Source organism: Gracilinanus agilis, chromosome 4 (assembly GCF_016433145.1).
Source record: "Gracilinanus agilis isolate LMUSP501 chromosome 4, AgileGrace, whole genome shotgun sequence".
Lineage (NCBI taxonomy): Eukaryota > Metazoa > Chordata > Mammalia > Didelphimorphia > Didelphidae > Gracilinanus > Gracilinanus agilis.
Window position 1 is genome coordinate 253,685,247 of NC_058133.1, and position 72,089 is coordinate 253,757,335.

The 72,089-nt window shown below is 37.2% G+C and overlaps 1 protein-coding gene across 4 annotated transcripts; it reads left to right on the forward strand.

The window, feature by feature from the left end:
* The first annotated feature begins 12,677 nt into the window (after nucleotides 1–12,677).
* LOC123244898 (butyrophilin-like protein 9) lies at nucleotides 12,678–36,249 on the forward strand. 4 transcript variants are annotated; one of them, XM_044673552.1, is made up of 11 exons: nucleotides 12,678–12,838; nucleotides 19,616–19,733; nucleotides 21,679–22,026; nucleotides 22,856–23,137; nucleotides 24,845–24,973; nucleotides 25,600–25,632; nucleotides 26,379–26,399; nucleotides 31,144–31,164; nucleotides 31,350–31,376; nucleotides 33,032–33,058; nucleotides 34,843–36,249. In XM_044673552.1, exons 2-11 carry the CDS (start codon nucleotides 19,640–19,642, stop codon nucleotides 35,529–35,531), a joined length of 1,671 nt encoding a protein of 556 aa, XP_044529487.1. In that variant the 5' UTR covers nucleotides 12,678–12,838; nucleotides 19,616–19,639; the 3' UTR covers nucleotides 35,532–36,249. The 4 variants fall into 4 exon arrangements, with proteins under 4 accessions (XP_044529487.1, XP_044529488.1, XP_044529491.1 ...); XM_044673553.1 differs by lacking the exon at nucleotides 31,144–31,164; XM_044673556.1 differs by lacking the exon at nucleotides 19,616–19,733 and having other exon boundaries at nucleotides 21,834–22,026.
* Nucleotides 36,250–72,089: the final 35,840 nt, after the last annotated feature.

Sequence of the window (72,089 nt, forward strand, 5' to 3'; positions counted from 1 at the left end):
TGTAAACATCTAATTACAGGACTGATAGGAAAGTATACGTAGAAAAGGAAGTAAATGGAGACAAATTCATATTATTTGTCTTGGATTGCCTATTATATAATATGTATATTACATATACATATATACAATATATATAAAATATATAATACCTGCTATGTGACAGGCACTGTGAGAAGACTTTTTTTAAAAAAGCTCTTACTTTCTGTCTTAGAATCAATACCAAGTATTGGTTCCAAGGCAGAAGAGCAATAAGGGGTTTAAATTATTTGCCATGGAGAAAGTGTCTGAGGCCAGTTTTAAATCCAAGATCTCCCATCTGTAGGCCTGGCTCTCTATCCAGGCTCTCTGTCCATAAAACCATCTAGTAGCCCTGTGCTAAGGCTTTTACAAATATTATTTCATTTGAGCAATGAATAAATGAATAATATATTAGATTGGGGCTCCATTGACTATCCCAAACACTTAAAAGTAATTATCTTTGTTAGATAAGAATCAACACTTTTTGACTGAATCAATTAGAACTGAGAGTAAGGGTGAACTAGACTTTGGAAATGGGGTAGCCTGAGGGTGACCTGCTTGGAATCAATCAAAGTAATTGTATAAAAGATTTGGTTAAGGAATTTTCATAAATAAAAGGAAAGCTACATCCGAAATTCTGAGAGTTTGGAAGGGGAGAGATTAGTGTTCTGGCACACTTTTGAGGAGAAAAGGTAGGACTGTGTTATGGCAAAGGAGGGAGATATTACTCTACAGACTATTCAGAGCAAAATATCTTGTCTGAAAGAAGTCTTGAGATGACGGCTCTTTCTCTAACTTGCTCTCCCAGTGCTTGTAAGAGCACAGCCACTATAATATAGCCTGCTATTTTATTACCCAAACATTTCCAGTAAACTGAATTTCGCCTCAACTACAAAGAGTTCAAGGATTAACTAGAGATAGATATAAATGTTAGAGAATACGCCCTCTGCAAAAATGATAGGAATTTATATAGCTAGGGGCTTGGAGCAATTGTGAATGAATTCATGATTTTTAAATTTAATATAAACTCAATAAATCCAAATAGGAAGGAACCACATGGACCTTAGGGGCCATTATATTGCTCCATGCTTAAATGAGCTAATTAGAGTAACAAGTTATGACAAAGAAATGAATATAACTAAAATAAGCAGAGGAAAGCCTTGAGAAACACATTTAAAATCTCTTTTTCAGCAAAATGGAAAATGTTAAGAAATAATATTTATTTGTTGGAAAGTACGTAGGCCAAGCACAAAAAGCTTTTCTTGGGGAAATAGACTAGGGGTCTTAGCCAAAATTAGTTTGCTTTAATAAAAATAATTCAGCTTGTTTAATTACCTAAAGTGACTAGGCTACTGATCCAAGGACAATCTCCTCTTTGTCCACCCTCTGAAGTGAATGACCTATAACCTACCTCTCTCAATTGAGAAAGGGTTAAGATATTCATCACTGGGAGTGGGTCCCTTTGTTTACTTCCTGAAAGCAAGGAGAATAGTCAATTAAGAGAGTGACTCTTTAGAATGTTAGCCCCTAAATTGTATTCTTTAGAATGTTAGCCCCTAAATTGTATTCTAACATATAATGATCTTTTTCTTGTTAAAGTTCCTCCAAATATTACCTTGAATAGAGAGATATTGGAGGATATGGGGACTATGCCAGTTTGGACATATCCCTTTCTAGGATAGAAATGCTTAAAGTTAAATAAAATTGAACAAAACTGTTTCTAGCAAACTAAAGTGCAGAGTAAAGTATTAATATATTTTTTCTTTGATAGCTAAATCATGATGTTTTACTCAGGTTTTTTTATTTAACAGAGAACCAGCACTTGGTCCAGGACTACTTCTCTTTAAAAAACTTCCATGGCCAACTAAATAGAAATAAGGCACCAATTATACTCTTACATATATGTAGTTCCCACATTTTTTTATTCCAAGAATTCCTTTCGACAGCAACAAAAAATGTTGTTGTGTGTGGAGTGGAAGTCTGGGGAGGCTCATACCCCCAGAATCACTCTAATGAGCAGATAGGAGACTTGAAAAGATGCTGGCAGAGCTCATGTGGCTTTATTCAGGGATGGGGGGGGGAGGGGGGATGGAGGGGGCAGAGAGTAAGGGAACACTGTCTGGAGAGACCTCTCAGAAACTGTGCTCAGCAGGAAGGAGAGGAAGGGGAGGAAAAGGGATTCTGCCCACACAAGTGGCTTGCTCTGGGCAAAAAGGTCCTTTCTTCTTTTAGGTACAATCACAGACTTTTATGACAATCTTGACTCAAGTTCTGTCCAATCCCACCGAAGTGGGGGGAGCTGTGATATTTACGGTCTTGAGTGTGTGATTTTCAACATTATGTACCCCTAAAGACCCCATGATCCAGAAAAACCCTTGACTATCACGGGATTCCCATGCTAGGTCCATAGTGATACTTTTGAAACTCACTCTACTTTCTCTCCTTCAGCTTATCTTATAGTTGGCTTTCTTCCCAGGTTACAAATAAACTCTTCTCAAGGTTTTTTAAAATAGGTCAGGAAAACTAAAGGTTTTATGGGGTGGGGTGGGGGGAGGTAGTTTTACTCTAAGGAATAGTAATACTAAGGGATCTTGAAAATTGGGGTCACAACAAGCTAAATGCTACTCTGAGAATTACACACTGAATCTCACCCCACACATTGTGAACCTCCAGGGTAATTTAATATACAGTGCTACTCATAGCATTCTTTTAGATTTATTCTTTATGCGCTACAATAATAACTTTTGCCCCCCAAAACTCCAAATTAAATGTACACTTCATAATTATGATTATGAAATAAAATATCTTATAATTATGGACTCTAAATATAAAATCATAAAACTCTTATTAGAAAGTAATTATACATACTTATGTGGGACATCCTCTAAGAATTTATATAAGTATTCTGACAAGACTTCACAAGCTTACTATTATCTGTAATAATTCATATTATATTTTTTATTTTATAAATTTTGTTTAATGTAAATAAAGTTTTAACAAAATAAGTCATAACTTGGAAGATGCTTAAAATAATACAGTGATCCTATGGAAACTTAATTTTATGTTGGACTTTTTCATTGGAATAAAGGTTTGCAGTATTTGGTTGTAAGCCAGACAAACATAGTCTTAAATCTGGTCTTACACTGGGTTAATCTCTATATATTGACTTAGAGCTATTATACTATAGAACAAAATAAAAAAAATGTTTGTCCATACAAATATATGTGACAAGTAGTAGGACAATTGTACTTCCTGAGAGATGGAAATATTTTTTTTTAATTTAACCACCTAATTAATAAAAGAAAATGAATAGCTTGTTATAAAATAGTCACTTTACTACTGGCTTATGATTAGCACTGTGTGAAATAAGTATACTTAAAGTTCAATTACACTTATTGCTTCATTTTTTAAAGCAATGTTTATATGTAAACTAACTTTTGTAAGGAAAGAATCTTTTCAGATATAACTTTCTTTTCTTCTATACTCTCACCTGCTATTCCCTCAGAGAAACTCTACTGAATGATTAAGCGAGTGGCCAAGCAGTTTGTTTGAAAGTTCACCAGATAGAAGACTATTATATTAGAAATAATAATAATAATAATAATAATAATAATGGCATTTATATAGCATCTACTATGTTTCAAACACTGTGCTTAATGCAGCCTCAAGAGAAGGGAAAATTTTGAATCACAAAAGTCTTAATAATTCAATGAGAGGCAAGAGTAGTTTTGTTTCTACAGAATGTTTGTGATGTTTCATGATGGTTTCAGGATGCTGTGTGATGAATATGCCCAGTGATCATGGTTTTCAAATAGCCTGACGTTTGGGCTGAAAGAATGAAAACATCTGTCACATCTTATCATGTGATTACCTAGCTAATAAAGTACAATTATAGAGTAATGAGAAAGTTACTCAGATTCAGTGTATAGAAGATAAATGAGGGTATATGCATGTGTCTGATCATCTGCTCAGAATTTGTTTTGCACTAAAATGCCAAATTTTGGGGGCAAGATGGAAATAATTTGGTGAAAGGTTGAAAATCCTTGAAAACACATTGCACTAAGAATTGGTCAAAATTTGATGTAAACACTTCATGAACAATAAAATTGTTGTGGGCACAATCATCCGGTTTTGAGTCACTGCAGAAACAAACCCATAATGTTTCAAATATTCACATGTTTATTGTCAGAGAAGAAGAATATATTTATAACAATTGGGCTTAAGGCACCACATAGGATTTTCAGGATGAACCTCTCGAGCCATAATCAGGAATCCCCAAGGGGTTTGCAAACCACTAAATAGGAAACACTCCTTTATAGGAAGTTTTTCTTCAATAAAAAAATTTTTTCCAGATTATATGTCAATACAATTTAAAATAATTGTTTCCCGACTTTTTGCAATCCATGTCCTCTCCCTCCCTCCCACTCCTCTCCTCTCTCCTCCAAGATATAGGTTGTATATGTAGTATAACACAATACATATTTCCATGTTCATAATGTTGTTAAAGAAGACACTTATCACTTATACTTGATAAAAAGAAGAATGGTAGGCTTCACTCTGCATTCATATTTCATCAGTTCTTCTGTGGCAGTAGATAGCCTTTTTCATGAGTCTCTTGGAGTTGTTAAGTCATTCACAGTTGATCATCATACATTATTGCTGTTATTGTATACAATGTTCTTCTGGTTCTGCTTACTTCATTTTCATCACTTCATATAACTCTTTCCAGGTTTTTTTGTGATTGTTTTGTTTATCATTTCCTATGGCACAATAATATTTCTTTATAATCATATTCCATAACTTGTTCAGCTGTTTCTCAGTTGATGTACAATCCTTCAGTTTTCAGTTCTTTGTCACCACAAAAAGAGCTGCATTCAACTAGGTCCCTTTCTCCTATCTTTGATCTCTTTAGAATATAGACCTATTAGGATCAAAAGGCATGCAGTTTTATGGTCCTTTGAGCATAGTTCCAAATTACTTTCCAGAATGATTTTTTCAGTTCACAGCTCCACCAATAGCATGTGTCCCAGTTTTCCCACAACCCCTCCAATGTTTATCATTTTCCTTTTTTTCTTTCTTTTTTTGTCATATTAGCCAATCTAAGAGATGAGAGTTGTTTTAATTTTTCATTTCTCTAATTAATAGTGATTTGGAGCATTTTTTCATGTTCAGAGCTGGTCTGAATTGTTCTTAGGCAAGAACATTTGCACGGTTACTTCCAGGACATGCTTCATTGTTTTATTAGGATAATCCTAATATTCTTCATCAAAATCTAGAAACCAAGGCAATTCTAAACATCACAAAGCCATTAGAAACAGTATCACCATGACAATTTGTATCTCATCCACTATAGAAATGAAACATGCCAATTTTAGACAAAATGTTTTGGCTAAAAATAAAAAAAAATTTAAGGATCTTTTTATTTTTAATCTAAATTATGGATGCTCTGTTGGAGATGTTCTCATCTCTTCCTTCTATAATTCTCTTTTTTGGTGTCATCTTACCTTTTTAACATGTAATCTTGGAGCAGCTAGGTAACTCAGTAGATAGTCAGGACCAGAAAGGGGGAGGTCCTGGGTTCAACTATAGCTTCAGACTCTGCCTAGCTGTGTGACCTTGTGTGTAATTAGAATCTGTCACCCTAAAAAAAACAAAACTATGAATCCCAGCATCCCACTCTTTTCCTGTCTTTCTGTGCTGACGTACACAGGAAATAAATTCTGTGGAGTTCCGTCTCTTCCGCTCTAGTCTTCCTATGGTGGCTTTGGTAGAGCAGGCTTTTTGAGTAGGTAGAAAAACTTAGTCACTTGGTTCTATTTTGTTAGATAATAAACTTTATAAAATATAATACTTGAAGTATTGGACATTAATTTAAATCCTATACTTGGGCAAGTCACTTAACCCCAATTACCTAGCCTTTACCTTTCTTCTGTCTTAGAATCAATACTAAGATATAAAATACTTAGGAATCTATCTGCCAAGATAAACACAGGAATTATATGAACACAACCACAAAACACTCTCCACACAATTAAAACTAGATCTAAACAATTGGAAAAACATTAATTGCTCATGGGTATGACAAGCTAACATAATAAAAATGACAATCCTACCCAAATTAATTTGCTTATTTAGTGCCATGCCTATCAAACTACCAAGAAACTTTTTTACTGAATTAGAAAAAACTATAACAAAGTTCATTTGGAAGAATAAAAGATCAAGAATATCAAGGGAAATAATGGAAAAAAAATGTGAAGGAAGGTGGCCTAGCAGTACCAGATCTTAAATTGTACTAAAAGTAGTGGTCATCAAAACAATATGGTACTGGCTAAGAGACAGAAGGGAGGATCAGTGGAATAGACTTGGGGTAAGTGACCTCAGCAAGACAGTCTATGATAAACCCAAAGAGCCCAGCTTTTAGGACAAAAATCCATTATTTGACAAAAACTGCTGGGAAATTTGGAAAACAGTATGGGATAAATTTGGTTTAGATCAATATCTCACACCCTATACCAAGATAAACTCAGAATGGGTGAATGACTTGAATATAAAGAAGGAAACTATTAGTAAATTAAGTATATATATAAAATATAAGTAAATTAGGTGAACACAGACTAGCATATTTGTCAGATATTTGGGAAAGGAAAGAATAAGACCAAACAAGAGTTAGAAAAAATTACAAAATGTAAAATAAATAATTTTGATTACATTAAATTAAAAAGGTTTTGTACAAACAAAACCAATGCAACCAAAATTAGAAGGGAAGCAACAAATTGGGGAAAAAAATCTTTATAACAAAAACCTATGACGAAGGTCTAATTACTCAAATTTATAAGGAGCTAAATCAGTTGTACAAAAAAATCAAGCCATTTCCCAATCAATAAATGGGTAAGGGATATGAACAGGCAATTTTCAGGTAAAGAAATCAAAACTATAAATAAGCACATGAAAAAGTGTTCTAAATCTCTTATAATTAGAGAAATGCAAATCAAAACAACTTCACACTTAGCAGATTGGCTAACATGACAGTAAAAGAAAGTGATAAATGTGGGAGAGGATGTGGCAAAATTGGGATGTTAATGCATTGCTGGTGGAGTTGTGAACTGATTCAACCATTCTGGATGGCAATTTAGAACTATGGCCAAAGGGTGTTAAAAGAATGTCTGCCCTTTGATCCAGCCATACCACTACTGGGTTTATACCCCAAAGAGATCATAGGGAAAAAGATGTGTACAAAAATATTTATAGTCACACTTTTTGTGGTGGCAAAAAATTGGAAAATGAGGGGATGTCCTTCTAGGGGAATGGCTGAATAAATTGTGGTATCTGTTGGTGATGGAATACTATTGTGCTCAAAGGAATAATTAACTGGAGGAATTACATGTGAACTAGAATGACCTCCAAGAATTGATGCAGAGTGAAAGGAGCAGAACCAGGAGAACGTTGTATACAGAGGCTGATACACTGTGATACAATAATGGACTTCTCTACTAGCAGCAATGCAATGATCCAGGACAATTCTGAGGGTCTTATGAGAAAGAACACTATCCACATTCAGAGGAAGAACTGTGGGAGCAGAAACACAGAAGGAAAAAAAAAATGCTTGATCACATGGGTCAATGGGGCTATGATTGGGGATATAGACTCTAAAAATCACCCTAGTGCAAATATCAATAATATGGAAATAGGTCTTGATCAATGACACATGTAAAACCCAGTAGAATTGTGTATCGGCTATGGAAGGGGTGAGGGAGAAGGGGAGGGAAAGAGCATGAATCTTGTAACCATGGAAAAATATTCTAAATTAATTAATTAAATAAAAATTTCCAAAAAAGAATCAATGCTAATATTGATTACTTTAATAATTCAATACTTTTAATATAATATAATTTAATTTTTATGTAATTTAATAATTTAATACAATACTGTNAAAATGTGAAGGAAGGTGGCCTAGCAGTACCAGATCTTAAATTGTACTAAAAGTAGTGGTCATCAAAACAATATGGTACTGGCTAAGAGACAGAAGGGAGGATCAGTGGAATAGACTTGGGGTAAGTGACCTCAGCAAGACAGTCTATGATAAACCCAAAGAGCCCAGCTTTTAGGACAAGAATCCACTATTTGACAAAAACTGCTGGGAAATTTGGAAAACAGTATGGGATAAATTTGGTTTAGATCAATATCTCACACCCTATACCAAGATAAACTCAGAATGGGTGAATGACTTGAATATAAAGAAGGAAACTATTAGTAAATTAAGTATATATATAAAATATAAGTAAATTAGGTGAACACAGACTAGCATATTTGTCAGATATTTGGGAAAGGAAAGAATAAGACCAAACAAGAGTTAGAAAAAATTACAAAATGTAAAATAAATAATTTTGATTACATTAAATTAAAAAGGTTTTGTACAAACAAAACCAATGCAACCAAAATTAGAAGGGAAGCAACAAATTGGGGAAAAAAATCTTTATAACAAAAACCTATGACGAAGGTCTAATTACTCAAATTTATAAGGAGCTAAATCAGTTGTACAAAAAAATCAAGCCATTTCCCAATCAATAAATGGGTAAGGGATATGAACAGGCAATTTTCAGGTAAAGAAATCAAAACTATAAATAAGCACATGAAAAAGTGTTCTAAATCTCTTATAATTAGAGAAATGCAAATCAAAACAACTTCACACTTAGCAGATTGGCTAACATGACAGTAAAAGAAAGTGATAAATGTGGGAGAGGATGTGGCAAAATTGGGATGTTAATGCATTGCTGGTGGAGTTGTGAACTGATTCAACCATTCTGGATGGCAATTTAGAACTATGGCCAAAGGGTGTTAAAAGAATGTCTGCCCTTTGATCCAGCCATACCACTACTGGGTTTATACCCCAAAGAGATCATAGGGAAAAAGATGTGTACAAAAATATTTATAGTCACACTTTTTGTGGTGGCAAAAAATTGGAAAATGAGGGGATGTCCTTCTAGGGGAATGGCTGAATAAATTGTGGTATCTGTTGGTGATGGAATACTATTGTGCTCAAAGGAATAATTAACTGGAGGAATTACATGTGAACTAGAATGACCTCCAAGAATTGATGCAGAGTGAAAGGAGCAGAACCAGGAGAACGTTGTATACAGAGGCTGATACACTGTGATACAATAATGGACTTCTCTACTAGCAGCAATGCAATGATCCAGGACAATTCTGAGGGTCTTATGAGAAAGAACACTATCCACATTCAGAGGAAGAACTGTGGGAGCAGAAACACAGAAGGAAAAAAAAAATGCTTGATCACATGGGTCAATGGGGCTATGATTGGGGATATAGACTCTAAAAATCACCCTAGTGCAAATATCAATAATATGGAAATAGGTCTTGATCAATGACACATGTAAAACCCAGTAGAATTGTGTATCGGCTATGGAAGGGGTGAGGGAGAAGGGGAGGGAAAGAGCATGAATCTTGTAACCATGGAAAAATATTCTAAATTAATTAATTAAATAAAAATTTCCAAAAAAGAATCAATGCTAATATTGATTACTTTAATAATTCAATACTTTTAATATAATATAATTTAATTTTTATGTAATTTAATAATTTAATACAATACTGTTTAATACAATACTAAGTATTGGTTATCTCAAAGAAAGTAAGGGTTTAAGAAAAATAATTCAATCTCTTTTGAAGGCAAGAATTGTATTTGTTTTTGCTTATATTTGTATTCCCAGTGTCTTCTGTTTATGATTCAGGTCTTCCTAACTGTAGGCCCAGAATTCAATGTACTTTTCCACCTAGTTACCCTCTTCTTTCTATGCCAACTAGAGAACAGACCATGTTCTTCCCAAGAAATGATATGCTACAGGTTAGTATTTAACATGCTCAAGTATGTGTGTTATAGGTAAGAAAATAAGAGCAGTGACTAGAATCCCTGGAAATTTTGCCAAGTAACCTGAACTTTGGACAGTATTTCTCATTCTATTTGGAGGCAAGTTGTTTGTCCATTCCAGCCTGGATATGTAACAGGGGCCTGGCCAAAAGAGTCCTAACCACATGGCACCCGCAGAAAGGTGTGTACTCTGCCTGCTGCCACTCCACGTGGAAGAGACTAGAAAGCTTGCTTCTGGAGGCATGTGATGATATGTGGAAAGATTAAAATGAATATATAATAACTTTTAAAATATTATGGTTTTTGTAAGATTTATTAGTAATCACTAGAAAATAAAGCCATGTGCCATGCTAGCTTAGGCTGTTCAAACAGCCTGATCCACCATGTCACTATAGGAAGGAAAAAGAGACCCAGCCACGCAAGAGCTCACAATATATCCCCCTGTCTATGTCCATGCATAACGACAGGAAGCCAGTGGGTTCTTGGGAGATGTAGTTTAAAGACCCCAAAATTTCCAATAACACATATGTGATGGAAGGAATCTATTTGGATTTGGAGCATGCATCAACATTCTCTAACTGATTCTGGTCTGCTTACCATGTGGTGAAGAGATGGACTTTTGATGGGTTGCTTAACCAAAACTGGAGTGCATTCAAAAGGTACTTATTGGTCAAAGTGAGGCTCTTGTCTTTTCCTGGTTTGAAAGTGATCAAGAGAAGACAAAATACTGTAAGTTTTTGGGTAGGAAGAGAGGCCTTAGGCCTTAATCCCCCTACTTGCCTCTTTTCCCCACTCCATGTAGCCCATGAAGATGGAACTCCGTTTACTCTTTGCTCTTTTTAGGTAATGGAATGAGAAATTGTAACTGTAATGATCTTATGAGCATTGGAAGTTTTTTTTAAAAAAACTCTTATCTTCTATCTTAGAATCAATACTAAGTATTGATTCCAAAGCAGAAGACTGGTAAGGGCTAGGCAATTGGGATTATGTGACTTATCCAGAGTTACACAGCTAGGAAGTGTCTGAATTCAGATTTGAACTCAGGACCTCCTGTGTCTAGGACTGGCTCTAAATCCACTGAGCCACTTGAAAATTTGTAATAGTGAATGTTGTGGGAAAGCTTTGAGGTGAAACCCTAGGTCCAGGACAGGTTGCCCTTTGCAAGAATGCAAGACTCCATAATTAGCTTAAAAATAAAAGGAGAAATTTATTTGGAAGCCATGTTGAATGGCTGGGAGACAGTGCACAGGTAGAACATTGTCTCCCTGAGGAAATGGGATCTGGAGTTTTTATACTAATTTGATAACAAGGGTTACAGGATAAGAAAAGGGGGGTGGGGTGAATCCACAATGAGATAATACATTGGGTTGGGGGTATAAGGGATGATCTATGGAATTCAAGGGATGATTAGATTTGGTATCACCCAATGCTTATCAGAGTGGAATGGGAGGTGCATATCTATGTTAATTGAAGATCTAGGGGAAAGTCCTAGGTGGAGAGGGGAGGGAAGTGTTCCTCTCTGGTAGCAGAAAGGAATTTCCCAAGTCCTCTTTGACCTAGAACACCTCTGGAGTTTGAGGTGTCTAGGAGGAAATCTGTACCCCCATATCATTGAAATATCCAAATTCTAAGAGCTGGAATCCATGCTCAGATTTTGTTGGAGGATAAAGCAAATAGGATTTGCTGGAAATAAAGTTCCAAGCAATTTGTTTGACCCAGCATAGATTGAAAGTATTCAATGGCTTCGGTTAATTTAGAAATTGAATTAAGGATGCAAAAGCTTTGTAGAAACTTCTTTAATTTTGAGCCCCTTCTACCCAGACTGCAATCCAAAGGTGTTGAGAAAAAATGTTTGCATTTCTGTTCTTGCTATAATCTCCATAATCAATAACTATTTGTAAAAGCTAAATGATGTTAACTAGTTAAATGATACTAAGGCTCTGCTCATTGACACTTAATATAGGGGGGTCCAGCAGATATCATTAGAGAAAAATGACCCCACCACCACCACTCAGGGGTAACCTTAGCCCCCTGAAGAGGAGATGTAGTCTGTTTTGTTCTGGAAGGACAAGTCCAGAGTCTTGCTACTGGTATAACAATCTATATTTTCTATTGTGGTTCTGGAACTTGCTAGCTATTCAACTTGGAAGAAGTAATTTAAACTCTTCTAACCTCAATTTTCTCATTTGTGAAATTTGGGTATTAATATTTGTACTCTTTACCTCACAGGATTGTTGAGGATTATGGATGTTAGAATGCTTTGTGCCAGGTAAGTATGTATTATGATTATTACTAATGACCCTACTTCTACCTCCCTACCACACTGTCACCACCGACCCACCCAGCAGCCATTCCTTTTACTGTTCTTTCCCACTTGTTCTAAGAACAGTAGATAATCTACTCAGTCCCTTTCTCTAGTTCTGTCTTTTTCCTACCAGGATCAGGTTTGGGTAAGGAATTGGGGGTTGAAATTCATATTTCATGTTCTTTTTTATTTTAAAGGTAAGACTAGCCCTGGGCAAGGCAGACCAATCAAAAAGCCTTGAACTTTTGCCATAACCATCTTCCTTGTGTTCTGTGACTCCAGGAAGCTTCTAGATACCTTTTCCCTCTAAAGCCCCTGAAGGAATCATTTATATGGTAATTCAATGTATTTTTTTTTCCATGGGGACAGGATATGATGGGGACATTTCCTTTTTTTGTTCCTTACCATCTGGGGTTTTGTTGGGCATAGAAAGAGCAGTTTATTTTTTAAGATTAGGGTTAGGTGAGTGCCTCTAGTCCTTTGCACTATCTATTCATTTCAGATGAGTCCATCATTCTAAAGTCTCAGACTGAGAAAATTCTTCAAAATCAGCTTCCTTGTTGAGCAAGTGGAGGAAGGGGAGACCTAAGAGTCCACTATCATTTTGGATATCTTTCTCTGACTGCCAGGTAAGGTATTTGTTTGCAAATCCTTTCAGAAATGACAACAGGAGAGTGAGTAAGCCCAATTTCTGCCAGTTGGGCTCAGTGAGGGAGAACTAACAGCACTGGGTAGAAGTTCTTAAGAGGCAGATTTAAATTCAATATAAGAACAATATTAGTTGTCCCCCAATGCACTCTGATACTTTAGGAAATTATTAGAAATCTTCAAGGGGAGGCTTGTTAGATGTGCTGTATATGAGATTCTCAGTCTCAGTTTCCTTATCTGCAAGATGAAGATAACAACAGCACCTTCCTTTTGGGATGGCCTTGAGAGCAAAGGAGAGTATATGGAATGAGCTTTGCAAAACTTAAAGTTATAAAAAATGTTAGCTGTTATTTCTCAGCCCAAATGGGAATTTCTGCAATGCTGGTTAACTTTGGTGGCTCTTAAAAACAAGTATACACAGGAATGTCTAGACTTGTAAGAGCAGATTGTTAAATTTTCAGTGTGAGCATTCATACCAAAGAAATGGACAATAACTGCAAATCAAGGCTTGATTGTCTTGGCTTAAGGAAGTGTTAATATATACAGATTAAACTTGAAAGTAGGTGCAGCCATTCCTATTCCCTCCCTCCACCAGAACCCTGTTGTTAAACATTTATGTGCACACCACTTTATTTATTCTATAAATATTGCTTGAGCTCAACGGAAGTAAAGTAGAAGGCTAGGGGTAAACCTGGTTACTGCTGGATAACAACAACAACAACAACAATAACCAGCATTTATATAGTGCTTTAAGGCTTACAAAGTGCTTTGCATATTTTATCTCATTTGAACCTCATTAGAGACTCCAACAACAAAATATTTGGATGTGGGATAGAATCTAGGGAGGAAAGGGTCTAGCAAGAGAAAGGGTCTAAATGTTCTACTTTTTTCTCTGACTCAAACCCCAGAAAAATCAACATATGTCCACTGTTTGTCAGAGGGAGGGAGATAGTCTAGTTAACCACTCTGGGTTAGTCAATTAATTAATAAACTTTTTTAAAGCTCCAACTATGTGTCAGATATTGTGCTAGAGGCAGCTGGGTACCAGGCCTGGAGTCAGGAAGACTTGTATTTCTTGTATTTAAATCCAATCTCAGATACTTAGTAGCTGTGTGACCCTGGACAAGTCACTTAACTTCTGTCTGCCTCAGTTTCCTCAACTATAAAATGGGAATATAGTCTCCCTTGACCAACTTGATAGACACCTTCTTTCTTCTTCATAAACAAGATGGAGATGCTGATGCTGGTGAATATACTGCATTAAAAAGATCTGGGTTTTGGCTTGTGCTTATAGTCATGGGCATGATTCAAAGAGAAAAACAAAAAACAGTATTTCCATATTGTTTTAAGGCTATTAAGTGTTTTGCTCACAACAACCTTGTGAGATAAGTAATGTTAATATTATTCCATCTTACAGATAAAAATAAATGAGACTGAGAGACTGACTGACTGACTCTGTGTGTGTGTGTGCGTGTGTGAAAGAGAGAGAGAGAGAGAGAGAGAGAGAGAGAGAGAGAGAGAGAGAGANAGAGAGAGAGAGAGAGAGAGAGAGAGAGAGAGAGAGAGAGAGAGAGAGAGAGAGAGAAACTCATATAGTGAGGAAGAGTCAAACCCTCCACCAGTTAAAGGAGTGTGACTTTAAGCAAATCATTGGATTTTGAGCATATACACCTTTCTGATAAGAGAAAAATTGAATAACAAAAATCAATTATAGAGCAACTTTGGATAGTCTAGAGATACAATTACTTCTCCAAGCTCATGCCAATGGGAGATTCAGGGTGGAATAACAGAAACACTGCTGGACTTAGAGTCTGGAAAACTTGGGTTCAAATCCTACCTCTGAATGCTTGCTTGCCATAGGACCATGGGTAAGTCTTTTAACCAACTTAGCATTCGTTTTCTTATCTGTAAAATCTGTGATAATGACATCCCTAGTACCTACTTCAAAGAGTTGTTTCAAGACTACCGTGATATAATGTACCTTTCTAAAGCACTTTGAAACTTTTAAAGCACTATACAAGTTGTCCCCTAAAGTCTTAGAATAACTTTAAGCTAATAAAGCTTCAAACTATGCTAAGACTTGGGACAACCTGTATATTTGTGTGTGTGTGTGTGTGTGTGTGTGTGTGTGTGAGAGAGAGAGAGAGAGAGAGAGAGAGAGAGAGGAGATAGGGACAGAAACAAAGACTGAAATAAAGACAGAACAAGAGAGAAAGAGACAAAGGGAAAGAGAGACAAAGAGCAAGAGAGACTGTATATGTATGAGGAGAAAGAGAAAAAGTGACAAAGTAGGGCATGCTAGAGAGGTATAGAGAGCTTATACTCCTTTCTTCAACAATCTATTCCTATGTTTCATGCTGCAATCTTGTATCTTTTTTTCCCCTTTTGAACCCTAACCTTCTATCTTAGAATTAATACTGTTATTGGTACCAAGAAAGAAGAGTGGTAAGGGCCAGGCAAGTGGTGTTAAGTGACTTGTCCAGGGTTACACAGCTAGGAAGCATCTGAGGTCAAATTTGAACTCAGGCTCTTCTGTCTCTAGGTGTGGCTCTTAATCCACTGAGCCACCTAGCTCCAGCCTCTTACTTCTTAGTTAGACACTAAATTGCATAATGCTGAACAATTTATTTCATTTCTCTGGACCTCATCTGTCTCATTTATAAAATAAGGAGAGTTGACCTAGCTAATTTATTTATTTATTTATTTTGAACTCGTAACTTCTGTGTATTGACTTATAGGTGGAAGAGTGGTAAGGGTAGGCAATGGGGGTCAAGTGACTTGCCCAAGGTCACACAGCTGGGAAGTGTCTGAGGCCAGATTTGAACCTAGGACCTCCCGTCTCTAGGCCTGGCTCTCAATCCACTGAGCTACCCAGTTGCCCCTCCTAGATAATTTTTTATCTTAACTTTTCTAGCTCTAACACTCTACAATCTTCTATGGCCTTGGAACTTTGAGAGAAGTGAAGTAAATTGTGCAAAGTGATACAGCTGGTTTATAACCTGGCCTGGGATTAGAAACCCAGGTCTCCTGAAGCCATAATGTCCTTCTCTTCTGGCAGGACCTAGGTTACTTCTCCAAGTTCAAAGATTTTACTTAACACAGGATTCTCCAAATAGCTTATTTCTCCTCTCCCTGCTGTGGCCATGTTTCACTATTTTGGCAGAAAGGCATAGAAAAGAGAGGAAGGCAAGTAAAGAAAGACAATTTAAAAATAATGGTTAATTATCAAGACTGTTTGGGGCTGGCTAAAAAAAAGGAATTAGTAGAACAGAATAGACATACAACAAACAGTTGTAAAAATTTATATTAACCTTGTGTTTAACAAAAATAAAGATACAAGTTTGAAAGATAAGAATTCACTATTTGGTAAAAAATTTTGGGAAAACTGGAAAGGAGTCTAGCAGAAACTAGATATAAACCCTTACACCATTTACCAAGATAAAATGAAAATAAATACATGACCTATGCATAAAGGAAGGTATCATAAGCAAGTTAAGACAGGAAATATGTTACATATCAAGTTTATGGATAGGAGAAAAATTTATAAATAAACAAGACATAAGACAAAAGTTATTGTGAGATATAATATAGATAATTTTGAATACATTAAATTAAAAAGGTTTTATACAAATAAAACCATTGTAGCCGAGATTAGAAGGAAAGGAGTAAGTTGGGAACAAATCTTTATAGGCAGTTTCTTGGATAGAGGTCTCATATCTAAAATATATAGAAAACGGTATTAAGTTTATAAGAATATGAGCCATTCTCCAATTGATAAATTGTTAAAAGATACGAATAGATAGTTTTTGGATAAAGAAATCAAAGCTATATATAACTATATGAAAAAATGCTCTAAGTTATTCTGGATTAGAGAAATGTAAATCAAAATGATTTTAAGGTATCATCTTGCACTATCAGACTGGCTAAAATGATAAAAGCACAAAATGACAAATGTTGGAGAGTATGTAGAAAAATGGGAAAACTACACTGTTGGTGGAACTGTGAACTGATGCAGTCATTTTGGAGAGCAATCTGGAGTTATGCCCAAACAGTTATAAAACTAAAGGTAATCAGGGGAAATGGAAAAGAACCCATATTTTCTAAAATATTTAAAGAAGCTCACTTTGTGGCAGCAAAGAAGAACTGTCCATCAATTGGGGAATGGTTAAAAAGTTGTGGCATACAATTGTGATGGTATACTACTGTACTGTAAGAAATGATGAACAGGTTAATTAAAAAAAAATTATGGAAAGACCTACATGAAATTATGAAGACTGAAGCAAGAAAAATCAAAAGAACATTATATACAACAAAAGAAATATTGTTTGAAGAATGACTTGTGTAATTCCATCTCCAGAGAAAGAACTGATAAATAGAAATAAGCAAGACATAGTGTTATATATACATACTGTTATATATGCATATATCTTATTGTCAAATAATACCTTCCCTGATGAGGGAAGGGGATATTTTAATGTAACAAACAGATAAATAAATGTAAGTTAAAAAGGAAATAATGGTAAAATAGGGAGTTAGAATACCCTGAGCCCCAAATTATCATTTATGATTTATGATATATCATGTATGATAAAAATTATAGCCTTAAGATTTTTAGCACGTTATTTGCTACCTATCTGAATCCTGGTGTTAAATGAAAGCAGTAATATTTATACTACCTATATCCCAGAGGTTGTTATAATGAAAGTACTCTGTAAGCCACAAAGTACTTTATCAATATGAATTATTGTTGTTGTCATTGTTGCTCTAGAGTTCTTTCCAGGTCTTCTTTCTGAGGCAGACACTGAGATGACCATAATTAATGTAACAAAGCAGGAAAAGAGGTCAACATATCAGGTTCTTTATTGCTAAAAGGTCCCATCCACCTCTAAATTCTATGATCCTTTTAATTATCCTCTGAAGTCTTGACCTTGTTTTAGTCATTAATCTCCCAACTAGTGTAAAAGTGATCCAGTTTCTGGATCATCCAAGCCATTCATTTATTTCCTGTACTTTTCTTCACTACATGCACATTGTGCTTCTTAAATAAGAATGAGACAGAGCTGGATAGCAAACTTAAATCCTGCCATTTGCCTTTTGGGAACTATTTACTTATGTCTGACTGATTAAAAAAGCATTTATTAAATGCTCTTTTTCTGCATTGAACTGTGCTTGGTACTAGAGACACAAAGAGAAAAGTATGACAGCCCCTACTCTCAAGGAGATTCTATTTTACTAGGGAAAAATAACAAATATGGAAGGGTTCAGCTGAAAAGATCATTGGAAAGGCCCTTGGGATACAGTTGGCAAGGCAGAAGGTAATGCTTCTTTTTTAGTCTCTTTTCTGTAAACTAAAACACATCTATTTTTTTTTTAAACCCTTAACTTCTGTGTATTGGCTCCTTGGTGGAAGTGGTAAGGGTGGGCAATGGGGGTCAAGTGACTTGCCCAGGGTCACACAGCTGGGAAGTGTCTGAGGCTGGATTTTAACCTAGGACCTCCCATCTCTAGGGCTGACTTTCAATCCACTGAACTACCCAGCTGCCCCCCAAAATACATATATTTCTGATGCTGTGCCGTTTGATGATGCCAAGGATTCTGATTGTGAATACTTTATTTTCCAAGTTTTCAATAATTGTGGCTGCCCAAAGGGTGGGGCTATAGTACCTGCAGAGGCAGTAGCCAAGGATGCCCAAGGCTGCATGTTCATATGATTGCTTCCCTGGGGGACCAATAATCTTAAACTTCACTGTTCTTCCCAGGGTTACTTGCCTGTGGGTGTCAGTTGGTTGTGCCAAGCACTTAGTAAAAAGGAGATATAAATTGATGTTTGGCAAAAGGCTTAATGATTATTTATAAATTTAAATTATTACATTCAGTAATAAATTCTAAATTATTAAGGCTACTGATACCCCTCTTTGACTATAAAGTTTAGATTAACTTAAATAAAACATTAACAGCTCTTTATTACACAAAATCCAATTGATAAAATTTGCACTATTCCAGAGTATATAAGCAAAGAATATTAAATAAATAATTTTTCTTTCTTTATCAGTGGATAAGATATAATACTGGAAAGAACCTCAAAATCCAGTCCAATTTTATAGATGAGGAAACTGAGGCTCAGTCACATATTGTCTGGGCAGCAGAATTGTTCTTTCTGCTATATCACACTGCCTCCCCTATCCATAGCTGTTTTATTAAGATGTTTTCCCACAATTCTCCAAATATAAGCTCTTTAGGAGAAAGTCATCTCAAGAGATCTGCATTGTTGCACAGCTCTGTTTTGTTGATCTTATCTTCCAGGATAAAGGGAAGTAGGCCAGAGGTTGGCTTGAGGCAGGAATAGGGTAGGGGGGGAACATTAAGTCTCAGCAATTTTTCCTTAATCTGGAGAAATTTGCTAAACCTTGAAATCTGGACACTCTGGCCCACTCACATTGTAATCTATTCTTGGCTGGAACAATGAGAGCTTCCTGTGGGAGTTTTCAACTCACTTTAATCCCAGGGCTATTCGCAACAATAATAATAGCTCACATTTCTATAATAGTGTTGCAAAGTTTATAAAGCACTTTCCTGAAGGTACCCTTGAACAAACAAAGGCTGGGGAAATGAGGAACTATGATCAACCTTCAGGGCCTTAGGTGTTTATAAGGAACTTCAGAGTAAGAGAAATTCAAGTAGTAAGTTTAAAGAAATTCAGATAACAGATCTAAAATGAAACATACACACAGCACACATCTTCTTATTATATGTTCCAGGTATCCTATCACTTTTGACCCGAGATGGTGGATATCCCAGATTTTCCTCGTTTATTCCAGAGTTCTTCTTTAACCAGTTGTTTCCTCCTCCTTCTCTATCTTATGGAGGTGAATGCAGGTAAAATAAGTTTGGGGCACAAAACAACTTAAATACAAAACAAGATGGTGAGCATCTTGTCATAGTTTCACAATTCAGTCTTCTTCCATTCCCTTGTCCAAGAGTCCAAAGTTAGGAGAAGGCTAGTGGGAAGTTATTTGATGGTCTTCAGAACTGAAGTTTAAAGATTGTTTCATTCCTTGAATGAGTGGGAACAATTCATGACCATCCTCAACTAGCCATTATCAGGCAAGGAATCTGACCTTGATTAAATTATAAATTTATTCTAGCCTTTTTCATTGCCCCCAATCAGTGTCTGACATATACATGTACACATACACAGAATTAGAAAGAATATTAGAAATATAGAAAGAATTAGAAAGACTATTCATTTGATCCTCACAACTACTGTGAAGAAGATGCTATTGTTATCCCCATTTTATAATTGAGAAATGAGAAAACTGAGGCAGAGGTTAAGTGGCTTGCCCAGAGTCACACAGCTATTAAGTATCTGAAGCTAAATTTGAACTCAAATCCTCTTGACTCCAGGTCCATTACTCTAACCACCACACCACCAACCACCTAGTCATAGATCTCAAGCTAAAAGAGACATCAGAGACCACCTAACCTTCCCCCCTCATTTTTCAGATAGCTCATATAATAATAACTAGTATGAAAAAAAAATACTTACAGGATGTAGTTGTGTTCTCGGGTTCTGTTGGTTTTGGACAAAAAAGGATTAAGGGAAATCATCAAGTCTCTTCTAGTAGTTCTGGGAGGGTTTCTTGAAGGAATAGAATATCATGAAATATAACATCTACTGAACATTCACGGCATGTTGAATGATATCCTAAGTACAGTTGGTGAATAGGAGAGAAATAGAAGATATGATCCTTGTGTTCATGGGACCTATGCACTCCAGCATTTGGGGGGACCATGCACACTGCCCTTCTCTCCATATAAAAAAAAAGTATATTAATTGTGCAGCAGATTAGGATTGGGTCTAATTTAGGTCAGTCCTCTGGTCATTTCTGCTTGATATTAGAACTGAGGTTCTTGTAACTCATTTAAAAGTTAACAAAAAGGAGATTTACTTAGTCTTAATTGGAGAAGAGAAAGGGAAAGGAAGAAATAGTTATATAGCACCTTCATTATCTCATTTGATTCTCACAGCAAGCCTGAGGGAAGGTCCCATTATTATCCTAATCTTTTTACAGGTGGGGAAACTGAGGCAAGGTTTAAGTGACTAGGATATTCAACAAGAATCACTGAGAACATCATAATTTGGTTCATCTTAGTAAAGCAAATGTGAATGGAGTTCCTTGTGGCTGTTTTGTACTTAGTAATCAAGAGGTGATGTCAATGATCTGAGCCATTAGTCCCTCAAACCAATTAAGTCTCAAATATAAACCATATCCTTTTAATGAAAAGCTAGTCCAACTTGTAGGAGGGAGGGAGGTTGAATATTGCTTCCACTAGAAGATGCCAAATGAACACAAATTAAATGAATGATTTGTACAATTCATAGGGATACCTTCTTAGAGGTGGGATTTTAGTCGAGGTTTTTAAAAAACTAAAAGAAACAAGATGGTGGAGAGATGAAGAGGAGCATATTCTAGGCAAAAGGATGGCCCTTGGAAAAGCATGGAGGCAAGAATAGGCATTTTATGTTCCAGAGATTTGAAAAGATTAGTCCAACTAGAGCATATGGGGTTATCTATGGGTATTTTACCCAATGAATCAGGGGAGAAAACTTTGTAGAGAGTTTGTGAAGGCCAGACTAAAGGGTTTGGATTAGATATGGTAAGAAACAGGGACAGCTTGTAGGTTCTTGGGCAGAGGAGAGACATAAGGAAATTATATTTGACAATTTGTTTTTAAAGCACTTGTGTTGGGGTTCTGTGTGTGTGTGTGTGTGTGTGTGTGTGTGTGTGTGTGTGTGTGTGTGATGGCTTCTTTATTTCAGAAGAAGAAATGGTGATTGGTCATAGAGAACCTATTCTGGCCATGGTTGGGGAGGAGGTGGAGTTTCCCTGCTATCTACCTTCCAAACTGGATGCAGAAGACATGGAGATACGCTTTTTCCGGAACAAAATCTCTGAAATCGTCCATATCTACCAGGATAGGCAGGAGCCATTCAACAGACAGATGGTACAATACCAGGGCCGGGCACAATTATTGAAGGATTACATACAGGAAGGAAGTGTGGCCTTACGTCTCCTCCACATTATTCCTGCTGATGAAGGTCAATATGGATGCCTCTTTCAATCTAAGGACTTCTCCAACAATGCTACCTGGGAGCTGGAAGTTGCTGGTAGGTGATTAATCTTCCCTGAAGAAGGGAACAGAATAAAAGTAGTTGCATTGAAATTCTTTTGAAAGGGAATTAGGTTGATCAAGAGGACATTTAGTATCACTAAACAGGATTCTAAAGAAATAGAAGACATTATCCTGAGTTTTAGGAAGGTTATAGTCTACTTATGAGAGACCCCCACTTCCCAACAAAGCTCACATGTACATGCATGCACACATATACACATGATGAGTTGAAGTGATTGCAAAGTAAATTGGATGGAAAAGGTGAACAAATGAATGAAAAATCATGATTAAGTACTTACACTGTGCCAAACATTGTACTAAGCACTAGGTACACAAATACAAGTCAGAAAAAAATTAGTCCTTATCCTCAAGGAACTTACATTCCATCAGAAAAAGAAAACATATATTGGGGAATGATGGTTAGGAGGAGTGTTTTGGACAGAGAAGTCTGAAGGATAGTGTTTGGAGTCATAGAGCATGTCCTTTCCAGGAATGGTAGTGTTGTTTTGTTTGTGGTTCTTAGAGCTAGAGGTGGAAAAGGGAAGGAAGGAGGAAGGCATGTATATACAATATAGAATGGCACAAGGGTAGCTGGGAAGTAGCTTAGTGAGTCTAGTTCTGGAAAAGATAGTGTTGAATGCTTGCCAACCAGGCATCCCAGAATGTAATCTTAAGTTCCTAGTTAGAGGTAGAGACAACTGGAAAATGACCAGGGAGTGATGTGGTAGATCTGGGCAAATGCATTTGATAAATTATAGAGCAAAATGAATATGTAATTATTGAGAAAGAAGTCAATGTTACTTGGATTTCCCTTGTTTCCCTAGGGCTGGGCTCCGATCCAAATATATACATCGAAGGTTTTGAAGATGGAGGCATCCTACTAAGGTGTAGTTCCAAAGGCTGGTACCCCAAACCAAAGGCTATATGGAAAGATTATCAAGAACAACAACTACCTGCCCTATCAAAAGCTATAACCCAGGATGCTCAAGGACTGTTCCACTTGGAAATGTCTGTGGTGGTCAAAGAGGGAGCCCATAGCCATGTGGCTTGTTCTATCCAGAACACCCTCCTTGTGCAAAAGAAAGAATTTACAATTCATATAGCAGGTCAGTAGGAGGAATCATCATTTTCTTTTTAATTGTCCTCATTTAATAAATAATTTTCTTCTTAATTATCTAATACTAAAGCCTTTACAGAATGAAGTGTGCCTGAAACAGGGGGGAAAGTGTTTGGTCAGTTTCTGGGAGAGTATTTCCATTTGACCCTTCCCCCTCAGGCACATTCAGTCCACTGCTCTATGAGTACCTGTGGATAAGTGTTTAATTATATATCTAACCACTTGTAGGGAAGAGTTGTGGGCAAGTTTACTCACTGACATAATCCCAGAATTGCTATGTCAAATAGATATGTATGAAGCCCTCCAGCAAGCTATTGTGAAAATTCCCACCTCTTCCTCTCCCCTGAGAGGTTACTTTTTTAAATGCATAGGGAAATGCCCTAACCTTCTCATTGAAGTCCTATGAAATGGTATTTTTTTGCCCCACATCATATTTCTTTCTGTATTCACCGTCTCCTTTATCTAATAAGAGCTTTTTTTTTTTTTTCTTTTTTTGAGGAGTCTGAGGAGGTAGAGTAAGGTTTGGGAAAGTTAACCCTGTTCTGTTCTCTTTTTCTCTGATCCTCTCTAGTTCTAGTCCCCAGACCAGCTTTGTCTGACCAAACATGTCTCTCATCTCTGATGAGGCAATTTCTACACTCAGCACTCCTCTATCCAACTCCATCTATCAATATAGAATGGCCCAAGGATGGCTGGGAAGCAGCTAGTCCTGGACGAGATAAGGTGTTGAATGCTTGCCAACCAGACATCCCAGAATGTAAGCTTGAGTTCCTAGTCAGAGGAGGGCAAGAGCATGGCAACTTGACCAGGGAGTTATGTGATAGATCTGGGCAAATGCATTTGATAAACTGAAGAACAAACTGAATATGTGATTGTTGAGAAAGAAGTCAATGTATACACATTAAATAACCTGGGTCTCTAATGGGACAGAAAAATTTTATCACGTTTATTGGCTTAAGAAAGAAAGTATACAATTGAGAGAAAGGATAAAGCTCCCTAACGCCAAGCTACTTTTTCAACAGCATATCAGGATTAAATAAGAGCAGGGGAATACAAGAGTGAGAGTGATTCAGGAAGTAAACAAAAAGTAGCTTTTTCTTGCCCCTCTCTCCCCATCTATGGATAGGAGAGGGCAGCAGAAGACAGATAAGGGATTTGTAGACAATGCCTAGTTATGATAGTCTCTCCCACACTGTCTACTATGGTTTCTCAGTTGCAAGTCTCAATAAATAGTCTTAGGAGTAAATTGACCTGATCCCCTTTCTAGTCCAGCATGGCTTCTTCTTCAGCTATTTGTGATGGTTTTCTCACTTCCTCCTTCCTACCACAAGTCTTTTAAGTTTTGGTTGAGATCAGACATCTAAATTTGATTAAGCTGGGTAATCTACTTTATAGCAGGTTGATTCTCTCTCCATGTCTCTTGAGTCACTGGATCTGTGGACAAAGCCAAAGGCAGGTTATATTCCTTGCAAAGGACAGTTTTACAACCTCTTGAAAAATCTGCTGAAGTTTACTTTACATTTGCAAATACATACACATACATACATAACTATACATGTATGATATATGAATATATATGTATTATATATTACAAATTTTCAAAATAAACATCAACACTTAAAGGAATGAAGATGACAGTGATATCAGTTTTAGCTTAGCTTAACAATAATGGCAAATCCTTTGTTATATATTGCAGATGTGTTTTTACCAAAAAATTCTGTGTGGAGAGGATCATTCATTGGAACCTTCATGGGGCTGGTTAGCCTTCTGGTGCTCTGCATGATTCTAGCATTCTATTTCTTCCAGAAGCAACGAAGATCCAAAGGTAAAAAGGCAATTCTAGCTTTGGTGTCATTCATAAAAAAAGGTGGTGTGCATCTAGAGTACCTATAATGTGATATATTGCTCTCCTTATACAAAGGGGACAAAATATGACAGTACTACAAGAGTAGTGATAGTTAGGCAGAAAGGAAATGAACTCTTAGATTTGATAGCCAAGGGAGAAAATATTTCTTTTTCCAATAATAATTAATCAATAAACCTTTATTAAGTGCCTATTTTGTTCCAGGCACTATATTCTCTTGGGATATTTGCCCAGTGCATTTTGGAAAAGGCTCCTTCTGTCTGTCTGTGTTACAGGAAACCTGCTACTTGAAATAAAAAAGAAGATGAAGATTTCCTCCAGATATTTCAGTGCAAAAATGTGTTACTAATAAACAGATTCTTAAATTGAGGTCTCTGAACTTTTCAAAAAAACTATATTTTAATATAATTGACTTCTTTCATAATTCTATGAATTTTAGATATTTAAAAACATTATTCTGAGAAGGGATCATGACACACAGAAAAAAGTTAAGAACCCTTACTGTAAAAGAAGTGCCTTTCTTTAAAGAAGAGGTTTAAAAAGATCCAGAGTAACTCCTTTTAAAATTCTCTCTTTCTTCTTCCTAGAAAAACTGAGGAAAAAGTCAGAGAAAGAAAAAGGCAAGTAAAAGCAATAACATTTTGTATAACAATCCCCCAAATGAAGAAAAGTGGGGAAGAAGTCTTAGTTATTGTCCAATCCAAACCTCTCAATTCTGGGTAGAAAAGCTGAGGCCTAGAGCAAGTTCATGTTCGTATAGATAATTGGTAACATTTGGGACCAGAAAGAGATGACCCCCTAAAACTAGAAAAGTAGCATGGGGAAACAGGCAAGAATAAAAAATTAATTTAGTAGGCAAAAGCTATTGGGAACAAATTTGTTATCTTCTCTTTCCATTTGTTATTATACTCCCTAGAAGAACTTTTTTCTTCCTATTATAGGCTGACTATCCAAGAAAGTAATGGAGCATTTATCCAAGAGCCTGAGTGCTAACCTCTAGGGCAGGGGTCGGCAATGTATGGCTCTCGAGCCATATCTGGCTCTTTTGAGGGCCAGATATGGCTCTTTTTTCAGGAGCCATAAAATCAATTTTTTTTTTCAGGCACTGTTACAGGAGCGTGCACTGTGAGCACTGTACGGCTCTCATGAAATTACATGTTAAAAAATGTGGCGTTTATGGCTCTCACAGCCAAAAAGGTTGCCGACCCCTGCTCTAGGGTATCATGATTTAAGAGTAAGACAGCCTCAATAGTTTTAGATCCTAAAATAACCAGCTGTTGGCTTGACAGTATTGAGATTTGCTTGGGCTACTATCAGGAGGTTGTTCTATTTTGCTAATATATATTTCTTTCTGTTTGACTTTCAGGAAAACTCACAGCTGAGTTGGGTAAGTTCTTTGGTTGTCAGATGACAAGTTAAATAGAAAAGAATAAAATGTTTTCAGGTGCATTACTAGAAAGAAACAGAATGGCATTCTACTTTATTCTCCTCTAATTGATAGACCAATTAAAGAGTAAGGTCAGTCTTGACAATAGACTATATTAACTATAATATCATTTGAGGGGTTGTGAGCTCCAGGAAGTCTGGTTCTTTCCAAAAGTGCCTATCCATTTAGATTCTACTAGCAGTTCATTAGACTTTAATTAGAAATTAATTACTTTGTGTTGCTAGGCCCTTTTGAAAATGCAAATATTTGATGAGTTTTGATAAAATCTATGAGTGAACATGACTAAGATAAATTTTCTCCTATCATCTCAAAAAACGGAAAAAAAATGTGTCAAATAAAGGAACAATAATCCAAAAGAGAGAAAGGAAAAAAAAAGAGGAAAGAAAGCCTCACAGAAAAAGCCTTTTGGGAAAACTAACAGAGAAATGAATAAGAAGAAAAAAAAGCTCTCAATGGATTGAATAAATACTGTGGGGTAAAAGAAATCAAGATGGAACCTACAGAAGGAAAGAACCAAACTACAACAATAAAAACTAAACTCTCACAAGAGAGGCAAGACCTACCACATGAACTTCTGGTATGGTTCAGAACCTTAGATAAATAAAGGAATATTTATCTGGTATCTTTATGATTAAAACCAAGATCTTTGAACTAAAAATACAAGAGGACAAACAAGAGAACTGACATGTTAGAAAAAAAAAACAGTGCACATTTATAATAAAACAATGAACTCTGAGAAGTAAAATGAATCATGTGGAATATAAAAACACAAGGATGGCAGAACAAGTAAGAGAGTAAAGTTTTCTTAAATGGCAAAATTAGAAGAGTGTAGAATACCCAAAATCAAAGCAACAGAGCTAGAGGTCAAAGCCTAGTGATATAATCTAACAAATATGGATAAAAAGTAACAGAAAGATAAATAAGAAATTTATAGAAATATAGGAAAAATTAGACTGATATTTTCAATCCAATGAGAATCTTAGGGTGATTGTGTGTGTTCTCAGCTATTTGGAATTTTTACAAAATTTAGGACATAACTGATAATTAGATTCAGAACTGCAGAAAAGCTAAGTATATCTTTTCAAGATGCAGGTTTAAATGAAGATTAAATTGAGATCATAAATAATGAGTAGATCAAAGAACAAATAATAGGTATAATTCAATCTACGTAAAAAAAAAAGAATACTACACCTGTGATAACATAAAAAAAGTTTGGAATAAAACTATGAGAATTTGAAGAGGATACTCCATATGCCTGACTGAATATATGGAGTATTATATATATAAACAAATTTTAGAAAAGAAAGGCCTAACAAGCTTAGCATGCAATTAGTAAAATTAGAAAAATAACAAATTGCCAATATTTCTAAACAAGTATAAAAGTGATTTTGAAAATCAAAGGGAAAATAAACAGGATTGTAAATTTGAGCAAATGAGCAAAACAAAGGAACCATTAAAAGTGCAGAACACCAAATTATCAAAATCCCAAAATTAAAAGGGAAATTTTGCAACAAATGGAAAAGAAACAAATAAAATTATCAGAAACCACTGTGCCCAATTATTGCCAACAAAACAAACAAAAAAATAAAATAAATTTCTATAAACAATCATACTCAGTTTAAAAAACAATTAAAAAAGTAAATAGATAAACTAAATAACCTAGTCTCAGAAAAAAAGAACATGAGCAAGTTCTTATGTGAATAATTCCCATAGAACAAATTCCAGGGTTAGTCAGATTTATAAACGAATCCATTAAATATTTAAGGAAAAATAATCTTCCCTATTTTCCATATATGATGAAAACACCCAACCAACTTTTTCTGTGAAAGACATAAGTAGGTGTTTAAAACACTGGACCTGTGGTTAAGAAAACCTGAGTTCAAATTTTACCTCAGACCCTGGGCAAGTCATTTAACCCAGCCTATACTTACTTAGTGTACTTTGCAAACCTTAAAGAGCTAAATAAATATTGTTGTTGTTATATATACAATCTTGATTCCTATATCAGAGAAAGTAAACAGAAAAAGAAAATTTTAAGTTAACACTGTAATGTATATCTATACAAAAATATTAAATAAAATAACAATATAGAGTATGGTACTACATACAAAAAAAATTTTTTTTTGTTATAACCAAGTAGGTTTTGCCAAGAATGCAAGAAATGCCAAGATTCCACATTGCAAAAGTAGTTAGTATAATAAATTATGCAGATAATAAAATACATAATTATATAAGTATATGCAAAAAAAAGTCTGGCAAAATAAAGCATTCATTTTATATTAGACACTAAAAAGCAGAGGAATAGAAGGATCTTTCATTTAATTGAATATTTAATATATCCAAAAGGGTTTCTGTAAAACCAAAATTTAGCATTCTTCATAAAGAAATATTGGAAATTTTCCCAATAAAATCACAAGTGAAACAAACATTGTTCTAGAAAAGGTAGGCATAGGAATAAAATAAGCAAAAGAAGAACTTGAGACTAAATATGAACCAAAAAAGTGGCAAAATTATCCTTCTTTGGAGCTAATGATGATCTATTTGTAAGAGGTCAGAAATATGGAGGAAGGTGCCTCAGAGACCATTAAATCCCAACTCCTTATTATACAGCTGAGGAAAATGAGGCCAACGGAGATTAAGAAACTATCCCAAAATAACACAGTAGAAAATGTCAGAGGTGGAATTTGAGTCCTGGCCTTCTGACTCTAGAGCTAATGTTGTTTCCACTGTACTACATTAAATAAATTTACTTTATTTAACTAAGCCTTTATTAACTAAGAGATGAGTGAATTATAAGACACAGGAAGGTATTTGAGAGCACTGGATTTGCAGGTAGGAGGAAAGAGGAATGAAGGGCAGGGGAGAGTGTAGAAATAAGAAAGTAAGTGACATCAAAAACTAATTTTGCCAGTTTAGAACAATAACATTTTAGAGCTAGAGGGTGCCTGGGGGCAATCTAATTTCTTTTAATTTTATAGATAAGGAAGCAAGTAGAGTGACTTAAAAAAGGTCAGACATCTGGTTAATGGCAGAGTTAAGACTACAGCCTCTGTCTCCTGAGTGCCAGAGTGTTCTTATAACTATACCACATTTCCTGTTGTTGAGGAAATAGTGAGTTGAAAGAAACCTTTATGAGGGTATTCTGGAGCCAGCTCTAACCACTCTCTAGCTGATTGTTAAATTTCTAGTGTGAATATTAGCATCTCAGAAATTGGAAACCACTACAAATCAGGAGTTGATTTATTGCATTATTAATTGCCTAGACTTAAAGTGATGGAGAGAATGTTAATAATGTAGAGTAAGCTTTAAAAGTGTGTTATGTACAATTTTTTCTGCATTTTTTGAAGAGTAGGTGTTAAACATTGACCAGCACACTTCTGCCTGCAACTCCAAGTACCAAGCAAACTGTGAACTTTGTGAAGTCATGACCTTTGGTGCCCTGTTCCTTTTTCCCCCTTCTGAACATTTTTTCCCTTCTCTTTAAGAACTTTCTCTTTTGAGGGCAGCTAAGTACATCGGTGGATTCAGAGCTAGACATAGGAAGTCTTGAGTTCAAATGTGGCCTTGGATATTTCCTAGCTGTGTGATCCTAGGCAAGTCATTTAACCCCTATTGCCTTATCCTTACCACTCTTCTGCCTTGAAACCAGTGCATAATATTGATTCTAAGATGGAAGGTAAAGGTTTAAAAAACAAAACAAAACAACCCTCTCTCTAACAGGTGTTAGTGTTTACTCTGACTACCAAAATTTCTGGTGTGTGTGTGTGTGTGTGTGTGTGTGTATACTCACAGACCCACATATAAAATCCTTACTTTCTGTCTTAGTATTAATTCTAAGACAGAAAAGCAGCAAGGGCTAGGCAAGTGGGTTAAATAAGTTGTCCAGGGTCACTCAACTTAAGTGTCTGAGGCCAGATATGAACCCAGTTCCTCCTGATTCCAGGTATGGCTCTCTAACCACTATGCTATCTAGCTACTTCCAGGAAGTATATTTGATGTCATTAAGACCACAGTGTGAATTCTTTTTAATGGGATACTCTTCTCCATCTACAGAGTTGTAGGAATGAATAAAGCAACTAAGAACTCTTCAGCACCTAGGTCAGAGAACTATTGGCAAGCTCCTTCCATTGTAGGTGATCACTCTGTTTCCCAAAACTTGTTTGGTTCTAAGTTTGCACAGAGGTATTTCTGGCCAGAAAAAAAAAAAATCACTAGTAACTCCTTCAAAATGAGCCTGATCAAGGTGATATAAACACAGACACAGACACATACACAGACACAGACACATACACAGACACACACACACACACACACTCAAATTGAAAAAACGAAAGTAAAAACAAAAAGAAACTGAATCTCTTGGGAAAGGCATAAGAGTCCTTGACCAGTGTTTGGTTGCTTTTAGACCAGTGTACTCCACACTGTTTCCAGATTGGATTCCTAGAGAGCAATCTGGAATTTTTCCTCTTTTGAGGGGAGGAGAGGAGGAAGAAAAGAGGGGAGGAATAGCTGTAGGTGGCAGAAGAGGGAGGAGAAGAGAAGGGAAAGGAGACTGGGTAAGGAATAAAAGTGCTTTAAGATCTGGAAACTCTTGCCACCCAAGGATATGCCCTTCTGACTTTGGAATTGTCCACTTGTCCTAAGCAGCTTGGTGAATTGATATATTTCTTGGTTTATTTTATAGGTAAGCTTCAGACAGAAATTGGTGAGTGTTCTCTCTAAGAACTCTTTTATACCTTTGAATCGACTGCACTGTGTTTGGGGGTCTACCAGTCCATATATGCCTGTTCATTATCTCCCACCTAGTTCCGTGAGAAGAAGGAGGCTGCTAGTGTGCATGGAACAGGCGATGATTATACTTTTATTCTTACCTCTTTTCTTTCGTTTCAGATTGGAGAAGAGCAGAAGGACAAGCTGGTGAGTGATTCAGAGTGTGTGTGTGTGTGTGTGTGTGTGTGTGTGTGTGTGTGTGTGTGTGTGTGTGTGTGTGTATGTCTTCCTAAATTTGTTCAAAACACTTCCCCATCCAAAATTATTCCCTCCTATTCTGATAATGTTTTTTGATTCCACAGGGGTGCCACATATGTCCTCTATTTGAATTGATAGGGTTGTAGGCTTAGAATTTGTCGAAAATTTAAAGATCATTTATATTAACCTGCTCATTTCACAAGGGCAGCTAGGCAATGCAGTAGATAGACTGTCAGACCTAGAGTCAGGAAGATCTGAGTTCAAATTTGGCCTCAGACATTTAGTATCTATGTGACACTGGACAAGTCACTTAGCTCTGTTTGCTTCAGTTTCCTTATCTGTAAAGGAGCTGGAGATGGACAAACCACTGCACTCCAGTATCTTTGCCAAGAAATCTCAAAAGGGGTCACAAAGAGGCAGATGTGACTGAAACCACTCAACAACAACTTATTTCGCAACTGAGGCAATTGAGAGATGAGGTAAAGTTATACTAATTTGAATATACTGCTTGGTAAACATTCTATAGGTATTTTCTTTTATTTTGTTTTGGTAACTAAACCATAAGCTTAGGGAAAGCAAATTTGTCTTCTTTTTCTTTTGCATTGCCTTACATCAAGGTTCCATATGTAGTCAGTGGCCATTCTAGTGTTGCTCACTTCTTCAGCAGGTAGAAAAATTTTGTTAAGTGCCTGCTATGTAACATGACTTAAATCTTCAAGGTATTTACAGTGTAGTAAATAATCCTAACATGAAGTATTGCATAATAATTGATATAAGGCAGCACTTGAAGGATTCATGATTTTGTTGGTGTGGACACTCTCTATACTAACACAGATGGCAAATTCTATTTTGTAGTTTTTGTGAATTGCTGTCCTCCCCTCCAAATATTGACCACTGAAAGACCAACTTTCTCATGATAAACCTTACTGAATTTTGGTAGACTTAACCCTACTTGTCATACCAAGTCTATACTTTAAACCTTTCCAACTGGGTATGAACTCCAAGAATCTGTGTTGTTAATTAGCACAGTCTTTTTTTTTAAATTGTTACCTTCTGCCTTAAAATTGATACTTAATATAGGTCCCATGTTGGAAGATAAGGACTAGGCAACCAGGATTTGGCAAGTGACTTGCCCAGGCTCACACAGATAGGAAGTGTCTGAGATCAGATTTGAACCCAGAACTTGTTCTCTATTAAGCCACCTAGCTAGCATAGTCTTCAAAAACCTAGGTCATCTTGAAAATATAATGAGACTTGGGGGGCCAGAACTTTAATAAAGGATAAGTGCCAATCTAGCTTTGAGGAGAAGGAAGGACCAACATTAAAGTATTATGTAAATGCAAGTTATGGTAGTGGTAGTGATGGAGGAGATAGTACTAGAGCTGGGTCTTGAAGGATGGGATGCTGGTGACTGGAGATGAAGGGAGGGGTTGGGAATAGGCAGATTACCTATTCACTTCCTAGGGGTGGCCCTAAAGTCCTTTCTCTTTCCCCACTTATGCCTCACTTAAGAATTTATTTTGTTTGGATCTCAAGCAGTTAAGTCATTCCACTCCTCTTCTCTTTGGGGTTATTAGCTAATATTTCTCTCTCTCTTTTTTCAGAATGGAGAGCAGCCAAAAGATATGCAGGTAACCAGAGCAGATAGACCATGTTTTTATTTTGTATACTCTAAAGATGTCCGTTTGTAAACCTTAAAGCACTGTGTTTTGTGTTATGCACACACATGTATATATAAGTAATGATAATTATTCTTATTATAGTACTCTATCACAAGAAGGTGCTCAATAAATTCTGCTTGCTGACTGGCTGACTGGAGTTAATAATAATAACAAAACATTTCTATGTGGCAGGCACTGTACTTTTCTATCTCATTTGATCCTCAAAACAACCCTAATAATACCTAAGAAGTAGATATTATTATTTTACTTTACAATTACAGAAAAATAAACTGAGGCAGGCAGTTTTTCCCAAGATCTCACAGCTAGTGTCTGAGGCTGGATTTGAACTTAGATTTGCCTAACTCCAGGCCCAACTCTCTGTTCACTGTGCCACCTAGCTTTAGTTAGCATAATCTTAATCTCAACTGGATAATGAGAGAAAGATGATAGCAAGTATAGGTGTGCATGTGTGCACAGACTTTCAGAATTGGAAAGTACCTGAGAAATAAATAATCTAGTTCAACCTATCCCTGAATGGCAATGTTCTTTATAATTTCCCTAATACCAATCAATCAGTCAATGCATATTAAGTGCCTAATATGTGGTCCTTCTGCCTCTACTTGAACATATTAATTGACAGGGAGCCTACCATTTGGGTAGTTAGACCCTTCTACTTTTGCACTTATTTTTAGAAAGTTTTATTTCAGTTTTCCATTCTCAAAATCAAATTTTCTACAACTTTTATCTATTGTTTCTCATTCTGCCTTCTGGATTTAAGTATAACAAGTAAATTTTCTAGTTTGCATGACAGCTTTTTCTTTTATATATTTGAAAGTGGCTTTCATGAACCTTAGTCTTCTCCAGGTTGCACATGCCTGTATAGATATATGTAAAAATATGCAATTGTGTGTATGTGTTTATACAATCCACATTCATTCTTATTCCACAGATTACTTGTGGTTTTCTGGTATAGTCTCTCATTTCAGATCATTTCTTTAGTTCAGCTCTATTTTTAAAAGTATAGAACTTTAGCTCTATGACATCGCAGGGGGCAAAACAGTGTTACTCAGACCTAAGTCCACAAAAGATTTTAGCGTATGTCATCTTAGTCCAACACCATCTCTTGGTTCTTAAATACACAAGCTTTCAAAATAAGGAGAGATTAGAAGTCCCTTTTTATCACCTTCAAAGTATCAAAATCCAGCTAGAAATGTACTTCCAACTTTAGGAGTTAGGGAAGGGACAGGGGCTATTTTCACACACAGAGAAACACCTAAGAGTTTTTACCTCTGGGGCAAGGGGAGTTGGGAAAGTTAAGGGGAGAGGAATTTGGCTGTCAGCTAGAGGAAGTGAATCTCCTGACATCATGAGATCTCAGTCTACACAGCTGAATGAGTGGTTACTCCTGGGGTAAAGATGAAGGGTGAGAAGCTCACATGGGGTATCAGGAAAGAAGCAGCATGCCTTAGGATCAGGCTGCTTCTGAGGCTGGATAAGGGAGGTGCTGAGAAGGGAGAGCAAATACATCTCCAGATAAGGCTGTTGGTATTTTCTAAATTGCCTGTCCTGGGTAATGTTGTCATGGCCCCACCCTAGTTTTAATTTTGTTTATATGTTATATTCAAGAAGAAAATGGTTCCCAAGGGAAGGAAATAAGCTTACCCAGGGTTGCACAATGATGTGAGGGAAGAACCAGGGAAATCACAGACTCCCTGCGTTCCTCTCACAGATCAACTCTTTTCCTTTCTATACAGTGAACGTAACTCTGGATCCAGATACTGCTCATCCCAGCCTTAAGGTCTCTGAAGATGGCAAGAGTGTTCTCTATTGGAATATTAAGCAGGACCTGCCGGATAACCCTAAGAGATTTGAAAACCAACTTTGTGTCTTAGGTCAGGAAGGTTTCATTTCAGGGAAGCACTATTGGGAGGTAGAGGTGGGGGAGAAAAGCAGGTGGCTCTTTGGTGTGTGTTCTGACTCAGTGGACCGCAAAGTAGAGGTAAAGCTATGCCCTGGGACTGGTTACTGGGTGATAGGACTGTGGAATGGCTGTGAGTATTTTATCTTTAATCCTCATCGGGTTTCTCTAACATTGAGAGTGCCTCCCAGGCGAGTAGGGGTCTTCTTGGACTATGAGGCTGGAAAGGTCTCTTTCTTTAATGTAACTGACAACTCCCACATATTCACCTTCACTGACAAATTCTCTGGGACTCTTCGCCCCTATTTTCGGCCCCGATCCCATGATGGAGGAGAACAGGTCATTCCTTTGACCATCTGCCCATTGCCCAACAAGGGTGATAGAGTAGCTGCTGAAGATGATGATTGTGACACGTGGTTACAACCCTATGATTTATCAGAGAGTGCTGATTGTGACATCTGGTTACAACCCCGTGATTTATCAGATAGTGCTGAAATTAGGATCCTTAAGAACTGGGAAGAGTAACTTTCTCAAAATGTACAATCTGTGCATTGGGGAAATCTCCACCGTCCAAGTCTCCCAGAAAGCAACAAAGCATCAGCACACAAATACTATGTAGTCAGTTCAGAATGATCTATAATCCTGGAAAAGGAGAAGGCATACTAAGTGGAGGGTGATTTGACTAATTCTTTAAGTTTTACCTGCTTCTAGCCCCCTCCTCCCCAATCTTTTTACTAGAGTTGTTCATGGACTAATTAGAACTTTACCTATATCCCTGATCCCAACTTGGGCTTACTGACATTCCCACTCTCTGGTCATAATAAGTCATCACTATGTCAAAATAGCAGGCAACAAAAGGGAAAGAAAAGAGAGGGGTATGGATATTTGTGAAATAATCATCCTCTCTTCTAGATGAGAAATAAATAAATGATATATTTCTTAAATATTCTTAATGAACCAAAAAGGAAATATGTTGATTAGTCATAAGCACTTAACTATCATACTACAGGAACAATGTGGCTGTTACTTAAACAATATGTTGTGGATTTATTTTTAAAAGAACATCTATTTGCTAAAGGTTTGGTAATAAGAAAGGTTTTATAAATTAAAAGTATTTTTTTAAAGCTTGACTCTGGGATTTATTTATTCACTCAGCCTGTTCTCATTGATCTCATAAAGGATGTTTAATTATATTTTGCTGTTTACAGTATAATCAGATGAAATAAAATCTTTTTAAAAATGAGTGTGTGGGTAGTGTTACAAAATTATTAAATAAAAGATTGCCATGGAAATCGGAAATTAAAATTCTCTAGAATTATTTGCCTTAGTGTCACTTTGGGAATCTCTCATCATTGAGCTTCCATATTACCACTGACAAAATTAATGTAGAATTGTTTCTTCAAATAATAGAAAATAATCTAGAGCTGGTAAATTGATGATTTTGCTCAACCTTTAGAGGATTTATCCTTTCTTTGGAATCCACCTTTGTGTCTTAACCATAAACAAAAAAAAAAGATAATATAGAAGCCAAAATGTAAATTAAAATGACCTTTTAAAAATCATTCATGTTTCCCTCTTTCCTATTTTAAAGCACATAGGAATTATCTTTAATACTATAATATAAAGGCTATATATTTCCCTTAATTCTACCAGGCTTCATACTTCTTCCCATGCAATTAGACAAATGGAGCTTATTCCCATTCAGTTCAGCAATGTAAAATATTTATTACCAATGTAGACTGGGAACAACTTTGCAGCTTAAGGTCTTAGTAAAGTAATTTGCCCAGGGTCACAGAAAGTCTATGTCAGAGGCAAGATTAGAACTCAGATCCTCTTGCCTCTAAGGTCCCTGCCTCTAGCCACTATATTATACTGACTTTGTGTATAATAATCTAGTTTTCTCATTTCAGAGAGGGACCTGAAATGTTTAATGACTAGTTCAAAGTCACTCAGGAATACCAAGGGAGATTTCATTAAAGAAGCAGTGGCAGGGGGCAGCTGGGTAGCTCAGTGGATTGAGAGTCAGGCCTTGAGACAGGAGGTCCTAGGCTCAAATCTGGCCTCAGACACTTCCCAGCTGTTGTGACCCTGGGCAAGTCACTTGGGCATCGCCCACCCTTACCACTCTTCCACCTAGGAGTCAGGGTTTAAAAAAAAAAAAAAAAAAAAAAAAGAACCAGTGGCTAAGCAGGGCCTAAGCAGGGCCTTGAAGGAAGAAAAAAATTTCAATGGTTGGGGATGAAGAGGTGCCAGACATAGAACCCTTTCCTAGAGAGATGACTGCAGTTAACTTAAAAGAACATGGCATACAATCAGATAGAAAAAACTTGAGGTAAAAATGCTGTTACTTCTGTCAGTTCCAGTGAATCATACCACAAGGATAGACTGATCATGGCTAACTTAAAAAAGTATAAAACAATTGTGAAAAACCTAAAAGTAGGAGCAAAATAAAAATCCCTTTTAGAAAAAGTTCTCACATTCTCCATCACCAAATCTTTAAAGGAAGCCCAGTTTTCTCTACTGTGAAATAAGAACTTTTGTATAGGAGATCAGTAAAGACTTTTTCCAAATCTAAAATTCAGTGATTCTATGAAAAATATATTTCTCTGTTCTCCTTAGGACTGAAGGAAAGTGTCCTAGGTGTTTTGTTAAGACCACAAAGCAACCCAATGCAGAGTTTTGGGGTTTTACTTTGGATAAGTAGGTTTGAATTCTACTCTTGAAAAACGCCAGGCATTTGCTTTTGTTTCTGCTTTTATATTGTATGTTAACCCATCCAGGGAGTGTAAGGCTCTAGTACCTTTTTTCAAAAGACCAAAGAGTCCTCAAAAGACTGTATAGGAAGAGTCTGTGATAAAAGCAGAAGGAAAAGACATCGTTCCTTCTCTCACAGAACTTGCATAATGGAATAGACAGGACAGATGTGCCAACACTTTTGGATGCCAACTTCCAGGATTATTCACTTTGCATTGGCCCTGAGGAAGGAAGGCTGGAATTAGCAGGAGCACAGTACCGGTACCAGCCACCTGGTGGCGCTCCAAGTTCTGGCGTACATATGAGAAGAAGCGTTTGGGGATTGCACATCCTGAGTCTCTTTCTAGTCTCTCTGCAACTGACTTGCAAGTCCATTTCCTTTCCGTGGCTATCCAGGATCAAACATAATCTAAGCGTATGATTTAATTCTAGAAAAATTCACGATCCCCTTGGATACTTTCCCCTCCTCCCCCATTATCACGCAACCTCTACCCTGACTCCAGTAACCTGAAAGGATCAAATATAATGGAAAGACCTTGACTGAATGAAATCGAAAGTGAGTATATTACAGTCCAAGGGAGCTTGAATAAGACTGTTTACACTAGTCTCAGCTTTCTAATTTCTGTACTTCTCTTTTTGTGTTCTGCCTATTGCTGTTTGCAGAGATGGTGAACAAACACCAAAGACTGTCATAGGGAAGACATCCTGGTGCAGCAGCCACAAGAAGGAAGGGGCCATTGGTTCTCTGCATTGCCATTCACCCGTTCTCACTCTGTGGTCAGGGATAATCATCCACCTGTATACCTGTAGGGACCGAATTCATTTCCTGATTTATATACTTATGAATGATGAAAACAGTACTATAGGTTCTGAAGTTAAGGGTATACAAGGGAAAGGATTTCAAATGACAAATGGGCTAGAAGGGAAGGACGTAAGAATTTATGAAGTGCCAGGCACTGTGGTACAGATTTGCAAATATTTCATTTGATCTTCCCTGGAAAGTAGTTGCTGTTATTATTTTCATTTTACAGTCAAGGAAACCGAGGTAAGCAGAGGTGGAGTGACTTGCTCAGGGTCACACAGCTAGTAGATATCTAAGGTTGGATCTGAATACAAGTCTTTTTGCATCCAGGCCCGGAGAGCTTTCCTTTTTGCCAATAGCTGCCTCTGTGACCTCAGTTCTATGAAACTGAACCTGAAAGTTTTCCCACTTCTAAATTCAATAATAATCTTTAAACAAAAGAGAGAAAATTTCTACTTTTATACAATTTATTTTAATGCCTTTTTCAGTATAAATAATTCAGAAATTTATTTAGTGGTTAATATTAATTTTTCAGTATTAATTAATATCTAGATTTTTTTCCCATACTTTTGTATCTTGTATATCCATCCCTTCACATATTCACAGTTGTGTCTCTCTGAATTTTTTGAATTCTGATGTAAAGAGGAGCCTTCCCCCAGTTGCCCTGTGCTCTGCATATGCCCAGATAGTTTAATTCGGCTTTCCTATCATGTGAGTGAATGTACCTCCTTTGATTGTTTGTGTAGCTGGAACAGAATATAGTTTTAAAAACTGCCAAGCTATGACAGTGTCTCTTTTTCTGGCCCATCCTTTTCTTCTGTGTCTAGAGGGTGAAATCCAAGCCCTGGTGTCATGACTTGAACTAGTGAAAAAGGAAGGACTCCCTTACCCTGCTTTCCTTCTTTTACTCCCACTTAGAGAAATGAACCTGGGGATATTTGTTTCTATCTGGGTCCTTCTCTGCTTTCAGGTGAAAGTGATGATCCCCAAAGGAGGTCAAGCCATGGTGATCTTGGAGCTAGGATTCTAGGCGGGGTTGTACAATCAGTGAAGCCAGAAAGGATACTCTGAGAAGTCATTTGGACTTAGAACCAGAATTGTGTTCTATGAAAACTAAACTAAACCATGAACCTAATCTTCAGTCACTGAGAGTGGTATAAGGGGAAGAAAGGGGAATTACACCTACCATGTGTTGAGAGAGTAAGTTTGTATATTTTGAAGTAAAATATTCCTTTGGAAAAGCTAATCTGTTAAGGAGCTAAATAGAACTAGAGTGCAGGGAACCACTCCTACAAATGTGGGAACACCATGGAGCTACTGGCAGAGAGCCTAGACACTCCTTAATACCCCTTAAGGGTTTACTGGAGAACCCTGAGAACAGGAGAGAAATGTAAACACTTGGTCTTCTGGAAGTAAGGGCCATGGTAGTCAGTGTTACACTGAAAAAAAGCAATTAAGAAAATATCAATAACTATCAATGATATGTCTACTTTCCCATCTATGCCTAATCTTTCCGAGAGTCATTTATGGAAGAATAAGGGCAAATTAAAGAAGGATTCCCTGTTGTGGAAGCACACTAAATACCTTATAAAATTTCTTTTAAAATGTTTAAAATGCTATTTTTTTCAATGTAAAATCCTTTTTTGTATCTTTCACTAACCAAGGCTAAGACTTTCCTTTGAAATGGGTAAGGGATAACTAAACTAATTCTCACCAGAAGGGAATAAGTGATTTCTCTACACCCTGAAATGAGCTGTGCTATGACTTACAGGGAGACCATGTCTTTTCTTTTGAAATCCAAAGTTAAGATGCTGATCAAAGAAAGGAGCTGAGTGGTGACCATTCTGGAATGTTGTTGGAAAGCTGTATTTCAACATATCTTAATATGTTGACTAATATAATGTTTTCCTTCTTAATGATTCCTATAAAAATTATCTCACATTATCTCTGGGCAGAGAGTCATATCAGAGGGCATGAGGGACTCTGCCAGTTTGGACATTTCTCTCTAAGTTTTAAGTATTTTAGATATAGATTAATGTTAAATTTAATAAAAACTATTTCTGGAAAACTTAAGACTAAATTGTAGAATACTTCATTAGTATTATCTTTTTCTTTGGCTCTATGGATAGGGTGAAGTCTTTCATACTTCCCATTTATGGATGATTTTGTGCCAATTGCATCAAATCCCAGAACACTGAAAGAGATCAATAATCACTTCAAACAGTCATACACAGGGCAATAGGGGGAATGTGAGTAGGGGGAATGTGAGCAAGCTACTATCAGTAATAGTGAGATTTCTTAAGAAATAAAAGAAATGATGGAGGAACTGTATGATAGAAAGATAAATTAGGCAAGTCATATGTGAAGGGTGAGGAATAACAAGTAGACTGCCAGAGTGCCTCGCTGACACCCTTGTGAAATCAGAAGAAATCAAGGAAGGCCTCCAGCAACTTTAGTGGACCTTTTGTGGTGGAAGTTATGGGAGTCTATGCTAAAAAAGAAATGACATAACCACACATGGATTGTTTCTAAGTTGCATAATTAGGAAGGCCTTCCAAACAAGTTAAATCATAGATTTACTTGACAATTATAAAGGTATTACTTTAATCAATGTTTTTGGCTAGCATAGTAAAGAATGTAGCTTCAGACACAATTTTTTTTTGCTTTCCAGTGTTTTACTTTATTTTCAGTTCCAAATTATTTCCCTCCCCCACCCATTGAAAAGGCAAAAAATATGATACCTATTATACATATGAAGTCATGCAAAGTGTATTTCCATATTAGTCATGCTCTCCCCCCACACCAAAAGCAAGAAAAATTAATAAAGAAAAAATATGCCTTGATCTTCATTTTGAGTCTATCAGTTCTCTAACTGGAAGTGGACTCTTCTTTAAGATTCATAGTCCTGATGAGGTAATTTCAGATTCCATGTGTTCATTCCAAGTTTGGAATATATTTTCATGATTTCCTCAATAAGCAATGTCTGGGGCCTGATTTTGGCACTCCCTTAATAGCACCTTTAGCCCACAGAGAAAAACGACCTTCATGAGACCTAAAAACAGGGAACTTAAATATTAAAACAACATTATGACCAAAGGACTATAAAGAATGCATGTCCTTTGATCCAGCAATACCACCACTAGGTTTGTATCCCAAAGAGATAATAAAAAAAGGGTTGTACAAAAATATTCATAGCTACACTCTCTGTGGTGGCAAAAATCTGGAAAATGAGGGTATGCTCCTCAATTAGGGAATGGCTGAACAAATTGTGGCATATGATGGTGATGGAATATTATTGTGCTATAAGGGAATGATGAACTGGAGGATTTCTATAGGAACTGGAAGAACCTCCATGAACTGATGCAGAGTGAATTGAGCAAAATCAGGAGAACATTGTACACAGAAAGTGAAACATTGTGGAACGATGCAATGTAATGGACTTTGCTACTAGTAGCAATGCAATGATCTAGGACACTCCTCAAGGACTTATGAAAAAGTCTGTCTGCATCAAGAGAAAGATCTGTGGGAGTAGAAACAAAGAAGAAAAACAAATGACTTATCACTTGATTATATGGGTATATGTTTTGGGGTTGGGGTTTTAAAAGATTGCTGTATTGCAAAAAATGAATAATATGGAAATAGGTATCAAGTGATAACATTTGTATAACCCAGTGGAATTGATTGTCAGCTCTGAGAGGGGGAAGGAAAAGAAAATGAATCATGTAAACATGGAAAAATATTTTAAAAATAAAAATTAAAAAATATTAAATCTACAACCTCATATTCTTGGTAGAGGTTGCAGAGGTAGAATTAATATAAGTTGTCAAATAATATGAATGAAAGTGGTTTTTTTCACTGTGAAATTTTTTGAAATTAAAATGTTAAAATTAAATTTTAAAAAATATGTAAAATACAACTAAATGAAAGGAGCAGAACTGGGAAAGAACAGTGGTTCTAGAGTCAAAGGACCTGGATTTAGATACCACTTTTAATACTTACTGGTTTAGTGACCTTAGGCAATTCACTTAACCTTCCTGGGCCTCAGTTTCCTCACCTTTAAAAAGGAGTTGGATTGGATAGTCTTTGAGGTCCCTTTCAATTCCAGATTTGTGATCCTTTAACACCATGAATAACATGGATTCTAAGTTGACAATTCTGAAGTTTTATTCATACCCATTATATTGGTAAAGACAATAAAAGAGGAAAATAGTAAATGATCAGGGGCTTTAGGAAGACAGAGACACTAATACACTATTGATGAATTAGTTCAATCAAGTTCTAAAAATAGCTTGGAACCACATTAGAAAAGGAATTCAACTGTGAATCTTTAGTACAATGATACTAGCAAAGAGATCAAAGACAAAGAGGATGGTCCTTTATGTATAAAAATATTTATAGTGGCACTTTTTGTGGTAGAAAATAGAAACAAAATTTAAAAATTGAAATCAAGTGAGTGCCTGCTGCTTTGGAAGACTTGAATGAACTGATGCAAAGGACAAAAAAACAGAATAAAAAGAACAAAATTATACAATGATCACAATAATATAAAGGAAAACATCACCGAAAGCTATCAGAAAGGTGATCGACCTTGACTTCAGGAATGATGATGAAAACATCTCCCTCAACTCAGCCAGAGAGGTGATGGAACAAAATAAGAGATAGGAGTGAAATGAGGTGCATATGTTATCTTGAAGCATTCTATGGGATGAGGTTTGGGGTAGTCATTTAGAAGTGGCAGTGTTATTTTTAAAAAATCAATAAAAATTTTATAAACAAAAACAGAAGGGGAATAGGAAACAAAAGAAAAACAACTAAGTTAGAGGAGTACATATTTTGAGAAAGATGATGAATTCCATTTTTATTTTATTTTTATTTTTCTGGGTTATAGATGTATTATCATGCAAAACCTATTTCCATATTGTTCATTTTTTGTAAGTGAATAATCTTATAAAGCCAAAACCCCCAAACCTCAAATAAACATGTGAAAAATCATATGCTTTCATCTGCATTCTGAATGGTTCCATTTTAGTTGTGTTGAATGTGACATATTGGCTAAACATCAAATTAATAGTATTCACTGGGCAATTAAAAATTTATGTCTGGCATCTGTTGGAGAGGTTACAGCTATAGATGTAGATTTGAGAGTTATCTATATAGAGGTAAAAGTTGAAACAATGAAGGTAGATTTGTAGAGAGTATAGAGATAGAATATAATAAGGCTGAAGACAGAATCTTATGACAAGAAGTAGGAAGAGGAAAAAGGGATAGAAGGATAAGTGAGACGTGGATAGCAAAAAAGTACAGGTGCATATGTTCCAAGACATGAAAAAATATCAAGAAATCAGGGATATTACAAGCCTGATGTCAGTACCTGAGATATTTGTAAGTCACTGAACAGTGTAGAAAAGTTGTTTACTTGACTGAAGTATAGGAAGGCTATCCATGAGGCATTTAGCTTCAACTTTGGTAGATGTGACCTTCCTCACCTGTTAATTTAACTGATCAATTAGGTAAGTTATGGTGACTTGAATATTGTCAGGGTATCCACCAAGTATGAGAGGTCCAGACTTTTATGCCTTTAGGTGACCAGAAAGCCATAACAATATAGCCAGAGGCTACCAAGAAACTGAGTCAAGGGAGGCAGGGGTCAATCAGTTCCCCAAAACAGCTTTGTCTCTTTTTTGGTAGAAAACTGTCCCATGTTGGGGACACCTAGTTGGCATAGTGGGTAGAGTGCCAGGCTTGGTGTCAGGAAGACTCATCTTCTTGAGTTCTAATCTGGCCTCAGACATTTACTAGCTGTGTGAACTGAGACAAATCACTTAACGTTGTTTGGCTTGGTTCCTCATCAATAAAATGAATTGGAAAAGGACATGCCAAATCATTTCAGTAAATTTGCCAAGAAAACCCTAAATGGGGTCTCAAAATCAGACATGTGCCATGAACTGGAGGGGAAGGACTCCCTTCCTCTCCCCACTTTCCCTCTTTTAGGCCCTGCAGCCCTGAGAAATAGGTTGGTTGTTTTGTTTCTCCTTTTCAGTTCTAGGCACAGACCTGGCACCAAGCCTTGGCCTTGTTATCCTTGGAAGCAAGATTATAGGCCAAACATTTGCTTCTATTTCAGAAAGGAAGCCTTGAGAAGCCAAAGTCTGAGACTTAAATTCAAGTGAGGAGGCTTTGAACTTTTGTGGGTCAATGTTATATAGAAATTGAGCTAAACTGTGAAACTATTCTCTCTCCTCTCTTGAGAGACTAAGGTGGTAGAGGGGAAGGATTATGCTTCCATGTGTTGGGAGCAGAGGAATCTTGATATTTGTTTTTGCTATCACTTACAAGTAAATAATTCCATTGTAAAAGTTAATGGGACTGTTAAATGATTAAATGGAACTAGCAATAGAGAACCCCTAAAACAGATGTAGACTAGAGCCAATAACAGAGGCTAAACACCATCTAGGCCAGCCTTAAGGTTATCAGAGAACCTAAGGAGAGAGGTAAAATGTTACATACTTGGTCTTCAAGAACCTGGGGCAGGCAAGGTTAAGGTAATAGGCTAAATTTAGTATGTTAGTACCAAACCCTGGCTTGCTTGTGAACTTCCTTTCCTCTTCTGGAAGTTTTAAATTTCACATTGACCTTATTTTTAACTCAACCTTTTTTGGCTGAGGGGGAGGGGATATTGTTATCATAACATTCCTCTCTCCCTAACTCTCTTTACCTCCCCCCCCCCAAAAAAAAAAAACCCTATAGACTCCCTTGTAACAAGTTAATATAGTAGGGGGTATCTCAGTGGATTGAGAGTCAGGCCTAGAGATGGGAGGTCCTAGGTTCAAGTGTGACCTCAGACACTTCCTAGCTGTGTGACCCTGGGCAAGTCACCTAACCCCCACTGCCTAGCCCTTACCACTCTTCTGCCTTGGAGCCAATACACTGTTTTGATTCTAAGACAGAAAGTAAGGGTTTAAAAAATAAAGTAAGAGAATCAAAATCAAATAGAAATGGGGACAACTAAAACATACATTAGGAACTCCTATGGCCTGCATGTTGTTCTTGCTCCTTCATACATGTTTACATATTTCTTTTTTGATTATTATATTAAAAAATATTAAAATCAGATGAGAACTACATTTAAATTACATTTAATTTGGATTGACTCACTAGCTGCATGTTTGACACCTTTACTCTATTGTGGGTCATTGCACTGATCAGAGTTTTTAAGCCTTTCAAAGTAAAATTACTTCATAATTTCTCATTCATTTATATACCATGAATTGTTTAGCTATCCCTCAATTGGTTTCTCTCTTTTTCTAGTTCTTTATTATAGCAAAAAGAACTACTATACATATTTTTTTACTTTTAGGTCTTTTTCCTCTTTCTTTGATGTCTTTAAGATACATACCTAATTAGTAGTGGCATCTGTCCGATCTGAAAAAAAGTCAGGTAAGGATACAGACATTAAAAAATAGACCTTTGTTTCGGGGAGAAAATCTGGATCATGAAAAGAACTTTGTAAGCGTACAAAGGGAATCCAATCTACTCTCCTCCTCTGGTATAGGATATAACTCATTTGTAAAATTTTATAGAGAATGGTAGTGAAAAATTATGAGCAGTTTTGCCTCACAAAACAGTGAGAAGCAGTGAAAGGAAAGGAACTTTTACAAAAGTTTAACATTAGATTTAATAAGGCGAAGTCATCACATGTGCATTTAAAGAGGAAACTGGGACAACAGCAAATAGATGAGAAATGGAAAAGATATGCAAAGAATTTATGACAGATTCTTTTCACCATCAAGGACAGTTAAGTTGCCATATTTGGATTCTAACATCGTCATCCCAGATGTGTTACCGGAGGAAGTGGAAATAGTGCTGAAGCAAAGCAAAGATGGGAAAAACAGTTGGATTAGGGCAAATTAGCAAAGAAGAAGTCTGGATACAACACAATTCTGAGAATATTAAAGTATTGCTTATCAAAGTAAACGGAGAGGAAAAATACCCAAAGTTTGAAAAACACTTCCATCTATATTCAAGATGCATTAGGACATTCTTGATTGAGACTATTGGAAGGGGACAGGTGACAGGGACCAAAGAGAAAAAAAATCTCCTGGATGTTTAATAAACTCCCTTGAGTTTCTTGAAAATTCTTGTTGCATATTTTCTTGTTCGATTGCATTGTTACTGTCTTTATATTTTGATTGTAAATATATTGTAGTTTATTATGACTAATAAAAAGCAGCTTGACAAAGTGGATAGAGAGCAGTTATTACAGACAGGGAGACTAGGGTTAAGATCTTTCCTCATACATATTGGGAAGTCACTTTACTAACTAATAGTGCCCTCTGAAACAATAAGAAGATGCCAGCCCACACTTGTGAGGGGGTTGCCTCTAACAATGATGTGATAATCCAGACTCTATCCATTTTCTGAATACCATGATGATTTTTTAATTATCTGGAAAAAAGCTATCCACTAAATATTCTGGTAACATTCTATATACTAATATTTTAACATTTAGCAAATATTTTGTAAGATTTAAAATTAGGCTTGACTAAATTTTTTTTAATTTTAAAAGTTTAAAAGTTTTAAAAGTAAAATTTGTCACCATTTATAAAATATTAACCCTTAAGTCAGAAAAACTGTTAGCAGCTTTTATTTACAACAAGGTAGAGATATTAAAGTGGGAAATATAGGAAGGAGGTAAAGAATTGTCTGGCCTACCAGCCTAAGTGCTGATCCGGTGAATTCCAGCTTAGCCCCTGGCAAGGGCTCCCTCAAGTCTCTATCTTCATGTGGAAGTCCCAGTGGCATCTTCAGCCAGAAATTAACCAATGCAAGCCTCTTCCTTTAGTCCCAGTCACTCACCCAGCAAGCCTCTCCAGCACAGAATGCTCCAGCCTAGGACTAGTCCAGGAAAAAGTGACTGCCTCCAAGAGTCTCACCAACGCAGAATGAATGAATGAATCCTTGGGCTGACCTTTTTAGTTTTCTTGCTCTCACTTCCTGTGGCATCCCCCATACCATGGAACCAATCACAGCCTCCCAACTTGCCTAGCACTGTAGGGCAGGCAGTGGAGGTGTGAGCTTTCTCTAGTAAGTGACTTGTGAACTCTCTTACTTAATGGCTAGCTAAGTGCTAAGTAGAGGTACTCAAAGTTCTTGATTTGATTAAATTAAAGGTTGCTGATTGATTACATTAAAAATAAACTAAGAGGGGGCAGCTGGATAGCTCAGTGGATTGAGAGCCAGGCCTAGAGATGGGAGGTCCTAGGTTCAAATCCGGCCCAGCCACTTCCCAGCTGTGTGACCCTGGGCAAGTCACTCAACCCCCATTTTGCCTAGCCCTTACCACTCTTCTGCCTTGGAGCCAATATGCAGTATTCTCTCTTCCCAATTTATCATAACTATACCAGTGATACTGGGCAACAAGGTGGTGCAGTGGTTAGAGTTCTGGGCATGAAGTCAGGAAAAATCAACTTCAAGATCAAAAATGGCCTCAGATACTAGCCCTATGACTCTAGGCAAGTCACTTTAACCCTTTCCCTCTCAGTTCCTCATCTGTAAAAATAAACTGAAGAAGGAAATGTTAATCTACTCTAAAAACTTTACCAGGAAAACCCCAATTGGGGGCTTGAAGAATGCAAAAAAACATACCGCTGATTTCTTAATGTGTTCGAACTGGGTTGCACTCTTCCTAATTCTTTCTTCATCTGTGGAATATCCTTGCCCCTATAATCATTCCTTCAATGAGCATTTGTTAAGCTCCTAACCCTGGGGATACAAAAAGAGGCAAAAGACAGACCTGGCCTTCAAGGAGACTTCAGTCTAATGGATCAAGGGACTACTTTTGCAAGATGGAAAGCCAGGATTAGGGGCTGAGACTACACTCCGACCGGGACTTTTCAGGGACTAGCTACGGATTTACGGAGGGCTTCAATTCTCCCATTCAGACAAAGCTGTAGGACTAGACTTCTCAGCGATCCCCGCCCCTACGGCGCGGCACCGGCTACTCATGCGCGTCTAAGCGAGCAAAGCCTCGCGGAGGGAGGTGAGTAGTCCTCCGAATCTCCTAGAGTAACGGGAAGTGCCACGGAGAGGAATATGGTGAGGGGGCAGGCCAAGCTTCCTGTCTGGCCTTCTTTAACTCCTCTGCTCGGCTGCGTTCCTAGGCATCGGGCCCTCTTCTCTCTTCCCCAGGGATCCGGACCCCAGGCGGCCAGGGTTAGTGACTAGAGCTACAGCCGAAACGCCTCAGGGAAGGACGGGCCCGTGTCCGCCGGGTACCTCCTCTCTCAGCCATCCCCCAGTTTCCCTCTCCGCCTCTGGCTCCACCCCCTCGGTGTTTCCTCCCTTAGGTACCTAGGAGGTGAGTTTGTATGACCCCAAAGGAGGTTATCGAGTACTCTATCCGCACCACCATCCTTCCCCGCCAGTATAAAATAAGGACTTCAAGTAAATGGCACCGAGAATCTGTATATTATTAGATACAGTAAGAGCCCAAACATGCAGAGAAAAAAACTGTCAAAATAAGAATATTAACTTCATTCACTAGAAGATTCGAACTGGTAGGGGAGGAAATGAGAGGTTATTCCCGTTCCTTACTCTACAGAGGAGACGATGGCAGAGCCAGGAGATTTCCTTTTTTTTTCCTTAAAAATTTTTATTTAATTAATTAATTTAGGAGATTTTCCCATGGTTACATGATTCATGTTTCCTCTCTCCTCCTCCCACCCCCCCTCCCATAGCCAAAGAGCAATTCCACTGGGTTTTACATGTGTCATTGACTAAGACCTATTTTCATATTAATATTTGCACTAGGGTGATCGTTTAGAGTCTACATCCCCAAACATGTTCCTATTGACTCCCACAGTTCTTTCTCTGGATGTAGATAGTGTTCTTTCTCATAAGTCCCTCAGAATTGTCCTGGATTGCTGCTAGTAGAGAAGTCCATGTGTCACAGTATATCTGCCTCTGTGTATAAGGTTCTCCTGGTTCAGAGCCAGGAGATTTAAATCTAGCCCTTTCCTATGCCTCCAAAGTTTACACTGCACCACACTGTCGCCCTTTCCCTCTGGATTTTTTTTTTTTAATAACTATTATCCAGCCTTTTATTTTTTTTCCCCAGATTTTTAAGTAGTCATTTATCAGTTACCAGATCTTGTTTTGATCTTCACATTTCTGGCATAAGTCTCCTTCTCCAGTCATACAATCACCACTCTACTCCTGGTCCTCAATACCTCTTATTTGTATTGTTGCAGCAGCTTCCAATTAAAGCCTCCCTGCTTCAAGTATTTTCCCCATTCTTCTCATGGTTGCCAAAATTATTTGCCTAAAGCACAGGTTTAACCATGTGACCACACTAACAAAAATTCCACTGGCTTCCTATCCTATTACCTTCTAGAATCAAATATAAATTCCCCTGTTGTTTAAATCTTCACAATTAGATCCTTTCCTTCCTAGTCTTCATAGGGATCTTCTTGCTTCTTACATATAAAATACTTGTCTGTCATCTTCTTGCCTTTGCAAAGGCTGTTCTACTTCCTCCAACCCCTCTAGAAATCCAGAATTTCCTTAAAAACTTAGCTCTAGAGCCACCTCCCTTCTTAATACCCCCCAAATGCTAGCGCCCTTCCTCCCAAAATTATCTTGTTTTCATTTTGGAAATATTTTGTATATACACACATATAAACATATATACATACATACATACATACATACATATATATTTTCTCCAGGTTAAGATGTAAGCTCCCTAAGGTCATGTCCTTGGAGGCACATACTTCATAATACTTGTTGAATGATTTACTGATAGTTTTTCCTCAGTTTTTCTTAACTTTAAATAACAATTTGCCTCACAAAGTAACTGTCAGCTGTATTTTTTTTTTAAAGATTTGCAGAGCACTTGGAACTTTTCTCATTTGATCCTTGCAAAGTATTATTCTTATTTTAAAGATGAGGAAACAGGCTGAAAGAGATTAAGTGACTTGTCTGTGGTAACACAGCTAATAAGTGTCTGTGGTAAGATGCAAAATCAAATCTTGCTGATGTCAGTTGCAGGACTCACTCCCTTCTAAAACCTACCTGAATTGTTATCAGTTCTATTCTTGCAAATTAGCTTATATTTTATGTATGTGGGGACAGAGTTGTTTCACAATATTTCGAAATGTTTTAAAGATTTTTTTCCCCCTGAGGATAGGCTGGTTTTAATCCTTTAGTTTTTTGGTTTTTTTAAAACCCTTAACTTCTGTGTATTGGCTCCTTGGTGGAAGAGTGGTAAGGGTGGGCAATGGGGGTCAAGTGACTTGCCCAGGGTCACACAGCTGGGAAGTGTCTGAGGCCAGATTTGAACCTATGACCTCCCATCTCTAAGCCTGACTCTCAATGCACTGAGCTACCTAGCTGCCCCTTTTAGTTTTTTTTTAAAAGAAATTAATCCTTGTTTATATCTCTTTCCTCCCTCGTTTCATTCCATAGTCTCTCCCTTTCCTTCTCCCTTTTGGCTTTTTCTTAAATCCTACCTTTCCCATTTCTCTCTCATATCCTTCCTCTTTTCCCAGTCAATTTGGTTCATTTCCAGAAGCACTTATTAATTACCTAGTACATATCAGGCACTATTAAATGCTGTAGATATGAATACAAAAACAAAAAAAGCCCAGACTTTAAGCATTTCGTTCTACTGGGAGAAACAATAGGTACGCAGCAAAATAAATATAAAACATGACAGTGGTTTGGTTAATAACTGGGAAAACCAGAAAGACTTCTTATAGATAGGTGATAGGATCGAATCTGGAAGGGAACAGAGATGAGTAAGAACATTCCAGTTATGGAGTAATGACCAGTGCAAAGCAGGAGGAATATGGGGAACAGCAAGTAGGCCAGGAATGTAGAATGTATGAATGGGAATATAAAGGCTGGAAAGATAAGCTGGGGCCACACTGCTTAAACTTTGAAATGCCAAACAGAAGAGTTCAAATTTTATTCTAGAGCAAGGGTTCTTAACCTAGGATCCATGAACTTCAATTTTTTGTTGTTGTTGTTAGTAATTGGTTTCCTTTGTAATCCTGTTTATTTTATTTTGTGTATTTAAAAATATTCTGGGAAGGAAACCATAGGCTTCATCAGACTGACAGAAAAGTCCATGACACAAAAAAAGATTAAGAACCTCTGGCCTACAGAAGTGTGGAAATAATCATTTTTAAAGCAATAGGATAAGGAGGCAGGGGATTCAAAGGTAAAATTGGACTGGTTAGCAAGCACAGCATGTAAAGAGCCTTAGAGAATATCTAGTCTACCTCATTTTTAAGGCTAAATACTCTCGGTGCCTTCCCCACACACACTTATATTTAGATAATTTACATTACCCAAGGTGGAATTTCTATGTCTGAGTCCTGCAAAAGTATCCCACTCACAGGAGAAGTACGTATGATGGCCAGGAAGTCCAGAGCTATTATTGATCCATCTCATCAACGAATTCCCCAAGGAATAGAATGGGACTTTTGGTCAGCACACATATAACATGGGCATATTTCCATGCTTGTAAAGCATCCAGGCTCCCAGAGTGCAGTTTGTGACCATTCTGCCCCAGGTAATCCAGAAGTGGATCTAGGTATAGGGTATAGAGCACAAAGAAATATTTGGGGGTTGGGGAAACAAAGAAAGAAAATGTTCAAGAGAAGAGGGAGAATATGAGAGGGAGTATAGCAGATAGAGATGTATATCAAATAAAGGGTTTATGATCTGGATAAAAGGGAAAAGAAAGTGAGAAAAAGGGAAATACCTATGTTTCTTTAGCTGCCCTTTTCTTGGGGGGTGGTGTTAGTGCTGACATCTGGTTATTATTATCTAAGTCAAGCTTCAGGTAAGGCTGAGACACTATTTTTAGAAATCAGCTAATTTGTCATTTTAAGTAATTTAATATAGCTTACAGGAATCCTGTGTGTTTATTCCTCTGTTTTGAGGTGCCTTTTTTTTTTTTCCATTATGATACTATGAGTTCTGATTCCTCTTCCCTTTATATCTTTGGGGAATTTTTTCTATTAGTCTTACTTTGAAGTTTGGCTTCTGCATTCCCAGTGAGATTTTTTTCAACACATAGTGATATTCCTCATTTCCAGGTTCTTGACCACCTACAAGAAGTTACTCCAAAAAGGATTATGGAAGAAGCCCAAGAATCATTCAGCAGCCATCTATGGTCAATGCCACCCCAGCTCCTTCAGGAAAGTGGTGAGGAATGGAAAATCATTCTAGAAGAGTCAATTTATTTCATATTGAAGGAATTAAATTAATGTGCAATATTTGAAGTATTATTTTTTAAAATTTATTAACTGACAAAATAGAATCACTTGACTAAGTTTTTCTACCTGCCAAAGCCTCAGACAGGAAGGAAAAGAGGGCTAGACACAGAACTCCACCCAACTTATAGCCTGTCTATGTCAGCATATAACAATGGGAAGTGAGTGGGGTTCTGGGGGTCGTAGTTTTTAGGGTAACAGATTCAAATTACACAATCCCCCTTGAGATCCTTTGGAAGATTAGTCTCCCCAATGGATCTTGTAAATATAACCAACTTATAAATTACAATAATTTGTGGCTAAAAGGGAAAGAGAAGAAAACCAATGATTACTAGGAGCATTCACAAAAGCCAATTAGGGGGCAGTCCCCTTTGGTATAAGAGTATACATACAAAATAAATGTGTTACAACCCCCCACAATTCAATCATTTATACTCCATGGTTCATTCTGGGTCTTCTAAGGAGGTTTCTTCAAGCATGTTCATGGTGCTTTTTTCAAAAAATGCATCTTCTAGATTCAAGGAGTTATCGAACTCTCCATCCATTCAGGTAGCCACTGAAGCTCATGGCTTTCAATCTTGGCTAAAATGCTCTCTTTTGGGGGCCATTTAGGGATACTATGCCACTTAACTTTCCCACCTTTTGTTTAAGACTATAACCCATCAGGGGGGTAATCAAACCCTTTGGGTTTGCTTCCTCCTTTGGCATGAGACTGTAACAGCTCTAAAGGCATGTCTTTTATATGTCCCATCCATTGTATTTTGGAGGCGAGGACTTAAAATAGTGAAAATCACTTCAGATTTTTATAAATGCAGAGGTAGGTAATGTTTAGGGGTACCTTAGAAAAACATTCTACCTTCCAGATAAGACATTTACACATCTCATCCACTACATTTTTATAAATGCGGAAGTGGGGAATATAATAGGCACTTCACTTCAGAAGGCCCTTTAAATCAATTAAAAAAATTTTTTAGATCATTAAATTTTCCTGGACTTTTACAATTATATTTTCTTCAGTCCAGTCATATGGGGAAGGTACAAATAAACACAATGTACATGTAGCTAATTGTCAAAACACAGTAACTTAAAATGACATAGTGTAACAGAACTTAACAAACAAAATAAAATCTTAAGCAATCAGCAAACAAAATATGTGACAGGATACACGCACTGAATTCAAGAGTCCTTTTTTCCAATTCCAATATAGAGACTTCCATAAAACAATGGAGTCTGAAAAGGCTTAAAAATTTTACCTCCAGCCTTTTTAAGGTTCCTTCCCTTCCACCGGATAATTATCCATTTAGGTTTCTTTTGTCACACCTCTGGGATCTCCCATAGTGGGAGAGAATTCCTCCATGAACATAGTGTGGAGGAATTCCATATTGGATGTATTGTAGAGACTGGGCAGGCCAGAATGGCAAGGGGGTGGGTGTAGGGAGATGAATCTCTCCTAGCAAGGACCAGTGCACTCAGGACAGTAGGAAGAAAAGATACTCTAAAACTGGGAGCTGTTTGAGATAGGTAATGTACTTCTCTTCATTGAGTGGACCATGCTTGCAATTCTACTTCCTGTTTGGAAAAGTAACCTTCCTTCCCCTTCCTCCTAGGGGTAAAACGCTAGGGAGCAGCTTGCTTCCCCTGCCAGGGGGACAGGGAGTTAGGGTTAGAAGCTCTCCTCAGGTAAAAGCCCTTTAGGAGGCTAATTATTGCCTAAGAGAAACACACCTGGGCTTCCAAGGCAAGCAGCAAGCAAGCACCTGACTGTTGGCAACTTAAGGGAAAGATTTATACTTTCCAAGTCTCCTGAGAGCAGCTCCAGTCAGCAGGAGGAGCAGGCTGAAGCAGCAGAAGCGGCAGAAGCAGGCTCTGCAAGGACCACCCAAGTAGGAATAGGCAGGAGCAGGCAGCTGGGACCACCCAGGGAGTTTGCAGCAGGAGGCAGGATTGTCAGCAACAGGTGGCAGCTCTGAAGAGAGTTGGGAGTTCTTGAGAAGAGGAAAGCTGTGGCAGGAGAAATGTGTTTTTCCCCCCAAACTAATCTACTCAGAGGCAAGGGTTTCTGAACCCCACTTCTGGTCACCTTAAAATGTAGAAATTAATGTGCAATGCTTGAAGTATTATTTTTAAAAGTTTATTATCTGACAAAATATAATCATGTGACTAAATAGAGCCTGCTCAAAATGCCTGCTCCACCAAAGCCACCAACAGGAAGGAAAAGAGGGCTAGACACGGAACTACACCCAATTTATATCCTGTCTATATCAGCACATAACAATGGGAAGTGAGTGATGTTCTGGGAATCGTAGTTTTTGCTGGGGATTGTAGTTTTGCTGGGAATCATAGTTTTTAGGATTCAAATTACACAATATTATTTGTTGGGACCAATGATAAACTAATAGAGAAAACAAGTTGGTATAGCAGTTAGAGTGCTGACTTGGCGTTAGGCTTGAATTTCTCTTCTTACACTTATTAGCCTTGATCTCTGGTCAAGTCATATAACTTCTCTGAGCCTTAATTTCCTAATGTGTAAAGTAGGGAAACTTGATTACTCTCTCAATCAAAAAGTAGTTATTAAGCCACTACTACATACCAGGCCCTATAGTTGGCATTGGGGATACAAAAAAAAAGTACTTTTTCCTCTCAAGGAATTTGCATTTTATTTACATTCTTCTTCCTGGGGTTGTTAAGAAGCTGAAATAAGATGATGTATGTAAAGCATTTAGAAAATGTTAAGGTGCTTTATAAATATCAGCTATAATTATAACACTGACCCTATTTTAGATCTGACAGTGCATGGAAAATGGATGGGATAGTGGACTAAAATTGAGAGAGAGAAACCATTAAAATAGATTAGCATTTATTAGATAACACTAGGTGCCTGGTTCTGTGCCTGGAATCATGGAATGTTAGCTCTGGAAAGATCTTAGGGATCATCTAGTCCAGTCATGGCTTTTTACAGATGAAGAAACAGGCCCAAAGGATCAGTGACTTGCTTCAAATCATACTAGTCAAGGGAGAGCAGGGGCTTAAACCTTTCTGACTCTCAAGTCTAACATTTTTTTCCCCTCTGCCACAAAGAACATAGACAGTGTCCCTATATTCATTTGGTGTAACTGGAGGAAACAGAGAGACAGGATTTAAAATGGAAGGAGGGAGTATTGAGAATAGATTGGATAAAAAAGGTGTTGGGGAGGGATTCTAAATGCCAGGCTGAAAAATTTAGGCTTGATGCAATTAAGTTTATAGGAGACAGCAGGGAGTTATAGTTTCTTGATCAAGACACTAATACAATACAATACCACATGAAAATGATGTGGTAGGACAGTACTTCAGGCAGTGATATTAGAAGGGGAAAGAACCGAGGCAGAGAGGCCAGGTGTGAAGCTCTCAAAATATTCTGGGCATGTGAGGGCAATGAGAATGGAGAATTGGTACTGAACCCAGAAAACAATTCAAAGTATTAATTAGTGGAATTTGTGACAAATTCATCTTTTATTCATCTTCATCTGCTATTGGCTTGTTTTATTGTGCTTTCACTCATGTAGAAGTTTCTTGTTTTGCCTTTGCTTTATCTAATGCATTCTTCCTTTTGCTTCTCCATTATAATGAAGTCTTTCTTAAGGTCACATGATTATCTACTAATGTGCAGGTGCACTGGCCTTTTCTCCGTCTTCAATTTTACAGATCTCTTTATAACATTTGACATTTTCTTGAAATTCCTTATTCAGCTTCTACAAAACTATTCTACTTTTCTTTCCTATTTAACTACTCCTTTGCTTAGTCCTAAACATTAGGCATTTCTAAAGTTTTATTTTTCTTCATTCCATCCTTCATATATATAACATAATACTTTTTTTTTTAGCAAAAACTCTCATCTTATACCTTAGTATCAATTCTGACAGAAGAGCAGCAAGGGTTAGGCAGCTGAAGTTAAGTGACTTGCCCAGGATCACACAGCTAGGATGTGTCTGAGGCCAAATTTGAATCCACATCCTCCTAACTCCAGGCCTGACTCTCTATCCCCTGTGCTACTTTGTCCCTCCTTATATATTTTCATCATCAAAAGAGCAGATATATTTCCATAATTTGTCATCTCTATGTTGATGACTCCCAAAGCTATATATCTCTCAAATTCTCACCTGAATTATTATAGTCCTACATTTTCAGCTGTATGCTGGATGTTGCCAGGACTGATGACCTCTTCCCATCTTTATCTTTTTTTCACTTCTTTGTAGCATTTGATGCTATTGACCATCATCTCCTAGATGCTCACTCTCCTGGTTTTTTTTGTGACGTTGCTGTCTCTTGGATCTTCTCCTACCTGTCTATTACTTCTCAATCTATTCTGCCAGTTCATCATCCATGCCATATCACCTAAGTGTGGGCATACTCTATGGCTCTGAATTGGGCCCTCTCTTCTCTCAACATTCTCTTAATTGGTGACTTTATCAACCCCCAAGGATTTTAGATCTCTATGCAAATCCCTCCAAAGTCTATATCTAGTCCCTCCTGAGTCCCTCATCTCCGATCACCTATCACATATTTCAAACTGAATATGCTATAGGCATTTCAAACTCATTGTCCACAATAGGACTTGTTACTCCTCTTTTTCTCCCCATCTCCAGACTTGATTCTTTTCCAAATTTTCCTGTTTCTATCAAGGCTATTGCCATCCTTCCAGCTACCCAGGTTTGAAACCCTGCTTTCATCAACACCTCACTCATCTCACATATCCATTCCGTTACCAAATCTTGTCATTTCAGTTTCTACAGTTTATCAAACATGTCTCTCCCCTTCTCTTATTCACATGGCCACCAACATTATTGGCCCTTGTTACCTCCCACCTCCTAATTGGTTTCTCTGTCCCAACTACTACATATTCCTCACAATTCAGCCTTGTGAGGCAAAGCAGAGAAAGCCCAATCCAATATATGTTTCCACATGACAGTATTTGGAGTATTTTCATTATATGAAGCATTTTCAGTATTTGAAGAGAGATGTCATGTTCTCCTCAAGTTTCTCTTCCAGGATGGATATATTCCCAGTTTCTTCAACCAATCTTTTTATTTTGTTTTAATTATTAACTTGAGAAACACCAAGTAAAATGAGCATTTTCATATACAATGTAGAGCAGAAAGAGAACATTGTATACCAGGCCATTAATTTTATGTTGAACTTGCCTTTCTTTTAAAATATATCAATTCAGTATGTAACTTTCACAATTGTTTTGCTTGTCTCTTATTCCTTCTTACCTTCTATCTAGTCTCTTCTTATTGGCAGGGTTGGGTTGGGGAATGGAATGGTAATAATAAGAATCCTGTCTCTTGCTCTACTCTCTCTCCCTTTTCTCACATGTGGGTGGGTGGGATGAGGGGTGAACCAACAGAAACTATTGTAGTAACAAAGATGTATAGTTAGGCAAAACAAATTCCCACATTGGCCATGTTCAAAAATATATTGTTCTGTATTTTGAGTCCATTACTCTTTTTCAGGAAGAGGGTAGTATGCTTCATCATCAGTCCCTTTGAATCATGGTTGATCATTGTATTGATCAGAGTTCTTCTGTGTTTTAGAATTGTTTTTATAATGTTTTTAGTATATAAATTGTTCTCTTGGTTCTGTTCACTTAATTCTGAATCAGTTCATACAAGTTTTTCCAGGTTCCTACAAAACTCATAATTTCTTAAAATAATAATATTCCGTTTCATTCATATATCACAATTCATTATTTCCCCAGTTGATAAACACTCTTTCCGTTTCTTTGCCACTATAAAAATACACATATATCTTTTTTTCCATCTCTGATCTCTTTGGAGTATAGGTCAAAAATATATGTGACATTTGAGATTAGTTTGAAATTTTTTCCAGAATGACTGTTCAAATTCATAGTTTTATGAATAGTACATTAATGTTTTCCTCTAGGACTGCCAATATTTGTCATTTTTTTATTATTGTGAGGTAGAATCTCAAAGATGTTTTCATTTACATTTCTCAAATTATTAGTGATTTGGAGCATCTTTTCATATATTTGTTGATGGCTTGGATTTCTTCTTTTGAAAATCTATTGATATCTTTTGGCCATGTATTGTGAAATGGTTCTTCTTAAAAATTTCTATTTATTCCTTTCATTTCTTGCAAAAAATCAGAACTTTATCAGAGAAACCTGTTATACTATATCATAGAAATTCTTCTTATCTTGCCAGATGTAGCTTTTTCTTACCATAACAATTTCCAGAATGGGGAGAAGAACAGAATATAATTGGAAAGGATTAAATGCTGTGTTCTTCAAGTATCTCAGGGGCAGCCCAGGCCAGATTGCTTCATTCTTTCAGCACATCCTAAGTAATTTGATATAGAGCACCATCTGATTCTTACCTTCTCAGGCTCCTAAGTTCTTCACTGGGTTTGACTGAAGTAGGCAGTTGTTGATCTCAGCTCCTGAAGGCTCTACAGGTTCAGGATAACAGAAATGCAGGCGCACCCCTGGTCTATACCCCTTGTCCTGGTTACTCAGCTGCTCGACCCAGATCAGGTTTGGGGGCTAAATCCAAGATCCTGCTCTGGGATCAAAACAACAAAGCTGTAGATTTTCTTTTGGTCTGCATTCCTTGTTTGGTCACTCAGCTTCACATTCCGGCCCAGGTCTCTAAGTTGGATCCACTATCTCCATCCTTGGTCAGAGGGACAAATTATAGGTTCACCACTGGTCAATAATAATAACTAACATTTATATAGCACTTACCATGTGCCAGGCACTGGAGCTAAGAGCTTTACAATTATTATCTCATTTAGTCCTCTGGGAGGTAGGTGCCATTATTATCTCCATTTTATAGGTGAGGAAATTGGAGCAAACAGATATGAAGTGATTTTCCCAAGGTCACACAGCTAATAAGTGTTTTGGGTCAGACCTAAACTCAGAAGTCTTCCTGACTCCAGGCCCAGCACAGTGTGCCATCTGACTGTCCCTTCCTTGGTTACTCAGTTTCAGGTTCCAGCTCGGTGTTTGGGCTAAACCTAGGGTCATATTGACCCAGTCTTCCCTGTCCAATACAACTCAAGCTCCTTTAGTCTCAGCTGGCTCCACAACCCTGCTCAGGGGTTAGAGTGACCCAGCTGCTCACTGCCCCTGTTCCTGATCCCTACCCTCTATACAGCTCCAGCTTAGCCTTGTTCTACAGGCTCTACTGCCTTCCTTCTGAACCTTCCTTCCATAGGCCCACAGGCTGCAAGTTCCTACCTGAGCTGAACTTGGAAAAATAATCAACCCACTGTGGCTTCTGTTTGGATTTTCCAGGCACTGCTCAGGCTAGGGCTCTTTGAAAGCTGTCAGAGTAGTTGGACTTCCTTTTACTCCCTTCTTTGCCAGTATGTTTTTACATCTGATCTTCCTTTGAATGGCATATTCTTTTCTTTTCTTTTTTTAAAACCCTTACTTTGCATCTTAGAATCAATAGCTAGGCAATGGAGTTTAAGTGACTTCCCAGACATATAGGAAGTATCTGAGGCCAGATTTAAACCTAAGATCTCCTGTCTCCAGGTTTGGCTCTCAATCTACTGAGCCACCCAGCTGCCCCCCAGAAATGGCATATTATTTAGTCCTCTTACCACCCCACTCACCTTCTTCTGAGGTATTTTGATGGCACAAGAAATGGAGTAGGAAGACCTGGTGTGCTGCAAGGGTATTTTGTAGAATACCCTTGACTCTCGGATCTACACTAACTACCTTTCTTGTCACTGGACTTATTGGAACTTTGGTTTCACATATTCCCAGGCCCGGGGGCAGCTGGGTAGCTCAGTGGATTGAGAGCCAGGCCTAGAGATGGGAGGTCCTAGGTTCAAATCTGGCCTCAGACATTTCCCAGCTGGGTGACCCTGGGCAAGTCACTTGACCCCCATTGCCTGCCCTTACCACTCTTCTGCCTTGGAGCCATATTGGCTCCAAGACAGAAGGTAAGGGTTTAAAAACAAAAAAACAAAAAAACAAAAAGCAAGAGCATGAATGTATGAACTTCCATTTTAAGATGTTCTCCCTCCTCATCAGTAGTCTTGATGGGTACCCTGGTTTCCTTTCTGCTGTTTTGTGATTTGGGGCACTGCTTGTGGTTGAGTACTTAAGAACATTTATACAAACTGCCAAGGACCTAGAAGAAATCAGATCAGCCTAGAAATCAGGATGTGAGTAGAGAAGAACTTGAATCTGAACATTAGGAAACATTACTAATACTCATTGCTATTTTCCTTTAGTTTGTGGTTTTTAAAGAATTATAGTAACATTCTTGATTTGCAGAGAGGCTTGAAGGACATAAAGTTGAGTCATCAAATTGTTGATGAGCCCAACTTGGACAAAGCTATGAGAGATACCTTAGAAGAAATTCACTACCCTGAAAGGGTAGATAGCAGCTAAGGCAGATCTCTTCCCAAACTCTAAGAATAATTCTACTCTAGTGGAAATGAAATTGTCCTCTTCTCTGTTGATAGAGGGGGGAAGTTCTGAAAGTTCTAAAATTGATAAGTAATCTTAAGGAACTGATTTTATTTGTGCAGAAGAGTGAGGAGAAGATGTTTATAATGATAGTCAGGGCTATCTGTCTTATGAGAGGGTTTTTCTGGTCTTTGATATGATCATAAACTAGTAGGTGTCAAATTGGTTAGTACACTGGACCTTAGAGTTGGAAAGACCAGAGTTCAGATCCAGACTCAAACACATATTAGCTGTGTGACCTAGGGTAAGTCACCTAACTTCTGCCTAATCTTCCTTATCAGTAGGATCTACCTCCCAGGTTTGGTGTGAATATAAAATGAGATAACATTTGTAAAGTACTCTGCAGAACCTAAAGCATTAAATTATTATTATATTTCTTATGTTTTAACTTCAATTAAAGACTTGCAGGCTAGATCTTAGCCTTACAAGTGAGATGAGGAGGTGAAGCTATACTATGGGGTATAGCCAGTTTAAAGGTACAGAATCATCCATTGTAATGATAATCAAACATTGATTTTCTGTCCAGGAACTTTCCCTTGCTGCTCATTCCCACCCCTGCCAACCTCCAAACTGGACCTGGGCACTTGCCTACAAGGGGAGGTTGAGAAGGGATTGCTTGGGACCAGACATGTGAGTATCAGAAGTCTATTTACTGTTTCCTAGGGTGGCATGTGTGTGCATCATATATATACTACAAATGACGATATTTAGAATCATAGGATCTTGATTCAGATCACTTCCCTGCTGCATCCTACCTTTTTGACAATGGGAAAATCTTTTATAGGCTTCAGTTTCCTCATTTGTAAAATGAAAGTAATATTATATTTACCTTATAGGGTTCAGAAGATCACAGATTTAAAACTGGAAGGGATCTTAGAACTCCTCTGATCTAACATTCTCCCCATCAAAAATTTTATGGGGAAATAAAAACAGAAGCCGCAGAAACTGAGGCTTATTTATTTGCCTTTATCCTTTGACTTTTGTTATATTGTTTTCCAAGCTCATCTGTCCTTTTTAGTGGTAGTTGCCAAAAAATCCTCCCTCTCCCATCCTAAGTGTTTGTAGTATTTTGACTTTAACCTGAAAGTTCTAGATTTTGCCTTTGACATTACTGGGGGAGTTGATTTTTTATTGTTTACAAAAAGTGACCAGTAGATTTAAACAATATTTTCACTTTACCCTCCTACTCTAGTGAGTTGGATAGTTTCATTCATGGTTTCTTGAAATATATCTAGGCTTTATATATATATACACATATATAATTGAAGATTTCAGAGAATTTACGGATTTTTCTATTACTATCTAACTTTGACCTGTTTTACAGATCATTATTTTTGATGCCTTATATTCTGTGGTTTTTTTCAGTCTTTCAATTATGTTCTCATACATTTGTGATCTAGTAGAAATATTAATAGCTTTATGGTATAATCTGATTTTCATAGTCTGTTACTTGAGTAATGTTTTGTACCTCCTGTACTAAGGAGCTTTTATTCTTCAAATATCTTCTTAAAAAGCTCTCATTTCCTTTCTCATTTTTCCCTCCAGAGTTCTCATTTCATTTATGTGGATATTTTTTTCAACTCCTGTTTTATTTCTTTCAGTAGAGCTTATGCATACAATAGTGCTTAAGGTAAATCTTTGACACTCTCTTTTTGAGGCTTTGCTTTTTATGATTTTTATGGAATTAAACTGGATGTATGTCTTGAGCATCACTGACACTATAACATGTTGTTAGTGTTTTTTTATGTTTATTTATTTCCCTGGCACTACTTAATGAAATAGCACTTTTTTGGGGGACCAGATTTGATATACTTCTGCAATGAATGGTGGACTCTCTTGGTATGGATTTTTATGGTCTGAGGTGTGGGTAATCAATGTGTCCAAATAACTGAGGAACAACTGGTTAGTTGACTATGCAACCCTGAGAGAGTTTATGCAGGCCCTTCTGCTAAGGTAGTGTATGCAGGGTGGGTCCTACAGCAGTACATTGGAGTTTCTTGTATCCTCATGGAGGCAGCCAGCATCTATGTGGCATATGCAGGGTAGCCTGATGGTTGCCCTCCTACTCAGAGAGCATCCGTAGGTTTTTAGAACCTTGGTTTATGGTTAGAGGACACAGCATCAAGCATTCCCAACATGGAAGGCTTCAGTGAGCCTCATTTCTAGGCTAGCCTTTTCTTGCCTGGAACTCTTCTTTAATGTACCCAGGCTTCTTGTTATCTCTTTGTGCTTATCAGGATTGGCAAATTGTGCTTACCATTGTTTTTCCTTAGATTTCTTGAGCTCTAGATCAAATGTTTTTCTCTCTTTTTATTCTTTTTATTTTTATTTATTTATTCATTAATTCATTCATTTATTTATATATAAAAAAGTTTCTTTTTATTCTTGTTGAAAAATTGGAAAGCTGGGTTGTTTGGTTTCGGTCTAACTCTGCCATCTTGAGGAGAGTTTTAGCCCTAAGTAATGAGAGATGAGGTTAGAGAAGTCTGGGAGACAGACATAACACTGTTTGTAATTCAAGAAGCAAGAATTGTGTCATTCAAAATGTAGAGCCAAGAGGCAGGATAGAAAAGCAAAGCTAGCCTGAGAACCAGAGTCAGGCTAAGGAGGAAGATGTGTAACTCCATTCTTAATGCTTTCATTTGCTAGTGGTCAGTTCTAATGATGCCAACCCCATTTGAAGTTGCAAAATTAGTACTTTACCTCAATTTTGTGTTTCATCCTTGGGTTCTGATCCTTTGAGAAAATATTCTTCCCCGTATTATTAAAAATAGAAATTATGTATTACTGTATGTTCAAAGTATTTGAAGTATTGTAGAAGTGCCATTCTACAAAGGATCCAAGCAGTGGGGGTCAACCAAGGTATTAAAATAAGCTTGGAGTGGTGTGAATATTCATTTGGCCCAGCTTTGCAAATAAATGAAAAAATTGAAGGTCCTAACATATTAGAAGGGAAGTTTCAGTATATAATTTGACATTGTAAAAGGAAGATTCAATTTGACCTGAGTCCCAAAGGAAAGAATTACAATAATGGGGAGACCCAGAGTTTTAATGGCAGTCACTCAGAGCCATGGAAAGGACCTTGTGTAGGCCTGTATGCTAGTTAGAAGACATGAAAACGCTGAACTTGTCTTGTGTGGAGAACCAGTCTTAATCATTTGATATGCTTAGGCTACTAACATAGATAGGAATGAACTGGGGAAATGAGACAATCCAAGACAAGATCTAGACTGGGATACATTTTTGGAAACCTGCCAATTAAGTCAGTGACTCAGTTCTAGATTTTTTATCTGGGATATGCCTTTACTAATCTGGCCTAATTTCTGAATTCACATGCTAATTGCTGTTAATATTTAGGTTCTGTTATTTTGACCTTGTACTGTGCTCATGCTCCTAGTAACCTGATTAGTTAGCTATTCAGAAGAAAAGTCCTGAACCTATTGTGACAGATTCAACAGTTCATTGAAGGTTTAGAATTTGCATTTGCTGAAAGGGCAAGTCTTATATTTTAGACAGAGCTGGTTTCACTCTTGACTTTGTTCTCCTTTAGCTCTACTGATTTCCTATTGCCTTGTCATTGCCTATAAGGAGAGTACAGGAAACCAGGCTTCAGCTGATATATCCCTGCCCATACAGGTCCAGGTGAGAAATGCCCTGAGATTTTTATCTGTGCAACCTATTATCATGTAATTAAAATCCCCATCTAGGAATTTTGCTAAACAGCTACCTTCCTTTCCTCAAATCTGGCTGCTACATCCCCAGGTTCTTTTCCTCTAGAAACTAATATTTTTTAGATGGGCTCCTTAAAATGACTCCTAAGTTTGTAGTCCTTCTTTCTGTTTTCTGTTTTCCCAATCCAAACACTAATGTTTACTTTAGCAAATCCCTTCTCTGATCACCTCTACCCTTAGGTCTTAAGAATGTAATGTTATATATTCAAGGATGTATCATTTCAGGAATTGGTGACATTTGAAGATTTGGCTATTTACTTCACCTTAAAGGAATGGAAACTTCTCATTCCTACTCAGAAGGTCCTTTATAGGAATATGATGCTGGAGAATTATGGAAATGTGGTCTCAGTGGGTAAGAACTGAGGCCCCTGCAATTATCCACTTACCCCTAGATTTTTCATTATTGTGTTATTTGCTAATGGCTCTGGGGGTTTCCAATAATAGTCACTTGAGATTTGACTCAGCTAGTCATAGTCCTTATCACCTACCTTCTCAGGTCCTGTCAAGGGGTTTATTATGTTTTCCAGTGGTTTCCCCAATTCTGTGGGGCTTGTCCCTGGGGAACAAGGTAGCTCTTGTATGTCTTTACTGTCCCACTATCCTGTCAGGGAACTTAACCCTGCTTCCTTGGACCTGGGACTCTATTCTAACAACCTCTTCTGGGTTACTTAACATACCATCTTGTGCCTTTCTTTGCCAATAAACAGGATTTCCATTTTCCAAACCTGCTCTGATCTCTCAGCTAGAGCAAGGGGAAGAGCCCTTTGTTCAGTGTCTACAGGAAACTAAGAGGAAAAGTGCCCAGAAAGGCCTTAGTTCAGGTAAGCAATAGAGAACTGAGTATTTCTTCCCCTCCTGTCCTTCCTTTTACTCTTTACCTTTGAAAACTGGTCATATGAGGACACATTATTGAGGTCTGTTCCAATTCTGTGTCCAAATAATTGATTTAAATGTTTTTTTTTTTTTAAAAAGGTAGGGAAGGTAGGATGAGAAACAGCCCCTACTGAAAAGAAGCTTACCTTCTACTGAGGTCCCTTTGTATCCATACTATTCTATATGCCTGGGGGTCCATCCCTCCTTCCTTTGCTTCTTAGCATCCCAAACTTCCTATAAGGCTCAATTCAGTTGCCACCTCTTACAAGAAGCTTTCCTTATCCACTTTGTAGTATTCTCTCCATCTCTTGACATCTTGCATTTATTTATCTTCATGAATTTGGTATTCCATTGGTAGAATATACTTTTCTTGATGGCAGGAACTATTTTTCATTTTTGTCTCTGACCCATTTTCATCTGTGAGCCTTTATTTAGTAGGTGCTTAATAAATATTTGTTGAATTACATTGGATTGAAACTTCTAGAAAATGAGATTTTACAGAACCCCCAAATATTGAGAGAAGATAAAAACAAAATATCCACTCATAAGAGCATGAGTTCTTTATGTATGAAAAACATGGGCTGAGACCTTTTCTTTCTCTTCTCCCTTGCTGACTAGTGTTTGTGGAATAATTGCAGCGCTGTAGTATATGTAGATAATATGTCCTTCTCAGACTCTGAAAGTTTGTCTTAGTTCAGTGTTAGAGAAGTGGTATTCCTATCTCCGTGTTCCCCCAGGCAGTTTCCCACTTGCATTCCCACTCCTCTCTTTTCCCAAATGTCAGCGATATGCCTAAAGTTTCCAAAGTGACATCATCCCCATTGCTCATGTTCATTGGAAGTATTGAGCATATCACTTCTGCAGAGTATTTTTCTAGGTTCAGCAAGTAATAGAATATAAGAACAGTAGGACCTTGTTTTATGCAACAAATATATTCCAAGACCATTTATGTAAGTTGAAAATTGTACATAATAGTGAACACCATTATTTAATAAGACTTATGCAGGAGCCAGTGTTTTGTTCAAAACAATGTAAAGATTCACACAAATATCTTAAGAGTGAGAATGAGCATGATTGGGTGACTTGCTGTAAGACTTTACATCTCTTGGGGAAATGGCACAGATTTATCACATAATTAAACAATTTAATGTATTTTTCTTCCTTTATTTTTCCTATTCTACAGATATATATATATTCTATATATACCTGTATATATGAATTTGCATTTCTTGAGTTCCTGTAAAATGAGGTCCTACTGTAGAAGATTGCATCTTAGATGCAGTCATGCGTTCTAGATATAGAAACAAAATTAAATGCTTAAAATTTATGGAGAAAAATTTGAATAGGATGATATAGTCAGAGTAAGTAAATAGATGAAAGAATTCAGCATAAAAGAATGATTTGAGTTGTAATTGTTAAAAGCCTTCCTGAAAAAAAAAAGGAAATTTTGAGCAGGATTTTAGATTAAAGAAAATGTAATAGCAGAAGTCTTTCAAGGTGGGATACCTGGCATATGGCCCAGATTTGAACAAATCCCCTAAGCTATATCTCCTTCTGTCTTTCCTAATTGTGGCCCCAATTATTGTCTCAGCATCAGGTTGAGGGAACAACTTATCTTTGTATGTCAACTTTTTTTCTAAAACCCTTAACCTTTTGTCTTAGAATCAATACAGTGTATTGGTTCCAAGGCAGAAGAGTGGTAAGGGTGAGGCAATGGGGGTTAAGTGACTTGCCCAGGATCACACAGGAAGTCGTCTGAGGCCAGATTTCAACCCAGAACCTCCTGTCTCTAGGCCTGGCTCTCAATTCCCCTAATTTACATTGAAGTTGTGACTTACCTTGGTTTCATGCCTTGTTTCAGCTCATAATATGTCTGCGATGTTAAACCATTATGCAGATGTGACATTGCCATTCATATCTAGTACCAGGTAACACATTTCTTGTGCCTTCTCAAGCAACTTCCTTTTTTCCCCCTAGCATAGTGAATAGCTGACATCTTATTTTTCATCTCTTTTAGTGTCAGATATTAAGAAGATTGAAGATGAGGAATTAATTATAAAGCAAAGAAATTTTATAAATGCAGAATGTAAAAGACTCCAGGAAAAAGTTTCCCATATATCTGCGTTTAGAGAAGCTAATGAATGTAATGTTAGGATACAGAGTCCACGGGGTAAACCCAAGGCAGAGAGGCTGAGTGAGAAAAGATGCTTCAGTACAGTGACTGACAAAACCAAGAAAAGTTTGAAAATAAAAATAGGGGGGAAAGGCAAGGAATTTGGGGTAAGTTTCCATTTGCACTCTAAGCAACTTTCATGTCATAAAGTTGACTACCAATGTAGACTGAGAAAATTCAGAATTGAAAAATATGACCATTGTTCCAGTAGGAGTTCACAGCTTCCAATACATCAGAAAACTCATGCTGAAGAGATACCTTATGAATGTGAGGAGTGTGGAAAATCCTTCGGGCACAACTCAAGGCTTTCGAGACATAAGAGAATTCACAGGAGGATTAAACTCTACAAATATAATGAATATGGGAAGGTCTATAATATGAATTCAACTTTTCAGAAGCATAAAAGGATCTGCATTGGGGAAAAACCTAATAAGTGTGATGAATGTGAAAAAGACTTCATTGACGTGTTATCTTATTGAACATCAAAGAATACACACTGGGAAGAAGATATGCAAATATAAGGAGTGTGGAAAATCCTTTAGTCACAGTTCTGTACTTACACAACATAAAAGAATCCACACTGGAGAAAAGCCTTATGGATGTGACGATTGTGGAAAAGCCTTCAGAATGAGCTCAGCACTCATAGAACATAAAAGAGTTCATACTGGAGAGAAACCATTTAGATGTGACCAGTGTGGGAAAGTCTTCAGTGGGCAGTCGGATCTTAGACAGCATCAAAGAATTCATACTGGGAAAAAGCCCTATGAATGTAAAGAATGTGGGACAGTCTTCAGCTGTAGTTCTAGCCTTAGACAACATAAAATAGTCCACACTGGGGAGAAGCCATATAAATGTGTGTGGCAAAGTCTTTAATCAGAGCTTACACCTGACTGGACATAAAAGAACCCATACTGGAGAAAAACCCTATGAATGTGCTCAATGTGGGAAAGCATTCCGTCATAGTTCACACCTTACTGTGCATAAAAGAATCCACACGGGAGAAACCTTATCAATGTAGTGACTGTGGGAAAACTTATAGAGTGAATGGAGATCTGACTGTGCATAAAAAAAAAGAAAACATGGGAAAGAAATCTCATGAACTTGATGAAAATTTATATAATTAGAGTTCATGTTTCCTCTCTATCAATTCATTCCAAAGTGAAAACTGATAAACAGAAATATAGAAAATAAGGGCATAGCTGTGTATCTGTTATAAACAAGTTTCTTATATCAAAGAATCATAGTGGGGCTGCAGTAGGCAGATTCAGGAAGAGAGGAACTTAAGGAGATATAAATATATTTAGTAGAGAGGCCTTGTTATAACCTTGTTATAAAATGAAATTAAAAGTTTTAGGAGATATAAGTTTAGTAGTAAAAAGACCAACAAGAAAAGAGAGGTAAGGATATTGTGTTTTGAGTTTGATTATATCATTGATTATAACCAAATATACTATTGTGAAATACTAGATATGTAAATATTATGCTATAATAAGTGTTGAGATCTTTGTTCTAAATACTTTGCCTTGAGAAGGGCAAGTAGTTGCATTGAGCAACCTTCTCTAGGCATTTTTCCCCCTTTCAGTGGACTTTGATTAAAGGCTTGTTAACTTCCAAATCACATCTCTCTCTACACTGATTCAACACTATATTTTTCCTCTACTTGTATTTAATCTTTCATATATATTTCATTTGATCCTCACAACAGTTGGGGAAGTTGATGCAAATAAAAGTTAAGTGACTTGCCCAAGATCATATAGTTAATAGGTATCTGAGACTGTATTTGAACCCTGATCTTCCTAACTCCAGGCCCAACACTATTCATTATGCTACCCTGCTGCCTACTAGAGGTGATCATTTTGAGATCACTGACTCATCAATTTTTAAGATACCTTAAAGAAGGAAAAATATCTAAAGACTGGAACAAAATCAGAAATAATTTTGCCTACCCCAAAAAAGGGAGTTGAATAGCTTTCAATAACTACAATGGTAGATGCCTCCTTTCTCATCTCTATAAATGTTTATAAGAATAATATATGTGTGTATCAAGGGCATCTATGATAACAAGAACAATAATAATAGCTTATATTTGCCTTAGTGCTTCAATAGTTTGCAAAATGCTTTATAGAAATTCTCACATTTGATCCTCAGCATAGTTAAAATATATATAAGAACCAGTTTTCTACAAACAAATGCAACTATCTATATCTTTACAGTCACAAAGAATCATAATATCAGAACCTCAAAATTGGAAGAGGCTTCAGAAAACATCTAATCCAACTGATAACTAAATAAGAATTCCCTTCTTCCATATAACAGAAAAGTGGTCATCTAGTCTTATCTTTCCACCTTTGAACTTTTCCACCTTTCCTCACCTTAAGTCAATTTGCTTCTTTATGACTTCCACTCATCCCTAGTTCCTCCTTCTAGGGATAACCAGAACAAGTCTAATCCTTCAATGCAACCTCATGGTACTAAAAATACTTGAAGGTGGCTGTCATGTCTAATCTAAATCTTATGTTATATAAACCAACATTTCCAGTTCCTTCAAGTCAATTCTCAGGTGGCATAATCTTAAGACACTTCACTGTCTTGGTTGTTTTTCTGTGAATATTTCCTAATTAATCAATACTCATCCTAAAATATGGTTGCCAGAACTGAACATAATTCTATAGCTATGATCCTATCAGGACAAAGTAGAGTGGGACTCTCATCTTCCTACTTCTGGATACTGTATTTTTTTTATTTCTTTTCAAGACTGGATTAGTTTTCTTTGTCTGTTTTGTTTGTTTTTGTTGCTCAGCCTTCATTTTCAAAGAGAGCCAGTGACATCACAGAGTGATGTCTTCTCTTGTTTGTGAATTGTTTAAATGAGGCAGAGTTGATCAGAGTTGTCAGCCTTACTTTCTTCCAGAGTCATCAAAATCCGGTGGCAGGATGAAAGTCAGGACAACTAGTGATGACCTAGAATGCAGTGAATCACCTTAGCTTCATAGTATCTGATTTCACCACCTACATAGCTACTGCAAATTGTTCTCATCAGCCCTTTCCAGCAGGGCAAGTCTTCAGATGCTAGGAATAGACATCCCCCTAATTCACTGGATGGGTTTGAGGCCTATCTGTTATCCTCAACCTGGTTTATCCCATCTGCTGAGATGGTTGTTACCAGGGTGTGCCTGCTACACAAGCTACAGCTTCTCCCATGATGCTCCTTGTTTCCAGGCTGCAGCCTTTGCTCACAGAGAGATGAGCCTGGGAACAGTAAGGGAAACTACCTAATAGGCAGCTCCATTTCATGGAACCCCAACCTGAGAGTGTAAGGAGTGTGGCGCTCTTTTAACATTCTCCATCAGATGAAATGAAGGAAGTAATCAGAGTGACAGGAAGGGTTCTCTGTTGAGGAATATTATAATATCTATTACAGTAGGAGTGATAGGGTGGAGAGGGTGAGAATGGATAAAAGGCGGACACCAAAGGTGGGTGAGCCACCCTCACACCAGAGGTTCTAGTCCTCCCTGAACATTCCATACACCCCAATATTGGCCGCTGTACTTCACTGCTGAATCATATTAAGCTTCCTGTAGACTAAAACTTGAAGATTTTCTCAGAAACAAGTTTCTGTTTAGTCATGCCTTTTCCGTGTCATGCCTGGGAAGTTGTTCTTTTGAGCCAACATATAAGATTTGGCATTTAGCTCAATCAAATTTGGCCCAATTAGATTTGTCCCCAGTGTTCTAGACAGTGATAATTTTTTAAGGTTCTGACTCTAACCCACTGTATTAGCTCCACCATGTTAGTGTTATCTACATTTTCTTTAATTTTGAGTTTGGTAGCACTTTCATTCTCAGTGGAAGCTAAATACTGTAGAATTTTTTGTAACCTTGTTTTACTGATCTAATCTTTCTTTTTAGTCTGAGCTTTTTTTAGGGATAGAGTGAATGGCTATAAAACTCTGACAATAAAGAACAGTTTCGATAATAGAGAATAAG

Bases quoted from the DNA above. Each gene is read 5' to 3' on its own strand.
- LOC123244898 (XM_044673552.1), top strand. From the start codon at position 19,640: ATGGTGGATATCCCAGATTTTCCTCGTTTATTCCAGAGTTCTTCTTTA. The intron at 26,400-31,143 runs GTAAGTTCTTTG...TTTATTTTATAG, and splicing joins AAAACTCACAGCTGAGTTGG to GTAAGCTTCAGACAGAAATT. The intron at 31,377-33,031 runs GTGAGTGATTCA...CTCTTTTTTCAG, and splicing joins AAGAGCAGAAGGACAAGCTG to AATGGAGAGCAGCCAAAAGA.